The sequence below is a fragment of the Larimichthys crocea genome, chromosome XI (assembly GCF_000972845.2).
Source record: "Larimichthys crocea isolate SSNF chromosome XI, L_crocea_2.0, whole genome shotgun sequence".
In the NCBI taxonomy this organism is placed as follows: domain Eukaryota; kingdom Metazoa; phylum Chordata; class Actinopteri; family Sciaenidae; genus Larimichthys; species Larimichthys crocea.
Window position 1 is genome coordinate 17,331,494 of NC_040021.1, and position 72,089 is coordinate 17,403,582.

At 40.9% G+C, this 72,089-nt stretch overlaps 1 protein-coding gene across 2 annotated transcripts; it reads right to left on the reverse strand.

The window, feature by feature from the left end:
- Positions 1-1,724: 1,724 nt before the first annotated feature.
- flrt2 (fibronectin leucine rich transmembrane protein 2) lies at positions 1,725-45,528 on the reverse strand. 2 transcript variants are annotated; one of them, XM_010732704.3, is made up of 2 exons: positions 44,520-45,528; positions 1,725-8,369 (listed from the first exon to the last, which is right to left on the reverse strand). In XM_010732704.3, the coding sequence occupies exon 2, from the start codon at positions 7,923-7,925 to the stop codon at positions 5,946-5,948; it is 1,980 nt and encodes a 659-aa protein (XP_010731006.3). In that variant the 5' UTR covers positions 7,926-8,369; positions 44,520-45,528; the 3' UTR covers positions 1,725-5,945. The 2 variants fall into 2 exon arrangements, with proteins under 2 accessions (XP_010731006.3, XP_010731007.3); XM_010732705.3 differs by lacking the exon at positions 44,520-45,528 and adding an exon at positions 10,749-11,584.
- Positions 45,529-72,089: the final 26,561 nt, after the last annotated feature.

Below are 72,089 nucleotides of genomic sequence, written 5' to 3' on the forward strand. Positions count from 1 at the left end.
CTATTCAGAGCTAACACCTGTTCAGTGAACAATTCAAAGGCAAAAAAAGAAAAAAAGAAAAAATAAATTATTATTAGTCTCTGCCATATGGAATATAACACAATCACTTTGGTTTCAATGAATCACAGTTTTCACAACTGTTACCATGTACATTGTGTTGGAAAACACTGCTATGGTAATGTTTTTCACTGTTATGGCAATTAAGCCAGTGGCCTGGAGCCAAAAGCAGCAGCTTTGAGTTCAAACTTAGCTTGGTTATAAAGTAAGATTTACATTAAATCACTAAATTAAAACAGGTTGGACCACACAAACTAGTTCTTACACAGGTCTGTTCTTGTGTGAAGGAAGGATTCTGATCTTCTTCTGAAGTACGCAGATATTGGAAGCTAACTGTACCTCAAGTATCACGAGTAAAAGTAGTCATGAGGCAACTCAGTGTTCTACTTATACTGATAATATTGTTACTGCTTTAATAATGCGTAAGTAGTATTTTACTTTTGTTGTTAGCTGAGGTGGAGTTAACACTGAAGAGCAAGAAAGGTGACAGAGAATATAGGCATCACATCTGACCTGACACTTATTAAAATGCTGCTTTAATTATGATTTTTTTTTAATTATATTTCACAAAAAGAATATAGTTATTATAGTATATTCTGATAGTTCCCAACAAGAGCATTAAAAATAAAATAAAATAACACAACCTACAAATAATCCCATTAAAGCAGTAATTTTTTGGAAGCTAAGCTACAGCTTGTGATGCTACTTCCTGTTTACATAGTTGATTGCTTGTTAATGGGCAGAGCTGCAGATTTTTTTACTAACTAATTTTCCCATTAATAAAATGTTTTGCTGATATGACACAAGTTGCAGTCTGATTTGGTAAATCCTGAAACTAGGTACTAGTTACTAAGAATTTATGAACAAACACAAGCAGAAATTTAGTGATGGACTTACACCCCAATGAATGCACAGGGGTGAAATCATACCCTCTGAATCTTTTATGGTACTTGTTACACACAAGCAGGGGAGAAGAGCAATGTAGATGATTTTAGTGCCAAAGCCTCAGCTCTCTCCATCCACTTGGTCTCCCAAAAAAAAAAACCCTACAATTCTGCACTAACAAATCACGTTTTCACATTTGGGGATTTTGAGAAAAATACCAATTTCCCACTCAAAATACCAAAGTGGCACACCCTCTTGTGTTTCAGCTGAATGCATGTGGTTAATTGTCATAGTGAATTAAGACTGGGATAATGTGGGTTTTTTAGTAGGCTGGAGGTTACGAAGGCAACACAGGGATGTGGTCTGGGGAGGAAAAAAAGTTGGACTTTGGTAGAACACGGGATTTAGAGAAGGAGCTCATTTCTGGGATTTTGTTGTGTCGTACAAGTAGAATGAGTGAGTGTCCTGGATTTTCCCCAGCTGAACGCTAAGCTGTGGTGACTACGCTAAGATGTCTCAAGCTCTCCGTATAGAAATAAGAGGATAACTTGGCATGGGGTGTACAGCACAAATCTTTGACCCAGAATTACAAGCGTCTGACCCAAAATAGGCTTTTAGCTAGGCCCGTGTTTCTGTACACACTCTCTCGTCACATAGCTTGACAGATTATAAACTAATGAGTAATAGACAAAGAATGTAGGATCACTCATTGAAGCACAACAGAATATGAACTAACATTTCCAAAGAGGTCATAGCTTTCTAAAATAAAAAGGAGTGATCGCTCAAATCCAATGGCTCTTTTATTTTCAAAAAGCTTCACTTAAGTATTTACAGTTTGTGCAAAAACATTTAAAGGTTTCAAGGACTTTACATTGTAAGTTCAACCTCAAGGCACATACATGGAACAACATCAATATTTCATCATGAGAACAGAAATTTAACTTTGGTTCCTAAGAAAACTTGGTGTGGGTGGCTAACGTAACACTGTGTCTTGATGGATGGCAAAATATTCCAACATAGCCGTTTTACATGCACTGTAAGTTTCCAGCCTTTTCTTTCTCCTAACCATGTGACAACCTTTCTGTTTGGTTGCTCAAACTGTACCTCAACCACCACTGGGTGACTGCTTGAAGAAATACTTGAAATTCCAAAACCCTGTATGACAAAAATGAAGGGCTATGAAGCTAAATACAGTACATGCAAAAATCCTTGAATGAATGTTACTGGCTAATAGATATTTGCAGTGAAAGGTTTTGCCTACAGGAATTAAAGATGACTTTAAACATGTTTCAACCACTCGTGCTTTGTCTAAACTGACCTCTCAGAGATTAAACATAATTATTAAGTCAATGAGCTTTAAGGGCAATTACTTCTCCGCACCCTGAAACAGTAATAATTCCACGCAAGCTGTCTGTGATACGATTTGTGTAATTCCATTGGTCACAGCACTGCAGCCGCGTTCTTTTTATCAAGCAAGTAGAAAATTAAGAGTAATGTTCGCTGCAAAACAACCACCAAAGCTCCTTCCCTGTCTAGTTGACTCATTAGCCATGCCCTGCTTAAGGTCTGGCACTATGGATGAACAGTCTCTCATTAACTACTGTGTGTCAACGCTTAATGTTGTTCTTCCTGTTAATACTGTTACTGTTGCTGCCGTGGCTGCAATCTGTTGGGAGATATGTGCTTTCCGTTCAGCTTTCTTGTTGCCGTCTTTTAATGTCCCATCTTTTATTCTACCCCTTTCTTCCTCCCACTTAGCTCTGTCTCTCGCTAATCATTCAGTCCTGCATAAAAGGTAAGGCAAATATCTGTCTCCGTTACACATTCACAGAGGAGACACTCACTATGTGTTGCAATAGTTGTGACCCCCTTGTTTGATCAGCATATGACTTAAAATAGGGCTTTCATCTCTATCAAAGGATAATCAAAGCAATATCTGATGTAAATGCTCAAGTGTTTATGGTCCGCTGTGGATATTAGTAGAAAAAGGTTAAAATAAAAAGTGGAGATGCTTTGATAACCACAGAAGAGTTTCACATTAATCAACCCGAACTTAAAACCCAAACAAGTCATACATTGATGACTTAAAATTGGATTTTATGTAAAATAAATGTACTTCATCTGCCATGATTGCAAACATTGATTGGAAAGGAAATAAACTTGTTTTTTCAACAAACAAAAAAAAGTTTTTTCATGTAAAGGAATAGTTGACATTTTGTGAAATACGCTTTTGCCAAGAGTTTGGTGAGAAGATTGATACCCTACTTATATGTGTGGTAAACTAAGCTACAGCAGGCATCCACTTAGCTTAGCTTAGCACAAAGACAGGAGGCCAGGGTAAACAGTAAGCCTGGCTCCATTCAATGGTAACAAAATCTACCTGTCAGCAACTCTAAAGCTCACGACTTACTGTTATGTATGTTTAATCCGTGTAAAAGTGCCACACCATAAAGGAATTCATATTTACTTGACAAGAGGGTGGAATCCGATCTCATCTGGCTCATATATATATCCGATTAATCCTTTAAATGTTTTCTCGGTTAACAGAGATTTTGTCTTTTCAAGATGGTCTAACATGTCGAATTAAATTCCAACAAAAAAGATCTTGATGTACTGGAAAAAAGCTGTTTTAAAAACATGATTTTAGGACATAATACGACACTAAATGACATGTTAAGACAGATTTCATTCGGTCATTGTGTTTGTCAGTACCCACATTATCTTGGACAGAATATTAAACACTGGGGCTGTGTCACCCATGGGATTGTGATCTGAGCTATTGCTGGAATTTCAGTAAGTGCAGCTACTTCAGGATATTCCAAGTGCGGAGGTGAATCCTATCAGAGATAATCTCAACCCTGTGGAAAAAATCAAGCACAAGCCCTTAAAAAAAACAAACATTTTACTTCCGTCCTACGTACGTCCTGGTTTGTGTTGATTCTCGTGTATCGTGTATGTTCGAGCAACTGCATCTGCGTGCCTCACAAAGAGTTAACATGCTCTCTGTCTCCCAGTGTGAGCTCCGAGCAGCCAAGTGAAAATAAAGTCGACATATTTTTCCTCCCTTTTTTGGTCGAGGATTATGAGAAGAAGGAGGAGAAGGGGAAGGAGGGCTAAGGGGTCAGCGGTGGGAATTCTTTTAGCTTGGCCCCTCAAAATAAAATCTTGTCAAATCAAATAAAGTCTTCTTAAGAAGTGCATAATGAAGACCTCTCAGTGGCACCTCACATGCAAAGAGCTGCCACCACCAGTCCAGGAGCTGAAGGGTAGGAAAAACTGTTTTAATTGAGCCCATGCAGTGATCAGAGGCGCAGAGACAGACAGCGAGACAGAAAATGAGGGTAGATGGGGTGAGAGTCATCACCGCAGACGCTGATGTGGTGGAGTGAACAGGTGCATTGTTCAGGTGAGCACCCCATAAATGAAGCAGACAGTCTCATAAACGTACACAAAAGAATAAATGATGAGACGCTAGATGAGCTGCTCAGTCACAACCGCGCATTGTAAGGATCATGGGCGGAGCGCGGTCTTACTGTTGTAATTTCCTAATTTATTAAAAAGCCTAATGAACGCTGGGACGGGGGTTGAAATAAGTGGGTGTGTAATTAGCGGTATGCGTGTGCATTCTGAAAATTCATCACACACTCAACACACACACACACATAGAAACCAAGGCCTTCAACCCACCGTTGATAAACCACAGTGGTGAAAATCCATATCATTTAACCACCAAACCCAGAAAACACTGTTTGTTTTAAATGATTCCACATCATTAAGTAGCTCGATGAGCATTAATACTCTAAACAATGCTGTTTGAGCATGAGTAATGTCGTCTGGGTAATGGACTCCAGGGGAATGGTGGAGGTAAAGTGATCTATGTAGCTTTTTTTCCCCCCTTTCCCTGTGTCTGTCTTGCCCTCTGTTCCTCTGTCCCACACACGATGCTGAGGGAAACTGCCCCCTTGTGGCCTCACTTTACCAAAACAGGGGGATAATAAAAAAAGAAGTAGAACAAGTTAGGGAATTTCTTCAAAAGGATCTGCACGTCTCAGCACATACATGCACCTCATTAGGAACAATAATCCTTTGTTGCTTTTGAAACTCGTGTTAATAATTGCACCTCCACACTAAAAAGACCCAAATGTGCTGAAAATGACACATCCTGTTTTTTTTTTAGAGTTTCCTAAAAAGTGTCTTTTGACTAAGCCCACCGTTGTTCAACACCAACAGAACAAAGATGTTTTTAGTGTTAAAGGCACTTTTGGGAAATCTCAGCTCGTGCTTCTCCACAGCACCGATGACATTCTCCCTACACAACCATTCGCAATCCCTTACATGTGATCACCAACCTCTGCTCGTTTCGTGCCTCGCTTCCATTAATAAAAAAGTGCACTTCAATTCTTTTTTACAACATGCCACCAGCGAACCAGTGCTATTTTTCCACAGTGCTCTAATCAGCAGTGTTTGGATTTCCCCTGTGCTGTGTTGTCTTTACTACTGTTCTGTTGTACTGGGGGGGTAGGTTTGCAATGTTTCAATGCGCAAAGAAAAAGACCTTTTTTTTTTTTTTTGCTTCTGTGGTTAGCAAAGGATCCCAGCCCTCTAAAGCGCCCCTTACATTTCCAAGGCTGACAGCGTTCGTCAGGAGCTACACCCAGGGTGCCGTGATTGTACAAATCCATGTTCATGTACAGTACTGACCAATAAAACAACTTTCAAAACCCTGCTGGTTATAAAAAAAGAAACACTTGTATCTCTTTTTCTAAGAATAAAAAAGATAGCAGAGAATCCCACATTATTATCCACAGTATAAATTACATTGTAGACAGAACTTGGAAATATATATAGTACAGTTATATTTTACTAGAATTTTTATGTTTTTTGTTGTCTACACAAATGATGTATGTGTGTGTATTTATGCATGTATTGTTGAGTGTTTGTGTGTGTTTGTGTGTGTGTGTGTGTTTGTGTGTGTGAATGCCTCTGTACTATTTGCTGCTGCATCACGTGTGGCAGAACTCTGTACTGGGCACGTTGCTGCTCTTGCAGTAAGCTATGCTGTTGTTACTAAGGTGACAGTCTCTAAATCCAATGCCCCCATTGGGCGTGTAGATGGGCTGAATGCGGAAATCTCCCTTGAGCAGCTGCTCATTGTTCAACGCCACTATCTGAAAACTGGTCTCAGTCATCTCCAGAATGGAGTTATCCTTCTTGGTTCCAGCCTCGCAGTAGTCGTCTTTTCTCCTGCCACGGTTGTATTTCCACTTGGTCGAAGATGACCGGCTCTTCCTGTGCATGTGCCAGCAGAATAGGCTGAGCAGCGTTACCAGGATGATAAGCACGGCCCCGCCTATGATCCCAGCCATTAGCAGTGTAGAGCTGATGCTCTCCTGAGGAGCTTGCTCTCTATCAGTCTTAATAGGCACGGCAGCCTTGGTCCTGGCCTCGGAGCATATAGTATCCTCTCCAGGCCTGTAGGAGTTAAGGGTGTCCAGCACGTGCACGCAGATCCGATACACAGACCGGGGCTCCAGGTTAGTCAGGCTAATATGCCTCCGGTCCCCACTGACCGTCCTTTCCCGCATTCCTTCATTTATTTGGCTTTGGCCCCTTTTGACCCAAGTGACCTTGTAGGCTGTGACGGTGAAATAAGAAGCCCAGCTCACTTCGATATTGGTGGAGTTGACCACATGGAAGGAAATCTGAAGGGGGTCCTCGTAAGGAGGCAGGGGACCGGGAGGGATGTTATGGATTGGGGGTAAAGGAGGGGATGGTGACTCAAAGTAGTAAGGGATGGATGTGGTCATGAGGGTGGAGATCATGGTGGTGACAGGGATGGTTGTGGGTGGTGGAGGGGGTGTGGAACGGAGAGTGGGCCAGGGCGGCAGGTCAGCATCAACTGGGCACTCTATAATATCCAACGTGAGCTCTCTGATTGCCATGCCACGCACCTTTTCTGGACTTAGGCACACAAACCCTCGGGCGTTGATGGCGGAAGGCAGAGATTTGAGCCAGACCACCACCCATTTCACAGCACAGTCACAGCGCCAGGGATTATTTCGCACCATCAGATGCTTTAGGCTCGACAGGCCATCGAACACACCCTGTGTCAGAGTCTGTAGCTGGTTGCTGGAGATATCTAGTTTTTCCAGCCTGTTTAGGGCAGCGAAGGCCGCCACAGGGATCTGGTCGATCTGGTTCTCCTGCAGGCTGAGTTTGACCAGTGACTGGCTGGGTAGAAGGGGAGGGGGAAAGGTGAGTGAATTGCGTGCTAGGGCCAACTCACGGAGGTTTACCAGGTCCTGGAAGGTCCCCGGTGCAATACCCTCATCCGTCAGCAGGTTCCCGTCCAGCAGGAGGCGCTGCAGGCGTGTCACATTCTGAAAGGCCTCCTCTGCAATTACAGCAATGCGGTTCTCATCCAACCGCAGCTCTTTTAAGTCCTCGGGAAGGCCAATGGGAACGCTGCTTAAGTGGTTCTTGGTAAGGAAGAGGAGTTTGAGGCTTACTGCCTCTCTAAAGGCCCCTTCTTCCACCCCAACCGTGGAGATGGAGTTATCATCAAGGTGCAGCTCCTCTAGTTTGGTCAGCTGGGCCAGGGCTGCCTTGGAGATCGTTTGGATATTGTTCTCCTGGAGATGCAGGACCCTGGTATTTTTGGGCAGATTGATGGGGAACTCGTCCAGCTGGTTGCCGTAGAGATACACAGTCTCTACGGTAGCCAGGTTGTGAAGTTCCATGGGGAAGCCAGCATTGTTTATCTGGTTGTTATGAAGGAAGAGGACCTTAAAGCCTTCCTGTATCCCCAGAGGCACTGATGTCAGGCTGCGTTCATTGCAGTACACAAACGGGTTGTCACAACGACACTCCACCGGGCAAGAGGCACCGGGGCTGAATTGCATTTGGAGGCTTAGGATGACAGTCAACCAAAATTGCAAGAATGAAGCCCAATCTTTATTCCAGGGTCCAGTAAGAAACTCCATAGTGGAAAAACAAAACAGGAAAAGGGAAACCAACAATAAAAAAGAACTGGGAGGAAATGAAACAAATATGAAAATCAGAAAGGCAATGACGAATATATCCACCAAAAACCAGACCCACGAAAGGTCCACCTAGGAGAGTTTGGTAATGATGCAGTTAGCTGGAAAACGAGCAGGAAACCGTGGGAGTAATCCTGTAAATGCTAGTCCTCAGCTGAAGAACGATGGTCTCATTAGTGGTGGCCGGTCCTCTGACTGACTCCATCCATGCTGAGACATCAGACCATAGCAGGACTCTTCACTCGCTGCTCCATGCAGAGCTCAGCCAGGGCCAATTTGAAGCCACGCAGTAGAGAGCCACCACAGGCTCCACTCGCCTGTCCGTCACACACTGCTGGTCCCCGACCGGGGCAGAATCCAGGGGGGGTGACATTTGGATCCAGAGACCTGTGGGAAAACAAAGGAACGTTGGATTAGTATATTTAGGGGTGGCCTGTTCTCGGAAAAAAGGAGGCCTCTCATTTTCCTCTTCTGTGTCTTTAGTTGACATACAAACATGCACACACACACTCACACCAACTGTCTTTCCTTCTCCCACACTCGTTCCCCTCGCTCCAAAACAGAAAAACAGAGTCACAAAACATATCCTTCACTGCTGATGTCAAATTATGCGCCGGCTATTTAAAAAAAAAAAAAAAAAAAAAAAGTCCAACCATCTGATAAATATTCAGAACAGCTCTTGCACATCCGGTTTCACAGACATAAAGAAGGCTTTTATCCCTTCTGCTCTATCAAAGGAGGGAATAGAGCACTCACACTCATGGATTCACAGAGATTCTGAGCAACATCAGTGCTGCTTAATGGAAAACAAAAAGAAAGAGAGATAAGGCTAATAAAGACATCACCTCTTTGTGTGCCGACATGGATACACAGGATATTTCCTGGACTAAAAAAAAATACGGAACAGAAAACAAGTTACGACAGTCTTTTTTTTTTTTTTCTTTTTTCTTCTCTCTCTGTCTGCCTGAGCGGACACAGTCGGCAGAGGTACACGAGTAAACACACAAGTGCTTACAGTAAACAGAGGCAATTGTTTTGCCGGTGGCCTAAGGAGGTGCTCGTTACTGAGTGTAGGCCTGAGCACACCACTCCACACCGGATTTAAGATTTAAGGTCGCGAAGAGTGGAATTACACAACAAAAGGAGAGGCAACCGAGGAATAGAGACCCAGCATATCAGCTCTTCCTCTCGCTGGAGTGACATACACGGGCTGTCAAATGAAATGGGATTGGAAAATAATTTAGTCCCTCCACCTGCAATAAATGATCGATACAGGCTATTTTTCAGCATGGAGGCTTGTAGTAAAGCACAAGGCCGTGGGATTACAGCAGACCCCCAGATCCATTATTCCAAGTTTTATGACCCATCAAACATTTTTTACCCCCCCATGATTGAAAGATACTGGTTGTCATCGGTAGCTTTCAGCTTAACCGAAGCTCCACCCTGAGTCAATGTTGGATGACACACACAATAATGAGAATGATGGGTTGAATGTTAAGTACAGGAACAGCCATGAGCGTGGATTAAGGTGTCTTGCAGGCTTTGGCAAGAAAATAATCAAAATTCTTGTCTCATTTTTTAGACTGAATTCCAGATTTCTTTTTCATTTTTAATGCCTGACGGTCATAACACAGTGAGATGAACTTCATACTTTTCTTAAGAAAGGAAAAAAACATGTGAAATGAAATGATTAACTGAAGGAAAATCATCTCTTTGCCCCTGGAAGCTAGTGCTTGTTTGTTGAGGAGATGGGAGCCTGCATGGGCTCTTTGTGGCAGGAGATGGAGAAACAATCCTTTGACACACATCTGTGATCTACTTTTCTAAATTGAAAGAGCTAAATTTAATCAAATAAGCTTCGGGGGGTATAAGCAACCACATGAGGCGATAAAATGCGCTGCCACAGCAGCAGAATCAACAGCAGAAGGCAGCAGCATCAAGATTATTATAGCAGCATAAATAAAATGTCAACAGGAATCCAAATAATAACCTAAAAAAAAAAAAGGGAAGCAAGATGTCAAGTTTGTCTTTACTTCACGACAGCAAACCTGATAAATGTTGGACATGGACAGATCAAGGAGGGGGAAACGACAGAAAGACTTTTTTCTCTTTCTTTCTTTTTTTTAAATTTCATTTCCAGCCGACGGAGCACAGTTTCTCGCCGCCAGATGAACGCTGTGATATGTGGCCAGCGCAATCCGATTAGAACTGGATTTAGTGACAGAAACGCAATTAAAAGTTTAAAATGGATCGGGTATTTAAGAGGCGATAAGAGGCGGATCAGGTATACTTCAAAGCGTGCTCGGTGAGCGGTGTTCATCTTGAATGAATCATTTCAAAGGGGGGAACTGAAAACCGTGCAGTGCATTGAGAGTGAAAGCCCCCCCACCATCACAAAAAAAAAAAAAAAAAAAAAAAGTCAGGTTTTCTCCAGGGTGAAAAATGTGGAGCTGTGCGCTTTGTAGTGCAGTAATCTCCAACTCGATGAAACGTCTAATTAACCTACACATAAACTGCCAAACGGTTTTAATTCATCTTAAAGGAATCACTGGGAATCGGTGAATTAACGTGAGGTTATGAGTGTGTTTGTTTGCAGGGTGCGTTGGTTAATAAGTTACAGAGGTGGAAACATATGTTTGGATTTCTCCGGGTTTTTCATTCATAATTATATGTGAAAAGTATCCGATTTTTATTCATATAGACCTGCATTTCCTTCTATGTTTCTCAACAACTATGTCCCGGGTTATTGAGGAACAGCCACTGTACCTTTGGTGAGTCTTTATCCATTAGAAACCCCGCTACCGCGTTCAACTTTTCCCCTTTTCTCCGAGCCTCTGCCCTTCATGCGGTCCTGCTGGATGCCCGTGCGTAAAGGTCCGTCCGTTTAAGCTGGTGGGAGTCGGTTCCGATCAGCAGCTTTAACCCGGTGAATCTACGGAACAGCATATTTCGCCCCCGGGTTGTGGCTGCGCGTCTCTCCGCACTGCTGTCCAACACTTTTTTCCTTTTCACCCTGTTTTTTTTTTCTGTTTTCCAGCTCCCGGACGCTTCAAACCGGAGCTTTTCCCTTTTTTTATTTTAATTTTTTTTATTTAACTCAACACCATCTGCAGCGCATGAGGAGCGAAGAAACCGGTGGCAGCAGGGTGTTGGTGGTGATGATAGCAGAGCCCACTTCTCCTCTTTCACACTCTGTCCGAACGGTGAGGACGCACTCGCCGAAGTGTCCGCTGCCTGATCCGCCACGGGCCATGACGGCCAGCTGCGTCCGTCCTGTGCGCGCTGTTTAGCGGGGAGCTCAAAGTTGCATTTTAGTGCGTACGCAGCTCGGACCCGGACTCCCTGCGAGTTGTTTTCTTAGATGGATTCGGTTGATAGTGCGACGTGTGTGCTCTGCTCACCTCTCTCTCTCTCTCTCTCTCTCTCTCTCTCTCTCTCTCTCTTCCTCGGTCCCTCCTCCCCTCCTCAGAATAAAGAATGCGTCTCCTCCAGCAGCTCCGTGATGGCTTTAAGCCACAGATCCTCCCCGCTGCCCTCACATTGCAGAAAATAGTTTGTCTCTCAACACACTTCATTCCTACATGTTATTTGCCCGGCCTACCTAACCCCGCCACGATATCCGAGACTTCATTTGCATTTTAATCACAAAATCCAGGAATTTGGCTTCAAGTCACACTCTCAGTGAAACATGACTGCGGGCCTTTAATGTTCACACAGTTAGTGTATCTTATCGGGGCCATGAAGTGTCCCTGATGGACCTTATTAGCTGTAGTTTTGTTGGAATATTTGTAGTCCTTTTTTTTTAAGGACTACTAGCCCCAGTTATTTTGGAAAGGGTGTGTTTTCTTTAATTACAGCTGGATAATTAGCCCCCCGAGTGAAAAGCACAGGCTCATCTCCACTTCCCCTACTCTTCTGATGCTGATTTGAAGCATTTATACACATCCAGAGTCATTTCATCTGCTCCTTCCCGCTAATACTGATTCAGCAGTGCGCGCTGCTCTGCCCACACTCTTCAAGGCGCTCGCGCAAATGCGCGCGCGCGCACACACACGCACACACACACACACACGCACACACACACAGCCGGCACAACTGCCCACGCATGAATCCATACAGGGCCTATAGGACATTTACTATGAAGCCACTTAAACACACACACACACACACACACACACACACACACACACACACACAATTAGATTAACTAGACCTGAAATTAAAGTGAGACTGTAACTTTTGAAATTGGAATCAACAACAACAACAACCAGTTCACACCCTCTGAGGTTTGATAATAGTCTTAATTGGCTGGACTTACCACTGACCAGCTGAGGGCAGCTAATGTCAGTAAATTTAGATATTTATCAAATTTATCAAAAATCTCTTCTGCACTTCTTCTGTTTGTGCTACTTGTTTTGGATTTTTCCTGCAGCTGTCATCTGTGGCCTCATGAATCTTTCCTCACGATTCGGCATCTTTCGCGTTTGTTTTTTTCGGACTTGTGTGCTTACTTTGTGTACAAAATGACCAAAAACAATATTTTTTAAAAATGTATTTATTTGTTGTGATAGTGTATCTACTTTGGGACGTAAATTTGTGGTGCCATTTAACTAAAGTAGCTTCAACAAGCTCACTAGCTTCAACTTTCTGATTCCTATTCCTCATAATGTTGAATGTTGCAAAGGGAAACCATGTCAGTGCGATGTGGACATTTTGAAAATTTCGCCTGTTGGTTGGTTTCCATGGGTGTTTGACATCCTTGAACGTTTGTGAATTTAAGAGGAGACAATCAAGATCTTGAACATTTTTTAAAAATACATATGGGTCATTCAAAGTGCTTCTTGGGGTATTTTTTCTTACTTGACATTAGTAAACAGCTACAGTACATCCCACTGTCTACATGTGTGTTTCCAGCATTGTTCCCTGTGCTACTGGTTGTGAAAATGTGAAAGCATGATGGGCCCTTGAAATTGAGGGGATTGTGTGAACCTTGTTACTACGTAAGTGTTCAAAATTTTGGTCTGTGTTGTACAGGTCAATAGTGCAATAGCTATCAAATGCTGGCTGTTGTTAAAGCCACAGTACATCCCCACCCAGAGGCTTGAAGCTTGCCATTTCCACAAATATGTCCAAAACTGACATTTTTTTTGTTTATACTCCATGACACAGGAAAGGCAGGGCCTCAGCAGATCCTTAAGGAGACCTAAAAAGTATATAATAATAAACTTTACTTATATCATTGTACACAGGGTCAAGTTAATGTTATAGGATTTTTTTATTACTAATTTTTCATCTTATGCGTTACCATTTACATACATTCACGAACAAAAGAGAGAGAAAAAAGAAGAGTTTCACTAAATTTGTCTCCGAGATAAAAAAGCACCAGTAATGGTTTGTCCTGCCGTTGAAATGTTATTCATTCGTCTTCTGTTTCACTCTCAAAAAGATCTTAAATTTTATTTTGAAAGGTGTGCATCATCCCTGGACAGGCAATATAAATTATTGACAAAAGAGAGGAGAATTCAAACTTGGGTTTTGACTGAAACAATACTAAAACTGTCATGTTGCTGAGTTTGTCATGGTGCTTTATAGCCTAAGTCGAGGTCAGAAAGGCAGACAGGAGTTACAAGATCCCCACAGGTCAGCAGGTGCACATTCGCCTTTCATCTCTGCCTTCAGTTGCCACATACTATTAATGTCGCTCTTTGGCCTTTGGTGACCCACTTCTACGAATATAAGCCATGAAAATGTTCCGAACAAATTATGTGGCTCCCACTCAGATCACAAATGTGGCAGTCCAGCGCTTGTGCCATTGAAGTCTTCTAATACGTCAACTCACAGTGAGATGATTTGGTTGTTCTCAGTGTTTGCCTTTCATGTTAAATTTTCAGCTGCCACATCCCCGAGATGGACGGCTGTTGCGAGGCCCAGTCCACAACATTTAATTCCTTCATAAATCAAGCTTCTGTACGCAGCATGAATTATTGATTGAGTGAATTTAGAGGAAACAGCCTATTTTTATTTTCTCCTTGATGGACATGTTTTGCTGTGGCGCGCTCTGTTCCTGGTCGCTGCAGCGTTATGAAATGTCTCTTTTCAGGCACATAAATGGGTATAAAATGACAGACACTTAAATGGCTGAAAAAAAAAGAGGCTATAGGCAAATATGCTCGAGCCATTATCCAGTATGCTAATTTGATTTTGTTCATGCAAAAGAAAGATGTAAAATCACCCAAACATATTGATTGCATTAGGTCCAAAACTGACTTCTGTATGTTGTGCCTTCTTCTAGTAGCCTTGTTTTTTTAGTTTGGTGAGGATCCGCTGTTTATATTTAAGATCTATTGTGCAAAAACGCACACCCTCCCTTCAGTCTCAACATGGAAATCCCCCTTCTCTGCCTTCCTAAAGAGATTTGGTGTGGCGTATTTACTCTGCACGCTTGTGTACCTTGATAAAACTGCAGATACACATGACCCCAGAGCACATCAAAGCTCTGTCCATATGCTCCTGTTCAGGCCCCAAACAGTGTTAAAGGAGGGTTTGAAGATATGGATATATGTTTATCCCATGGTTATATTCATGTAAGTCCCAGAAGACATCATTAGCTTATCACATTTCTCCCTACATGAATTTACATCTGGACACTGAAAGGCACATCAAAGCTGCCAACAACATCAGTCTCTTAAAACCTCCCCGCAAGTATTGGCAAGATATTTGAAAGAACTGTGGGAAGCCACAGTAATATAGCAAATCGCTGAAGCTATGATATAATCAGGCCCTTCCCTTGAGAGTTCAGTGGCTTAAAGAAAAATATGCTGATAATGTTTAGAGTGGGCAATCAATGCGTTCATTAATTTCTAAGGCAATGTAATTATGCCTTCCCATGTCGATTATCAATCTACATGCTTCTAATGTCACAGCAGGGCTCCTAGACAAGTACAGCTGAAGAAACTAGTCAAACAACAGACTGTATATTTTACCCATGGAGCTGAGAGGAGACGAGGGAGATGGAGGATTGCAACAACTCCAGAGCCCCTCTAGACCAAAATTTATTTTTCCTTCCAAGTTGGATTTTTTTTCTCTTATTGCTCTGTTTCTGTGCAAACACACTGTGACTGACAGACACTGAAAGATACGATATACAATACATACAGTGCACACACAGCTAATGCAAAGTGAAACATTCAGTCAGAGGTACTGCCCCAAATGATGAAATGTGGCCCTCTAATTACATGGAAGAGTTAGATTAAACAACCGCCCTGTCTTCCTGCCTCGGTAAAAAAACTAATCGACCCCCCCGACTGTCAGTACAGTACAGCACAATCTGAGCCTTCCTAATGTCAGATGGGGTGTTATATTTGGCATTTAAAATGTATAAAATGTTTATTTGTTGCTTTTATAAGAATATAAAATGGTCTGTCGGCCTGTCAAAAGGCCGGCGATGCTCGATCAGGGTCATTTCATGAGTAGTAGTGCAGGCGAACGCTCTCTCACGTGAGCATGTGAATTATAGGGCAGAGAGGCAAAGTGAACGCAGTGTCCTGACTGAATGCTGCCCTGTGCTAATGCCAGGCTGTAAAAACACTGACTTGACAACAAGCAAGCCCCTGTAGTTCTGCTGAGGGAGGGATGGGGGAGAGAGAAGCAGAGTGCGAGGAGTAGAGAGGGAGAGAGGGGGACACAGAAGGGGGGGAAAGAGGCAGGAGAAAGGGGATGGAGGAGGTTTAGATTCGCTCAAAAGAGGACAGGAAGAGGGGATTGTGGATTACTGCTGTTTCTGACATGTGGCTGCCACGTTATCCTTGTCCTCCTAAGATGTAATACCTTAGAGAACTGATAAGCGACGTGTAATTGTTGTGATAAGTGGTGGCCATTTTGTGCTGACGTGCTGCTCTGCTATATTACTTCAGTGTACACCTAGAAAATTAATACCAATTAAAAACCAATCGCTGAAAAACCCATAAGATTGTGGAACAGCACTTATTACTTAGTACTACTGTATTTCCAAAGTCAGAGACTCCTCTAACCGTCTTAACGGTAGAAATTTCAATCTTTGTTGCATGTTTCTTAAGTTGTGCCTAAATTCAGACAAAATTTTCAACATTCATCATCCTCAGAGGATGGACTTTTCTGCTAGTGCAACCACGAGGTTGACATTTTCGTTTATTAACTCATAGCTCTGTGATGTTGTAGCCTGAATGCCGTTTGGTCCGTTCTCCACGTGGCTTCTTACCCTACAAGGAGCGTTTCAGAGTGTTTTGCTCACCAGACTTTGTTAACCTACTCAGATGTGCTTCTACTATGAGCAAGTAGGCTACATAGTCAAACAGTTTTTCTTCCCTTTAGACTGTTTTCACGATCAGGAGTTTATTTTTAAAATTAACCGTATTCCCTATGCCATTTCTGTCTCTGACTTCCAGTCAGTTCAATCGGCACAGAGCAGATTGAAGTGTGGCTGATCATGGCATGCAGCGAAACCCCCAGTCTGGGCAGACGCTTCTGAAACGTGCCACAGCTGGGATATTTGACATATTGAGCCTTTAGGCATGTGTCTTAACAACTATCAGGTCAATTTCCATGAAATTGTACAGATATGCATGGTGTCCAGAGGATGAACCATTGTAACTTGGGTGATCCCAATTTTTGCTTAAGCACCACCAAAAGACAAAATTGTGCCCTTATTCTGTGAAACCTGAACATCTATGTTTAAATACCATTAAATATTGTACAAACATCTATCTGACGTGCCAGTAGCCATCAGGCTAAATACCTGCAACACTAATGAAATTCCTGTCAGCATCAGTTGCATATCCAAAGATCGGTATGGTAAACATACATCTGCTTCATTCTGATGTTAGCATTTAGCTCAAAGCCCCACTGCGCAGCCTGACAAAGCGCCTAGCATTGCTTTACTTAACTCCTTTTCAAAGATTGACAGGCATTTATTATTTGTGACATATAATACTGTGTGACTCAGATGTAACAGTGATGCATTAGAGGCACAAACTGAGACTTGCTGCTGTCATTTTCACTTCCACTACATTTAAGTCATTTTCGCCATTGCCAGAGGGACTGTAGACACTTTTTTCAGAAACAGATCCGTGCTGTATACCTGCTATGGGTTAATGGTGTTTGAAAAGGAAAAAAAAGAAAGAGTTAGTGTGGCGAAAGAACCATCTCCAAGTGTTATCTCCAACTCCTGCTGTTTAATTACCACTGATGTTTTACAGCTAAACATTTTTTCAGCTTAATCCTCACTGAAGCGTTTCTTGGAAATAGCGGTGTGTCATCATGTTGTCTACATTTGCTCAGATATTTATGAGAAAAGATACAACACAGCTGAAAAATGTGAAGTACTTAAATGTGTTTTCAGCAATCAAAGGCCTCAGTGTGTGCGCGCCTCGAGAACTTTATAAATCCTTGAATTTCACCTTATTTGGTGAAAATGTGCCTCTACATGGGATATCCTTATCATTTATATACAATGTTGGGTAAATATACAGCCGCAGTAAGAATGACACAGCACTTATTTGTTAAAAACAGCCGTGCTGTTTCAGAGTAAAAGTAAAAGGACCCGCGGGACGGCAACTTACAAAAGATCATCAGAGAAAGAACAGAAGAGGAGAAAAATAGACAGATGCCAGGAAGGAGCAGGTCTTGGGGTCATGCGAAAGATGGGCCTGATCCCACCTCCAATCCCTGCAGCTTTTCTTTTGTTTGAAGTCACATCTGGGCTAAATTTCCCCTTCTGAGCTGAGCAAAAAGGAAGTCTTCTGGGTGGGTGGAAAGGGGGCTGAGGGCTGCTCCTACCTCCCAGGCTAAACAGTACAAATACTGTAGATACATGAGTCACTGGACCAGGGACTGAACAAACCTACTGTATATGTCCAGACCTTGACTCAGTCCTCATCGTGCTGGATCTGTGATGACTACTGGAATGAGACGTCTAATCAGTATCAGTCATCCAGAGACACATGTGGGACAGATAAGAAGATAAGACTCTTTAACAGCTGTGTAAGGTGTTGGCCACTAAACGCTACAAACCTCAGACAAAATATTGTGATAGGATTCAGCACTGTGGATGATGTCTCAAACTGCTCATTATTGTGCTGACCGGGGGAAAATGTTTGCATTTACCTCTGAATGAGCTTCAGTCACGGGGTCACAAGATAAACCTAAAGGGTTGCGAAATGATTAAAGGGGAAGGAAACAAGAAAGACAATCTGATCTTGCTGCACAAAATGACGTTCATTTTTTTCGTATTTTCGTGTTGAGTTTTCTCTAACGTGTCCTCTTTTCTCTCGTGAAATATTTACCAGTTTCATCTCTTCAGACCTGAAATTGTTCCAATGAAACAATCTAAAACAAAAATCTATCTCACAGGCATGAGTTGCTGCTTTGTATTAAGTAGTCACGAGCAAAAAACAAAACAAAGACAGAACCACTGCTCTGGGCTGTTTTGTTAAAAGCGTTACATTCTTATCAGAAGTGCCACAACACAATTATATACATATTTTACAATAAAGATAAAACATGTTTTGACATAAGTCTTGATTGATCCCACGGAGGAGGAAATGTCCCTGTGCTTCAGCACAAAGGCAGAAACAAATAAAAGTATGTAAAATTAAAATAATAATAGAAACTACAGAAGAACAATTCAACACAAATTACAGGCAATAGAAGTACATACAGTGCCCACCTCCACTACAAATGCTTTATTATTATTATATTATTATTATATTATTATTATTATTACTTTACACTACATTAGGCATATCTCCATTAAAGTTTATAGTTACAGTTATCATTATTATTGTCTCTCTCTATCCTCCCCTCTCTAACTCAGCCGGTTGCGGCACGACTGCCCACCATGAGCTGAATTCTGTTTTTCCTTGCTACTGTCACCAAGTGCTTGCTCATGGTTGGAATTGTTGGTCTCTGTAAGAGTATGTCTAGACCTGCTCTATATGGAAAGTGTCATGAGATAACTTCAGTTCTGATTGGGCACTTTTGAAATAAAATTAAATTCAATAGTGTTGTACTTGAACAATACTGCCTCAAGCCAAGTGACACAATGCACAAGATGAATAACATACAATACCATCTAATGTGTATGACATACTAGAAATTATATGAAATGTTTCTTAAGATTGTATATCATGTAAAATGTGTCATTCCCATCAGTTTTGTCAATTTAATGAAAAAAAAGAGTTTACATGTACATAGTGGGCATCATGGATCACAACGTGTACTGTTCATCTTGTGCAAAAAGTTCTACAAAGTCCCTCTCCAAAGTTGTAGAAAATAAGTGATGATATCATCAGAGTTATCTCTGTAAATGTAAGATGCACTGACCCATGCAAGAGACTAAAAGTCAGGATATATCAGCGCCTGCTGCATCGATTCCGTTTTTTTTTCTTACGAGTCCCCCAACTTTAAGGAAGTGATACTAGATCAACCAAAGACGGATGGAAACGGCTCTGGGCCACTTTTAAAAAACTATTATTGGAACTTCCAGAACACACTTCTACGTGTTTTACAGTAAAGACAAAACTTGCTTGACATATGCAAGTATTTAATGTGAAAAGTTTATGAAGATTTAAGATTAAGATCATTGTGGACAACTTAATGACGCTGTAAAATGTTTATATTGCCACATTTCAATGGATTTAGAGAATATAAAGCTGAGCTCATTTTGTCTATTTGTTTGTTTTATGAGAACTCGAATCAACTGGAATTAAATTAAAGTTTCAGTGCAGGTTTTGAGCCGTCCATTCATTTCTTACTGAGCCTTTCGTGTGAGTCAGTTAAAACAGAAGCAGCTGAGGACAAAGACTTTAAAAAACAGATGATAGTAATACGTCAAGAGCATAATTACTACATAGAAGCAACAACAAAAATCAATCACTTGTTTAAAATAAAAAAACATAGTAATATATCTGAATAGATGTCAGAGTGAATGTCCTAACCCTGTGCAGCTGTGCCTGACCAGCACCTTGATTTGATCAGGACCTTCCAGCTGTGGACAGCTGTTTAAAGGCTCAGCCTGTGCTTCAATCACAGTCTGTGTTTATCTTCAGCTTTCCCCTCCGACTAATTAACTAAGCCCTGAAACACCAAAACACCACGCTCCCCTGAACCTCTTTCTTTCTGACAGCTTCTCCCTGCAGCTGATTTATTATTGCATGATTTCAAATTAGTGCTGAGTGGAGAACGTCTCACAACAATTTACACTCACGTGACCTGAGAGACACTTAATAATTACTTGATTTTAATTACAGATAATTACAATAGTTTCATATAGACAGATGGAATTCTGAAGCTTGCTTGTTTATTCATCGCTGGATAAAATAAAAGAGGAGGTCATCATCATCTTTATTATTATCAGCATTTTTTTTTTTAATAGAGTTAACAGACACACTCTGGGGAAGAGGCATGGAGGTTGTTCATTTTTCCTTTACTTCTATACTCCCGTGTCTTCACTTCCAGATTAAATACTATGCCAATCTTTATTCCTCGCGGAAACTTTTAATTGCCTGGGAAGCAAAGAGACATTTTAGCTCGCAATATGGCCAACAGCAAACACAGTAATGGATGAGTGCGTTGCATTATCTGTGTCAGCCCTCCTCCTTTTCTTTCAGAGTGATAAATCCCTCTGATGCTTGAGGAATTTGGATAAATCCAGATTACATCAGAAGCCAGGTGAAACAGCTCATAAAACAGACGGCTAAAAATATAATTATACTATCAGACACTGCTAAGCGACAGCATTTAATCCTTCGCCATACTGATGCTATTGCTTGTCTTTTTTTTTTTTAAATCAAGTGTTGTAATTTAATATTCTTATCCAGTGCACTAATATAACATTTCTTTCCTCTGGTTAATTTATCATCATCAACACTTTTTTCAGGCTGTTTATTCTAGGAACAATCACAGTATTAGCCTTGGCAAGATTGCTGTAACTTAATGCTTTATGGTATTAAACCTTGGCAAGTCTTCATATGCTCTTATTTTGGAATATTGCTCACAAGTTGAAATAAAACTCCTCACAACAACATGCCCCGCAGAGACGCAGATGCAGATGAGGTTGCTTTTTTTTCCTTTTTCTTCCTCTGTTTCCATCACGTGTTGACAGTTTTAGTACTTTATCTTTTGTGTACAAGATCCTCCAGTGCTGCTCACCATGTTGTGAAAAACATAAATGAGATTTCGCTAAATAGCATTTTTGCCCCATATGGTTTTGCTGAGGCAGTAGCCCCCTTTAAAACAATCTGCGGTTCCATCTGGTCACTGTGGTTTTTGCCCCTCGCCAGTTTGTCCCTCCCTTTGCTTTCACTTACTGCCGCAGCATGCCGCCCCAGTTAGAGAACAGCCCCACAAAACATCCTGAGGGTGTCTCTAAGGTGGATGCCTACATTAGAATCACTGCTCCTCTTGGGGTGCTTGTGGGGCTCCTGATGAATAAGAGTACCTTGTTCAGCTGTTATTCGCTTCGTCTTTGAGTCCCGTGAAAGGGAAAGAACAAAGAGGCTCAGAGGAAGAGAGTCAGCGAGAAAAGAAAGAGAGCAGGAAAGTGAAGGGGATGAGTTTGGTGTGAGCAATAATGTGAGGCGTATCGATTCGGAGGGATCTGCTTTCATTGCTCATCCCTCACAGAGCAGCAGATCACTCTTCCTCTCTCACTCAGGTGGCATGGGGCCCAACCCTGGCGCCTGCCACCCTGCCCAGATTAATTGAAGCATGCTGTTGTAAATGAATCACATATGGCTAATAACTCCCCACTTTCCCCTCTCCAGCACACGCTAGCATCACCTATCCTTGCTTGTGTTCTATTTCGGGAACAGACGACTTCACTCATGTCTCTTTCCTCTTATTTTTTAAGGAAGTAGTGCTCAACACACACATAAAAAAAAGGTAGAAGAAAATGGAAAGGTAGCCAAGGTCAGGTTCTCATCGTTTTGAGTTCACTGTAAAATTCATGACTTTCCCTTTTGGTTTTTTCATTTGTCTCTTTCCACAGTCCACCTCTTGCTCTTAACCTGGCACAAAGCAGATTAATTGTGCTGTCGTACAAAAGGTAGGAATAAGCCAGCGCACCTGTCCCTGATGCCACCTAGCATTAAGATGAATGCGTCATAGCTTTGGTCTTTATTAGTTATTTATAAGACCCACTGCCCAGAATAACAGCACTAAAAGAAGGGGACAGAGTGAACAGTCGCCGACGGCGTATTTGGCACCGATGCTCGCGAGGAAGTAATATGAAAAAGTGATAAATGTTGACCAAAGTGACATTAACAACAATGTCCCGCCAGGCAGCTCCATCGGTTTTATGTCAACACAGCATGGCTGTCATGTTAACATCATGCACAGACGCGCCAGTGTGAGCAACACACAGTAGGAGGATTTGTTTGTCTTGATACATCTTGACATGTGAGTGTTTGTAACCATTTAATGGTCCCACACACACACACAAAAACAGAAACATGGATAAATATGTTTCTACATTTAATTTCCCAACTCTTTTTTTTTTGGTCAAAAAAAGCAAGGCAGTAAATCTTTTTACTTTAGTTTTAAAAACTCAAGTCATGAAGAAATAACAAGAAGTCATAAACGTGGTGCACCCTTAGTTATGAGCCTGATTTGACTGATTAGTCATTGTTTTTCTATTGAAAACATCTGAATAAGCATACTGCTATAATAAACGCTTCCCCTGCCAATATTCCGTTTCAGTTAAACAAAACAAACTTTTTAAAAAATTCATCATTCTGTTCAGAGAGCTCTTTGAAACAAAAATTAGTCAAAACTAAGACAAAGAGTCTGAAACCATGCTATGTGCTAAATTGTATAGTTAGCATGCTAATGTTCTAACCAACGCGCTGATGTTAAACAGGCATAATGTTTACCATGTTTAGCATAGCTAGCATGTTGTCATTAGCAACATTAGCACTAAACAAACAAACAAACAAAGTGGAGCTGAGGCTGATGGGAGTAGTTTCGCAGGTATTTGGTCATAAACCAAAGTACTGGACGAGGGTTATAAATGTGTGAAACAATTTTCATGATAACTCATCACACAGTTGTTGAGATATTTTGGTGTGGCCCAATGGCATAATAAAAACAGGATTATCTATAAAGACCACAGGCATGCTATGGTAAGAGCGAAGAACTTCCAGGATGTGAGCCACCTGTAAAGGTAATTCTTCAACACAAAATGTGCTGAAAGGGCCATTAAAAGAAGAGCAGAGTGGACTTTGTACCACTCGTGAGATTATTTTGTTCCTGTCAAGTGAGATTTCGGAGCTCTGGAGCACAGCAGGCCTTCACGGCCTATGAGCTAGTATCCGGACTGACTCAAGATGTCTGATAGTTAACAAGAACACGGCCTTACCCAAAGCCACAGTGCCCCGTTGGTCCCATCTTATCGTCAGACTGATCAGGGTGCATTCACTAACTTGGCAGAGCCCCTGATTGCATGGTTAGAAATTCAAGTGGTAGATGTATCAGGTTTGATATGAATATTATGTGGTTTGCCCATGGGGACAATTCCATTTGTAAGACCTACCCCCTTTTTTGTCTGAACCCTTTTAGATTGTCACATTGCATTTACGTTAAGAGGTAAAGCTTTTAAACAATGGCAATAATGGAGAGCATGCTTTGGTGGTGACACCGCTATGATCTATATCAAAGCCATCTGGAAAAGTCCATGCTTGTCTTTAAAAGCACGTTCGGACCCCTCAAATCCCGTTTCTTGAATTTCCACATTACATCCTGCGCTGAGGGGGCAAAGTCAGTGAATCAGTTCGTGCAAACGTTCTATACGAATGCACTTCAAACGGTTCAAGTATGATGACGCTAAATTTAGATGCAGTAAAGTAAAGTAAACCCTTGCCTATTATTGTGGTCGTGTTCATCCCCGAACGCCCTCGCGTTTCCTGATCTATCTACCAAAACAGATGTTAACAACGCCGTCCCGTATGATCCCCACTTTCAAATGCACTGACCTGCTTTTTATTAAACACGATCGTGATGTATGTAATTCTCACACTAAATGCTGTGCTTGGGCTCCCAGCGTGCACTGCCCACATGCATTTGTCACGACGAGCCACTTGTTCGACCCGCTGTTGTGATTAATTGTGCGGCTCTGCGCAGATTTACTATGATAGTCCCTGCTGTCAAAGAATGAGTGTGCGGCCTGGCTCTACATCATCCGCCGTGGTCTGCAATGGTTAAACAAATAGACGAGAGGCAGAGCATGCACACACTCTGGAACAGTGGGGTTTGTAGGTGCTTATTCGGCACACTGAACCTCTTTGTTCTCCCACCGACCTTCATCCAGACACTTTTATTTGACAACGAGGTGTGCCCCGCAACAGCCCATTGGAGCTGATGTCCCTACGCAGCCGCCAGGGGTGGTGATTATGACTGTCATAAAACAGCCTTGGCTATCTCCCTGGTGTATAAGAGGGGGAAAACAATAGCTGGCACATGTGCAAGCAAAAGGAAAAAAAAAAAAAGAAGACCAAGGGAATGTCAGAAATTCCCCCTCCTGTTATTTAAAACTGTTAAGAGCTAGCAGGTATTTCTCATGACTATCTGCTTTCCCCTGGGTATCGGATATCTGCGGGGAGAGTCTCCAAATGCCTCAGAAAGGTAGTCGGAATGCAGAGACTGCACATGGAAGCATTTTAGACGACTGCAGAGCAGGCGGCCGCTAGAGAGATGTAAGACGAAACATTGCTCAATGTCCTCTTCAATGTATCTCTTGGAAAGAGAGTGTTAACACATGTTCAGTTCCCGGGCTATCTAGCCCTGTGTGTGTGTGTGTGTGTGTCTGGGGTTGCAGAATAGTAACTGCCGTGTCATAGCGGGGGTTGTGTAGAAATACGCCCCTGGGACTTCAGTACTGGCTCGAGTCCAGCTCTACTGATACGTTAACAAGAAGAACTTGTTCTTATCAATGGGGTGCTTTATTCCTGCTGTACACACACACACACACACACACACACAGAGAGAGAGAGAGAGAAACATAAACAGATACACAGACAGAAATGCAAACATCAAAGATGCCAATAAACTCTCAGACAGACAAATCGACACACACTTCACTAACATGCAAACATGAACACACACTGTGACCAATAGGCACACAGACAAACACACATAAACCAGTCTCAGACACCAGTAAACACACACACACACACACACACACACACAGATGGACAGAAAGACACACGACTCGTAAGGCAGGAAAGTAGTGTTGACATCAGGTATGCCCTCCAGATTCTCATCGCAGCGCCTCACACACACACACACACACACTCTCACACACAGCCCGCTTGTTATTACTTCTAGTAAGAGGAAACTGAATCTTTCGACCAGGAGGAACGATGCAAAAAAGACAGGAGAGAGAGAGAGAGAGAGAGCGGGGGAGGATAGAGAGAAAAGATGCGGGAGACCCGTGTGTTTGTGTAGGTATGGGAGTTCCCTGGAGGTATAGTGGTGTCTTGTTAGGCGGGACTATCCTAACCCCCCCCCATACACACACACACACACACTTGTGGTTTGGTGTGTTTCCTTCATATTTGTGGTTGTGCACAATTAGCGTGCTACATGTGCTTTAACTATACAGATACATTTGATACTGCTCCACCGACTTAGAGGTTAGTGAGAGACAGTGAGATTATCCTCCACCCTGCTCTGATTGATTGTTTTTGACCACTTTTGGACAGTCCAGCAAAGCTGTGGACGAAAGACAGAAGGCATATTATTATGTCATGAAGCTGATTTAGGCTGATTCAGGTTTAACATGTTCGTAATCAGTTGTCTATTTAGGCTACACAGCCATCAGAGGTGTGTTTGAGTCGTGTTTTTTGGCCGCCTGAATGTAAATCTGGATCTGCGGCTGCTAAATGCTACAGTATGTTCACCAGCCAGTTGTCAACATTGTCTTTTTGTTGTTTGGTGCTGTGCAGGTAGTGCGTTTAGAACTTTTTGCCGTCTAGGTCTATAAGAGCTGAAAGACTGATTAAAAGCAGGCCCGTAAAACCAAGACAACGAGCTGAAAGACACTAAAACGCTCTGTAAAACTGCAGAGCTGGGGGGTCGTTCTCTGTGGTTTAGTAACTGTGAGTGATTACATGCAGTCGTTTGGCCCATTGTTAATATAAAAATAGGCTATTGATTAGTTCAGCTTTAAGACGGCGCCTCGAGCAGGCTCTGTGCCATTTTAGGAGGTATTAAAGGCTAAAGTCAGGCCACAGAGTCTCCCACAGATTACATTAAGGATTTCAACATGATTGGCTGCAGTCGTGTTGAACACTGATAGTCGAGTACACGGCGTATATACGGACGAGAGAGGCGAATGCAGGAGAAAGGGAAAGAGGCTGAAAAAACAGCGAGTGTGAGATCACTGATGGCGGTGGTTGATAGAAGTAAGACGAGTAAAAGCAAGAGGAGAGGAGAACTCTGTCACCTCCTTGGCTGCAGCTCCTGTCGACTACAGTGCAGTGCCCAGCCATCCTAGCCCTGCTAATCTCTCAACATGGCCTTCTGAAATGAAAAGGCTTTTTGACAGAATTTAATTACAAACAGCATTAGGTACTTGTCTCTCCTCTCTTTCTTTCTTGTCTTTCCCTCTTTTCTTTCTCCGCTGCAGACCCTCTCATTCTTCGTCTTTCACTCACGCCAACAAAAATCCTTTTTTTTCCTTCTCTCTCTCTCTCTCGCTCGGACTGCTGCACGAATACAGTACAAACACGCATATCCAGCATGTGTAAAATAGAGCTCCCACTCTCAAGTAATACCAAGGCCGAGCGCTGCATTACTCACGCTATGCGTCACATGGCTAAACAAAGAGTAAAGGTCTGTGTAGAGGAAAGGTGGTAATACTTTCCCCCTCCTCTCCTCAACATTATAGCTGAAAAGAGTCCAAATAAAACACATTCTGAAGCTTTTGCTGTCTGTTGTCGTGCTCACACCCCGGAAATCACAAGAAGTCCTGAAATCCACCCAAAGAAGAAAAACACTCTCACACTCACATCGTCCTAAACACATGCATTGTATTTCCCCTCCTCGTGCGTGATGTTAATCACGCAGCACATTACCGTATTTAATGAGAACTATTTTCACTTCTGCCATTCCTGAGCACCTTTACGATACACACAGTTCCAGTACTTCTAATGAAGGAGGTTAAACGAAACATTAAGTGGGAGGCAATTACACGCAATTTCTGCATATTCCACTTTCAGTTGTATTGTTGCAGCATGGATGTGGGTTTGATATGAGTCAAAGCACAGTTATTGTGGTATTGTAAAGTCACGTAAGGACAAAATACATGTGTTACTTTAAATGATGGATTAAATTAGACGTTTGTTGCAATAATATTAGTTTTTGAGCAGGAGCCTAGTTTTTTGGGAGGTAGTAGGACCAACATCAGTTACAGCTTTTACTGTGGTAAATATAGTAATGTGCTTCTGTCTCGCAACCCAAGCTCAATTCAGGCTCGGTCGCTTTGAAATTCGACATATTTTTCTCTCAGAATTAGTTATAATATGAATTAGCCTGTATTCTTTTTGTTATTGTTCATTATTAGCATTATTGGTGACACTCATGTGATTGCTTTGGGAGTTTTCTGAGGTTACATCACTAAGTAAAGGTTAAGCTTCTTCCCTTGACTTACTAGGAGTTTAATGGAGGGTTCATATTAATTTGATCTCTGGGAATTCACTGGAGACTCTTGTCCGGGGCATGTTAGCTTGTTGCAGGGGCCGGAGGTGGTGGAGGTCAGCGAGCTTCAGCACCCCCCAGAAAAAAAATTTAAACTGAGAACAACTCAAAATTCAAAATGCATGATTTGTCTTCAAGATCCTGGTTTGCTCACGCTAAGGCACTGGCTAGGGCACTATAGCAAAAATCTCAATACAGAGTTGGACAGTTTCTATTTCTTGTCTGCTGCTGAAAGTGCAGAAAGACAGAGCTCACGTGGGTGAGTGAGAAAGAGGTAGCTCATTACGTCCATATCCTCTGTTAAGTGTAGTATTATTTAAAGGCACATTTGCTATATGACAGTAATGTGTTGTTTATTTTGTGAGGTTAATATGTTTTCAATGAGAAATATGTGTAATTCACCAATAAATAGCATTTTTTCAAGTCCTTCCCAGCACTGGTCAAATCATTTAAAGAACCATTGTGTAGAATTTAGTAACATTGCAAACTCCTCGCCTAATACTCTTTATTGTGTGAATGGCAAACTTTGGCCCCATAGAGCTAGTGTGTGTTTTGTCCATTCTGGGCTACTGTAGAAACATAGTTCTAATTCACATTTGCATCTGTGGATATAAAACACTCATTCTAATGTCACAAAAATATAACAATTATTATCTTTAGGTGATTATACACTAATTAAAAGTTAAATACAAGTTATGCATATTTTGTTCCTTTTATTTTGTAAACAGTTAGTTAAGCTACTGAGTTTAAATAAGATATGCTATTGTGCAGAGCTACAAAACATTTCTCAGACCTACTTTTAGGAAAAACATTTAATTAAATCAGCTTTTAGATTGGCTTCCTCCTTTCTCTCTTTCCTTCTTTGTTTTTGCCATTTTATTTTGAAGGAAAGGTTTCTTTAGTTATCGAGAATTGACTTGAAAAATATGAAGTATTATCTTCATTACTTATGGGACATTTATAGACTAAAGAGAACCAGAACCAAACACTTGTGAACCAGAACAGCAAATGATGATTTTCTGCTCAACTGTTATTTATTGTGGTTTAATATTGAATAAGCTGAATTTATTCTGCAGATGTTGCAGTCGGTGTAGCCTGCCTTGGTTCTTTCGGGTCAACTTTAGTGTAAATAAAACTTCAGACATTATTCCAACAGTGCAGATAGTTTGCTATTTCAGTTGTGTTCAGGGACTCACTGTGTGGTTCTAACTCCATTTCCAATCAAGTCCTCTTCTTTAAGGCTTTTATGAAGGCAGCCTGTCACTCCCGTAATGTCTGCAGTGCTTATGGGAAAAACTCCCCAAACTTCATTCTCCCTTGAAACAGTTTAGCAACCTCTGCACCAGAGTCAATAAATAGGAACACATAGCATTTTTCCCCCCGCTCAGCTCCCACAGCTCCTCTCCTCTGTGCGCGATCCAATTTCAGCCAGACGGAGGTGATCCTTCCTCGGGGCTCGTTCAGCTGGAGGCCGCCGGGCCGTTTACACAGCGGAGTGAGAATGAGGGATTTCTAATGACTCTGCACTCTGATAGTCTTCCAGTTCTGCCCAAGGCCTCTTGCCAAGGACCTTCCAACTCAACACAACTACTCATCAACCAGTCACATAATTCTAGAGTATAGAGCAGAGCGTGGGGGGCCTCTGAGTCCAGGAAGTCCGGCCACGACGAGTGTTAGCAGATGCTGATTTGATACTCAGTTTTTTTTTTCTTCTCCTTTTGCACTCGGGAAAAAGTCTAACGTGACTTCCAACATATTCATCATCAAAACTGTAATGTCGAGATGAGAGTACCGGGCATGATTTGTCATTGTCGTTATTATTGGAACATTTTCAACCGAGACCTGTGACGTCCCGTGGGAGAGATTTGAAGGAAAAATCTTTTGTCAGTCCTTCAACTTCGTACCTTGTACATGCAAATGTAACCTATGAATAATGAGAGCCTTGTCAAAAATATTAATGGTCCTTTATAACTGAGTAATTAGTGGTGATGCTGTCCTGTGGTGTTATAAAGCTCAAAGCTTTCTTAACTGTTTTTCAATGATGGAAATCAAGGTGGATGTCTTGGATGACTTTTTAGAGATTTACAGAGCAGATTTACACATATATGATTTTTTTCCCCCCTCCAAAAGTTCCCCTGATGCAGTTTGCATCTATAACAATGCATAAGAACTTTTGCTGTAAATTTGCACCCTTTTCTTAGTCATAAATGTTGTTTTTCTTCATTACAGCCTCATCTATTCCATTCAAATTGCCAGTAAAGTTTTCACCGATTCATTTAGCGAATCGTTTACTTCGACTCCAAACTCTCCAGAAGTTAACAGCTATCAAAGTTCTGCTCATTTTTTACACGGAGCAGTTTTGCATTGACAACACTGCCTGTCAGTGAGATGTTTGATGGATTGAATTTATTAAATAATTTATTATTTTTTTGGGGCGTATTTTTATTTTAGTAAATGTCTTTGAAGATATGCGACAGTTTTTACCCAGCAATACCTTCGAGATTGCTTGTCAATCAATCAAATGTGTCCAATACCGTGATGTCTTTGTTCCTTAGAGTTTCTGTTCCTGACTTTGGAGGGTTTTTTTGTGTATGAGTTGTTGTATTATTTTCTCTGTTCAATAGTTGTTATCATTATTCCTGGAAACTTCTCCTAACTGTGACAAACTGCTGGAAAGTTAGTTACTCTGTATTCACTACTGGTTTACTTTAATTTCTTAGGTTCATCTTACTCCTTTATATCGTGTAATTGAACTCTACAATTAGTACTTTTAGTAGGAATAAGCTCACTATATTAGTCCGGAGAAGAAATGGTCGGGTCAAGCGATGATACACAACTATAGCAACAGAAGCCGAAATGTCACTGTTCATACAGAATTCACTACATTTAGACTGACGTGAATTTCTCATGCAGAACTTCAGCCGATGCCTCCACTTCAATTCATCACTTACTTTTATCTGAACACATTTCAGTGCTTGAATTTCATGTTTTGAGTTTTTACTTTTCAACTTCGGTATTTCCTCTTCACTCAGGGCTTTTATTTAAACTGACGCTTCGACTTCATTCAGTGGTTATGCTTTAACTGTAACTATTTCCACCTTGGTAATGAATTGTGACTTTAGCTACTATTTTAGTATTTTATCTATTTAAAATATTTCACCAGCAGATTTTCATCACCATGCGCCTTTTCCTAGTCATTACTTTAATGTTTGTTTTTAATAATCATATTTATTCAGGCTGCAACATATTTTAATTTTTAAATAACCTAGTAATTTTTTTTGGACGAATCAATTCATCATTTTGCCTAGAAAATGTCAGCAAATAGTAAAGAAAAAAAAGAAACACCAAAAGTGACATATTCAAATTGCTGATATTTATCCAGAAGTAAGAAAACACAAATTTAAAAGAAATTCAAATAAAAGCAGAAGATCCTTTATGTATTTTTATTTGAGATGTTTGCTTCTTGGCATGAAATATGACTGAAATGATTAATCAGTCTATCGATAATAAGTGTAGATTAATTTTCTCTTCAACTCAACTTCATCATTTTATTTGTTACCTGCTGTTGTTTACCAGGTGACAAGTGTAACTGTAACTGGTGTAACAGACAGCAAGAGCAACACAATCGCTCTCCTGCTGTTCTAAACAGGAAGGCAAAATTAACAGCAAATGTCACAGATTATTACTTTAACATTAATTAAATGCTACAAGCCTCGGAGGGCTCAGCGGTGCCACTTTGGGCTACATGTCTGATGGTGTCAGTGGGCCTGAAGCAGCAGAAAAATGAGAAAGATTAACAGAAAGGTCAGTCCCACCATTCGTTCCCCTTAGCCTGCATCAGTTCTGAGACTGGTAACACTTCCAGACCTATTACTGTCGCCACAGGGGAAGCGGGTGTAAAGTGGCACCGCAAGGCCACGAACCTGGATGAGTGTTAGGTATTAAGATGCAGAAAGAGGAGGAAGAAAAAAAAAAAGAGCACTTAACCCCTATTGTCTCTGTGTTTGGTCATATTTCCTTGTCACTAGTCTCCAGCCCAAGCTGAACTCCTTTCTTCCGACTTCCTTTAGCGTATCAGTGTGTCACAGAGACAAAACATAACACCACAGGCACGCAGAAACACACACTTAAGACAGAATGTCACTGTGATGCGGGTTCATCGCCTCCATCAAGAATGTTGCAGGTCATGTCTTCAGGAAGAGGCTGCAAAGACACACTCCCACACAGCTACATTTCTGTTTTTCATCTGGGCGCACTAAGCTGTGTGCGTCTTTGCGGTGTGCATCCTTTGACAATGTCACTCCTTTGACATTTAAGGCAAACAAAACAAATTCCACCCATCAGTGCATTTTCAACACACACACACACACAGAAAAATCATAAAACGACATGTATACCCGTAGTGATTATAGTGTAAAATAATGAATGGACGATGGTGGCAGCAGAATAATACGTACTCGCCGGCTGGCTGCTGTAAATGAGGCCATTTTGTTGCAAATAATGATGCGGCTTTACCCAGTTTACTAGCTAATTTAAAAGGGGGGACCATTCTGAAGTATGACCCAGTACAAATTGAGTGGTTTTATTCCTCGTCTGAGCTTTGGTTTTAAAGAAATGGCCTCACTAAACCGCTGTTACTTTAACACGTCTGGGTCCATTTATGTGAGCAGTCCCCGATGTATAATTTCTCCCCTGTGTTGGCAATAGTCAAACAGCTCCCTGTTCAACCCCCTCTCTCCCTGAGCTCCCACCATACCGTCCTCCTTGTCCCTCGTGTCTTTCTTTTTTCCCCCAACGCCATATGGGAGACGCATAGCATGTTTCGGAATGGAAAAATTAATTATAAATAGACGACGCAAGGGATCCACGGTAATGACGGTGGAGAGTGCTCCGGCGCAATGTCACCAGAAGCTATCAGCTGCCCTGGTTGCCTGCGCTTTGATGCATATTCTTATATTTTGACACTGGTAAGCCTATATGCCTCCGGAGAGCCAGCCCAGGGGTCAACTAATGGGACCGCTGCCATCCTGCCTCTTTGCTTTGGAAAAGCCTCCTCGCTCTGTCTTTCTCTTTCCTGAGGACTTGGTTACAATAACTACAGCTCTGGCTATGTAAAGGGACTGAGAAATAGGAGTGTAAGTAACCAGCCTGCACGTTCGGAGCCAACACAAACTGACTCACACCTTGGAATCTTCCAATTTGCCTGTAATAAATTGCAGTAGGAAGCAATCGTGTCACTGATGTGCTGAGGGGGTTGAAATTGAAACCCATGCAGTGACAGTGGCTCGCTCTCCAACAGAACAGCGCCATATAGTCTTGCGTTCGACTTAGTTGAAGAAATGGAAAAAAATGTAGGATTCCTCCTCTCTGTTCCCTCGCTCTCTCACACATATACACACATCCTCAGGGCTACAGGAAACGTTTGTCAAAGCGACAGATACAGCCTCCACGTTAACGTGTCAAGTCGATACCTCAGCTCGCATATTTCCTCACAATAAAAACTAGGAAAACACAAATGACAGCAGCAGCAGCAACGGCCTCAATTATAGAGGCAACAAAACAGTGTTCACAGACAGATATGGCACTGCAGCATAAAACAGTCACAGGAAGTCTGTACAATGTTTGAGATACGCATATACCTCAGCTATGTGACTTGCAAGTCGACGCGGTAACACTAGTAACGCTCTAACCTCCCTTCTTTTTCTGCTGCATTAGCGTCCAGCTGAGTGGCGGTCAGCTCTGTTTGCTCTAGCTGCAGGTGGCATCGGTGACATGCATTAGCCCCCTTCCGTCCTCCCCCCCCAGTAACGGAGGAGCACATGTCGGGGCCCAGACGTAACTGGATAAAGGCTGTCGGAGGGCCTTCATCTGAGCCACAAGTGGAAACGCAGGTCCAATCTAATAAGAGTCCAACCCACAGCCACGTAGACTGTATCAAAACAAGGGGTTCTGAATACTGACTTCTCTTTGCAGGTAATTTGGCCTCGCCTGGGCCGAAACTAGTGTTATTCTGTTACATTCCCTCACGCTCCCTGTTCTGCGTTAGATCTTACTCTGGTTCGCTGCTTCTACAAGAGAAAAACCAGGCGTTTGCTGACCTTACAAATTACATTTTCTTACAGTGATGTATCGCTCGCGCGGACAGATGATTTGAAATTAATAACACCGTCGGTGACATCTTATTTTTCCGAGGCTTTGCTTTCTTAGATGACCAAATAAAGAGAAAACAAAAAAGGCAGAGAGGCAGAGAATCAGACCGGCAGAATCTTGTTTGCTCGGCGAGCGCGAGGGTATCGGATAACGCCGTGCGTGTTTTACTGGGTGATGGACAAATAAAGAATAGCAGAACAACGTGTGGGAAGACAGACACTGGTCTAAAAGCCTCCATTCATCCCTGAGTCATGTTTCACGGGGCTGCAGTGTCAGGTTGGACCCTAATCTCCTCCAGATGCCGTCGCAGGAAAACAACATCCCCGCCTGCACGACCACAGAACAAGAACAGAATGGCAAACCGTGATAATGTAATTGATTTGCGAGTTTCCGTTGTAGCTGTTTTGATTACGTATTTACTCATATATCCTCCATATTTAGTTTTCTTCCATCTTTACTTTCTAGTCCTGATCAAAAGTGTATCTCCTTCCACTCATCAGCTCTCCCTGTACGCCTACCTGTTTCTGTTGGATGGGAAGAGCGAGGGAAATATATGCATAACCCTCTGCTGACATGCCGTCTCGTTTGATGTGGGATTCTCAAACAGATGCCCCATCTCTACAACGTTATTGGGGATATTAAAGTGCTGCGTGGCTCTGTCTCTCTGACTCCTTAATACAAACAGACACACACACACACACACACACACACACACACACACACACTCCACCATCATTTGCAAAAGCCAATTCCATTTCCTGCTTTAGAAGCTAGCTTCACAGCCTTCCTCTGTTGTTCAGAAAGTAAATGAAATCTCAGTCCGGGAACTGTACAGACACATGGATATGGGTTGCTGTTGCCGTGGCAGTCAGGGTTGATCGTATGGTTGCGAATAATGATCATTTTCATTATCTGGCACGCTATTGATGATGTTAGTGGTCAGGGTCATAAATCATTTCATCTATAAGATGTCAAGTTTCCAGAGAAAAAGGTGGGAACTTTGGATAGCCTGTGTCGTGTCCAAAACAATACCATATTTCATTTATCACAATCATAAAAAACAGAAAAGCTGCAAATCTGTGTTTAGGGTTTTTGCTTGATTAATGTCTTAAAAGAATAGTTTGACATTTTGGGATGGACCCAAAATTAAGCTATTAAGTTATTGAGATCCTTACTACTCTCACAGCTAAAACATATTAAGAGATGACTAGCTTAGCTTAGCATAAAAGCTGGGGACCGGGGCAAGAAGCTACCCAGGTTGTGTCCAGAGTAAAAATCTCTTTTTTTATTTGTTAAATCTGTAATAAAACTGAAGCATTGAAAATGCCAGTTTGTCACACATGTATTCACCTGTAAAACCAAAAATATTCTTTATATGGGTTGTACAAACAAAATATAAAGTCAGTAGGAAGCTTTTGATAGATTCATGCTGGCCATTTTCCCCAAGTTTCCAATCTTTCTGCTAAACCAAGCTAAGCTAAGCTAAGCTAACCAGTCTCTGGTATAACTATCCTGGATTTAGTGACAGTGTAGTTGTAACCCCTTCATTGCACCCTCTCCTTCTTAGCGTGAAGGAGAAACCACAGAGGCTGTGAAACAGTATATAGAGCCGGTGTCTAGTTTGTCCATTCTGGACTACTATAGAAACATGGTGTCTCACTCATGGTAGGACCCACGGCATCTGTAGACATAAAAAGCTCATTTTAAGCCAATAAAAATATACAGTTTCTTTTTTTCAGCTTATTATACACAAATAAAAACATGATTATGAATATTTTGCCATGTTCTGTAAACGGAGCCACCTAAATCTTCCACACTGGACCTTTAAAGCTGCTCAGACATATCATCTATATGTGTTAAATAAAAATAAACTTGCCTTCAAACCTGCCATAGACAGAGTGAAAAATACCTGACACGACCCAACACTGTGATAAATTTCAAAGGCTTTTGGTGTTGGAGCAGAAGGGGGGTGTATTTGTCCTTGTAAAACAAAACTGTAAATGCACATAAATGAAATTTACAAGCCAATTGCATATCTGGAGTTGAGTCAAACTTGTAAACACTGAGGAAGAGGACGATGCAGAAAGAAGAAGAAAAGATAAGCAGGTCTTGAAATATCTAGGCCAGTCAAACTAAGGTGTGGTCAGGGAAGGACGGTGCAGCTTTAGCTCCAGACCAGGTCTGAGAGAAGGTCATGTGAAAGTGGAATGTGGCTGAGCTGGATAGTTGCCAGAGGCTGTTATAGTCAAGAAAGATTATTTTTCTTAAAACAAAGTGAAAACTGTATGCCACCTGGGAGAGATTATTCCTCCCTGTTTCAATATGGTCCAGGTTATTTGAATAATTGGGTTTTGGAAACATGTGACAGTATCTTGCCACAAGGCAGAGGTCTCTTTTTTTTTTTTTTGACGGCGTATTGTTTCAACAAAACTCAACAGACGTAATGAGAGACCAGGCTTTTGCGTGCTGCATTACTGGACAAACAATTACCCAGCAATTACTGTGAAGCTTTTGAGATAGAGGGGAATGCATCACTCAGCAGGCAGCTGACAGCGTGAGCTAACTCAGCAAGCGACATGCAAAATAGGAAAATAATGGTGTAGAGTGCCAGAATAGAAGATCGTCTGAACAACACAGAGACACAGAATAAACAAGATGGACAAGGCAACACATAGAAGGGGGAAAACTATTTCATGTATGACAGGGTGAAAGGAACATATACAAACAAAACCGACATATATCCAAAGAGGAGTGAACACACAAATTCAAACTCTCCAGTGAGTGCTGTCAAAGCCTGGCCGTCAACAGAGGCTGTCAGGCTGAAACCAGCAGGGAAACCTAAAACTGGACAGGCATGTTCTCAGCTGTTTTATTGAGAATGAATCATGTATCAGGTGGTATTAAAGCGGTACACATAAACAGAATGATTAAATTTGTTCCCATATGAAAGGATGATTTCATTTCATGATATTATGCAGCAGATCTTTTGTGGTTCAGGAAGTTTAATAAAGGAAAACTTTGAGATGAGCAATAACGGGAAGTCCAGGGAGTTGCACAGTGTCTGTATGGCGTAGAGTTTGAGAGCAAAGCTTGCACGTTGACTAGACCTATGAAGAGAAGTTTAAGCGTTGCACCAACAAGTCTGACCGAGTCTGGTGAGAGAAAGAGTGAGAAGAGAGTGAAGACGGATATGCAGGGGAGATAAAAAGGGAGAACGGGAGAAATAGAGAAGACAGGCACTAAGGTTACATTCAGACTGGCAGCCTGAATCAGATTTTGGGCATATCCAGATTGGAATCAGATTGCCTTTATCAAAAGTGTATGGCAAGAAACACGCAGAAGTCATACTGTAGGTGGTTTGAAATCGGACCCAAATCAAATTTTAAATGACTTATCCGAGGCCACTCAATTCAGATTTCAAACTGTCCTTTGCGTCACTCGTAGAGCGTAACGCAAAACACATGATGGTGACATCACATCTGGCTGTGACTGCCACACAACCAATAGTGGACCTTCAGTAAAAGTGCCAGTGCAACCATAAAAGTTGGCAAAATGTACTTAAAGGTCCAGTGTGTAGGATTTAGTTGCATCTAGTGGTGTAATCACAATTGCAATCTTCTCACGTCACCCTCGCCTACCTAGTGTAAAGGAGATAGAAGATACTATTCTAGATACATAAGATTGTTACTGGTGTGTCAGTGTGTAGGTCGCATGTTACTGTTGTAGCTAGTGGAGTCTTTTAACCACTTTATATACACTTACTATAGCTTGGTCCTTGGTCACACCCCTTCCAGAGGATCGCAAGATGTAACCGAGGAGGTCATGAGATCATTTGTGTGTGGTTTAACGATCCAACCACGGTCTTTGGAAAGTTTTTGCCCACTGAAATCCAAATACGATGATATCACTCTGCTACAGTAGCTAACCACATGCTAACAGTCCTGTTTATGTAATGGATGGGGGGGCTACCTCAAATTACATTTGATTGGATATGTTAATAACGGTCAGTAATAAATAGTGGCATTAGAAAGAGCTGGAGTATATTGTTAATGTTGGGAAGTATATTTTGGTTTGCGTAAATAACCCCAAAATTGGGTGGATTTCTACCCATGGGTAGAAACAACTATAAGTAAGACATTGGTGCTATTTTGACCCAAATTGGTGAGTTTTGACCCAGTGATTATTAATGTGTTGGGCAAAAAAAAAAAAATCTGCTACTCTATTTGTATTCATATATTTTGTCTAACCTAACAGTTGTTTAAATGAAACCATCTTAAACAGGTAAATAAGAACTCACTCTTTGTTTAAACCACCGTCTGGAACATGATAAGGAGCCCCATCTACAGAATGCTATTTTTGTTAGTGTCACAAGCCTAAAAGGTTGCAATCATAACTATTCTGCCAAAAAATGTAGTAGTAGAAGTATGATATGCCCTTGTGAAATGTAGTGGCCTAGAAGTAAAAATGAAGTAGAAAATGGAAACACTTGAGTCAAGTACAAGTACCTACAATACAGTACTTGAGTGGTAAATGTATTTTCCACCACTGCTGCCACATGAAACATGGCTGCCATATAAACCTCCTCATCTCTGATGCTGCCCGAATGCCACTATTGCTGTGGTGCTAAAGTGGGACAGCGTACATCTCCATTCTCTATCTAATCTGCCGCTTGCTGTTACAGTTTTACTCTACGTGCAGCAGTGTTGTTTGCCAAAACTAATCCCGATAAGTTTACAATGCCCGAACACAAAATGCAACATCGCTTGTAAATGACAAAAAAAGATTTTAGTTCTAAAGATCAGATTTATGAGACAAATTGAGTTTTTATGAGGTGTGAATATAAAATTTAAGATAAGATGAGGGTAGAGGTGAGGTCGACGGGGTTGGTTGGGTCCCAAATACATCAGCAGCATTAAGCCTTGCAAAAGTTCAGTGTGGTTGGAGCAGAAAATCAAGGAGCGGGGTTCTGTGTTGTTTGCTGTACGCCTGCTGGCAGCTGCTCTGGCTGGCATTCACCGTTGCTTTTTTGGCTGCTTTCAGAAGGCTCCAAAGCAAACAAGAATGGCCCTGCTTACGGGCCGTAAAACTTGTGTGTCAGCCCACTCAATCATACACTGCACTGTGCTTCTCAAAATGGCATGCAGTGTTTGCATTTACTTATCAAGCTGATACAAAATATGGCGGTGATTTCAAGTTAGAATGATTTTTTTTTGGGAGAGTTTTGCTGTAAAGTTGGCTGTAAATTTAAGGTATCCTCAAATTTATGTGTTAAGAGAATTTATATTAACGCTACAGTGCATATGTTTTTTTTTTTAATAGATAAATAAATGCTATAAAATATTTTTTTGACATATTTATGGAAGGGGTTAGACCTCCGGGTAAGCATACAGCTGTTAACTGACATTTGAAGCCAGTGTTGCCAAGAGACGTGCTGTCATGTGTGGTGTTCTGACTGAAGCATGTCACGGCCCTGTACAGCCTATGAAGACTGATTTCCTCCCGTTACAGCACACAGTGTCAGTTGCTGTTGGTGATTTAAGACATGTCCTTTTATAAAATGAGTTAAAATTTGGAAGGGTCCATCATACTGTTAAGTCACTTGGAAAATCATCCTCAAAAGGTTGCTAGACAACGCTGGATTACAGGCTAACGTGCTAATTTGCAAGTAATTTATGTAATTCCATAACCATTTACATATTAAATTCACATTTTGTAATTATGTCAAGCTAAATGTAAACTGACTGTTATCATTAGCTAAACCTTGTATATTTCGTATTGTTTCTTTAAATCATTCAGAAAAGAAACAAAGGTTGTGATTGGTGGTTATGTATACTTCATTCTCCTCTCTGTCTTCTTTGATTGGTCTCCTTCACTCGCTGACCACAGTCATTTTAGGAAAACACATCGACCACATTTAATGAGAAATACAGTGAGAGCGGTTTATGTCACTAGATCTGTCGCCAAGACCTTTTTTTTGTAAAAATGGTACTAAAGGGCTAAATCAATGGGTAATAACACAGACTCTCAGCTGGTTAACTGCCTGTGTGCCCATGGAATTGAAACAACTGTTCCCACATTGTCAACTTACATTATTTTTGGTATTGTAGGTACCATTTTGACAAGAAACCAACACAAGTTGAAAACAAACATCAAGGAAATATATAGGCTAGGGGAAAAAAAACATTTAAATTTCACTTGGACTGTATTTCAAAGTCATGTTCACTCACTTGTTACAGGCTTCGATAATTCATTTTGGAAAACAAATTTCAAACCAGCCAGTCAGACGCGCCAGTCTAATAATGTAATTTGTTATTTACAGTGTGGCAGTCACTGGGTCTATTCTGTACAGGAGGGTGTGCAAGCCAGGTTTAAATGGCTGTTTTGAATGTTTATGGCCTTTCTTCGTCTCTAAGTGGTTTGAATTGCAGAGTGTTTTCAGAACTTTGTTAATGCTGCAATCAAAACTGTGATTTTCATACTGTTCTGGAAAGAACAATCAACGGTGCCGGTGAATGTTGAGTGATCAATTTGAAGAAAGAAAAAAAGTCACCTCTGATCTTGAGATGAATTTACCAAGACACCGTGAATGTCAATGCACATGCCAAAAAAAAAAAAGGCACACTGGAAGTTAAAGTATGGCAAAAAAAGAAGTCATTCTTTCCTGCTCATGTTTAGCTCCGGTGGTCTTTCAGAGGTCAAGGTTGTGTTCTGAGGTGAAGCGTTCTTACCTTTGCGAGGTTAATCTGTCTTTCTGACTGACAGCTCCAACATAAACAGGGCCTGAATGGTCACGAGTGGGAGATTATGAGGGTTTGATGAAAACGGTTACTTCTGGGATTTATCATGGGTGCTGTTGAATCGCTCCATTTCGACCTCCACACATCTGTGAGACACTCGCTGTGCCAGCTTCATGTTTTTTACATGGGTCCTCATGTTATTCTAATCACATGTCTAAGCCATTTGACTATAATCTAATGAGTGGACTCCAAATGGTCAGGTATTATCTTCAGAAAATATACATTTGCAACATTCTTTCAGAACTATTGAGTTATGTGTTTATTTTAAAGGAGGCAGTAAGAATTCAAGCCCTGTTGGCAGAATGTAGGTTGACTTGCAGATGTATATATAGGCTCGTTTTTTATAGACACTTAACTCCAATTAACCTTCATTCTCCTATTTGCCTGTAATCACATTATCCTCTGGTATTTGAGTCTATTTTTCTTTCATCCAAGGGAGGCCGTGTCCTCCTGCTACATGCCCAGAGAACGCCGAGGCAGGGGCAAGAACAGGCTTCTCCTTGTGCTGGATCTCCCAGTTGGCCAGAGAACCCGTCTATGGTTTACTCTCTCTTTCTCTCTGTCTCCCCCCTCCTCACCCTCGGATCTTTCTCAATGCTCTCCTCACGCTCCCTTCTTAGCCCTTTGCTCCTGCTCCCTCGCTGCGTATCTGAGCTTTGCCCTCGGGCCATGTCCAGCACCAGACAACGTCTGATTCATGCCTTTAGTTAGCTGTTGCAGTCAGCTGACGCTATAGTACTATAGCATTTTTGGGCCCGTTGGAGGATTGATTGAATATTCTCCCAGGACGTTGATTAATTCTAGTGTATGGTAATTGTGTGTAAATAAGAAAGTCATTCAAACAAACTGTTTTGATAATTAAAAGCCAAGAATTCTAATTCTAAAAGTTTTTTTAATCTCATCTATCCTACTTTATAGTCTGATGTATGCAGACAGTGAATCATTCTTGTCAAAATAATGATGTAAATGCTGGCTATTAAAGTGAAAACGGACAGTTTGAAACAGAGGCTTGGATCTGTGCCTCTTTCTTTCCCCTGCGCCGCACAAAAACACATTCCAGCTGTCAAATACGCTCATTCATGTACTTCTATATAAAACTGTTTCTGACTACCTGCCTGTCCCCTAAAGCAATTATAGGTGAAGGAGCTCCTTCTCGGCACTTGAACCCCTACAAGCCAAAAAAGGTGCATGTTGAGCTGTCACCCATACCAACACTTTAGTGACATATTTTCCAAACTGATGCATGAATGATGATGCATGGAATTTGCCGTGATTTTGAAAGATTTGGTCAGGCTTGTACTTTACACTTCTACTCCACTGCATTTATTTGACAGCTATGCCTATATGCAAAATATGAAGTGATGATAGAAATTAGGGTTGCAACCATCAGTTTTTTTTTACTTTACTTAATTTTTTACTTTACTTAATTAATCTGACAAATTAATTACTCAATGAGAATACTAAAAGAATTGCCCAGCACAAACTCCCAGAGCTGACAGTGAAGTATTTGGGTGTCTAGTTCTGACCAACTGTCCAAAACCCTAATCCTAAACTAAATATCAGTTTACAGTGATATAAAACAGAGAAGAGCAGTAAATCCCCACTTTTAAGAAGCTGTAAACACAAAAGGGTCATATTTCATATCTGAAAAATGACGACTACATGGTAGTTAAAAGAGCTCCACCTTAAACCAGCTTTAAAGGGCTGCTTAAATTTGACCTATCAGCTATGATAGCCCCAAGATTTCTATTATAAAGGAGCCATTCTACCTTCATGACAAGTACTTTTACTTTGCATACTTAAAGTACATCTAGCTGATAACACTTTCTCTTTAGTACCTTCACATTGTTATGTCGATACTTTTTAGTACCATCACACCAAGTGGGGTACTGGTTACTCATAGCATGTAGCATGTAAAGTCATATGTTGCCATAGAAACTGCATGAAAACTATTTATCAAGCAAACAAGAAGACAAAATGAAGCAAAATGTAAACAGTCAAGATAATGAGGTAAGTGATGGAGAAATGATTCAAACAGCTTCTTCCACTTGCTCTCTGTCTCTCTCTCTCTCACACACACACACACACACACACACACACACACACACACATCTTTGTTTTTTTAGGTTATTCATGTGGATTAGACCATGTAGTATATCTATGCTTTTGTCATCTTGTTAATAAATGTCTGTGTGTATACATACTGGTCTCTTTAATGTTGGACACGATTGAATGCTGCCAACCTCTTCTATGCTGAACTTCAAATGCTGTTGATGTGCTCATTTTGGTTGTAATTATTAATTTAATCATTAATCAGTATTCCGTACAAACAGGTTTGGTGCGTTTTATGAGACTGAAATCCATCAATTATTTGCCTATCATTTCCCTTCTTTACTTATGTAATTAGAGTCATTATTTATTCTTATCTTTTGATATGCTTAAAAGCCAAAGCTACTTGATGGCATCTTCACAGTTTGGTGCCCTATTTTGAACCATTTGGCATCCCCAACACGCTCCAGAAGAAGAAGTAGAACGCGTACATGATAATATCTACCTAAGCGTTAACATTTCAACTGTATTAAAAACAAAAGTTCTTAAAATATATTGTCACAATATGCACTTTTTATGAAGCATTAACTGCCATCCACTCTAAAATAAATTTAACATTACTTCATCTGTCTGAGACATTTTTGGAAACCACTGATCACACTGCAGCTGTGACTCGTGACTTTGTTGCTGTTGGATGTATGTAGAGACTTTGTACAGATCATTTAAGAATAGAAATCATCAGCCATAAACACTGCTTAAAAAAAAAGAAATAATTGTAAATGTACTGTGATAATTAAATGTCAGTGCTGGTGAGATATGTGCTTTTATTCTCTATAAGTTATGTTTACTTATTATTGGCTTCTGTTAACAGTCACTGTATGGGCTTTGCCAAAGAGTAAAACCTGTGAATAAGCCTCCTTTGTAAATGAAGTGCATGGAGGGCAGCCTTCTCTAGGAAGAAGAGAAAAAAAAGAGCTTTTGATCATAGAGATGTCATTATTTCCCAAGAAGCGTTGTACTTGTTTACCTGTGAGGAGCAATGGAGCACTTCACAACCATTTGAATAATGAGACCATTGCAAAAAGATGTTAAAGATAATTGTTACTGTTTCACCTCAGACATTTTTAAAGTTATCGCTGGAAATGCTCACAATTATTTTAAATTGCTTTCCGCTCTGAAAGAAAGAGCAGGTGGCAGATTTCAGGTTGTAAACTGGCCCTTAAACTGTTCAGAATTTTTTTTTAAAAACATCCTCCCAGGGATGTGAATTCACTCTTTTATTATTATCCCCCCCCTTCTTTTTTTAAATAATGTGTATTCAACCTTATATTTAGAGTCTGCTGTAGGGCGCCCATTAAAATCATCACCCTGTTTAAAACTTTGTTTTAAAGGGATTCGTCACCCCCAAAGGTTGACAAGACAAGTGCACAAGGTCAGAGAGAGACACGGCGAACAACAGGCAGTGAACTAGAAAGAAACATGGCAGCCATGAATAATGCATGTATAAAAGGTTTATCTAATGGCACTCTTAAAACTTTAAAAGTTGATCTTTGCTTTCAGCTGGAGATGCTCCGTCTCTTTCTAACTTCATCCTCAGAACTCAGCTTGAGAGAAGCTCTGATTGGTTTAATTATGTTTGCAGTGATTAAGCATCTTAATGGTACTCATTACAATATGAGACATGAATCACAATCATTCTCAGATATGACATTTGGGGAATTTCTTTTCTTGTTCTTTTCACAAGCCGCAGAATCCACCAAAACTATGCACACAAAAACACACACTGACTGACAATTTAAAGAGGGACACTTACCGTCTTTGGACACTTGGTGGTCATGGCAGGGTCAAGGAAGAACAGAGACGCAGACAGAGTAGGAGAGCGGCGACCTCACGGCATTACACTCACATCCCAGCTCTCCCTGACACGAGGACAAGACCGACGGGGCTCGTTAACTTGAAAGCTCGGATGGAGGGCGGCGGGTTCGCCGGAGTGTGTCAAGAGGAAACTGCAGGCACCAGTCAGTCAGGCCGCTGAGAGACGGCGAGAGGGCAAGAACGAGGCAGACAAAAGCAGAGAGAATTCAAACACGCCAGCGCTTTCTTCTTTTCTCTTTCTCCTCCTCGCTTTCTCTGGTGTAACTTAACCCCCGAAGAGCAGACGCACGGAACCAGTTCCAGACCTGTCCTGCACCAACGGCTGCCTCTCCCCCTTCTCTCTCCGTTTTCTCTCTTCTCTCTCTCTGTTTTTTTTTTTGGTATCATTTAACTCTTGATTCCATGGCCCCGGCGATGAGCTCACCGCAGGCTCAAGTTTCAGCGCCTTTACTGGAATGCAAGGGCAGTCGCACAGAGAGGCAGAGGTGCTGGAGAGGTCAAAGGCTACTGGGGTAGTGTGTAGGAACATAGTGGAGAGGGGTGTCTGTCATCTAGGGGAGTTCCAGTGGAGGGATATCTGAGGGGCCTGGAGTGCCGAGAACAAAACAGGAGTTACAGGGGTCACGGGTTACGGAAGTTGCGGGGCCCGGGCAGTGTTTGACAGCTCTAGAGGTTGTGGACTTGAGGACTCTGAGTACATTTACACGCTCAAATACACACACACACACGGACAACCTCTCTTAAGTGCTAGATTTATTGCTCACTTAAAGAGTAGGGTGTTTTCCTCAGGGGGAAAAAGGCTTCTTTTTCTTCCTTTGTGGAGTTGCTGTTTTCACATTTTTGCAGTCTTGGGTCAGAGATATGAATTATACACTTAAAACATACATAACTAATAAAGGGTGACCACAATCACAGGAATAACAATGCTTTTACAATCACGATAGGAAGTAAAAATTGGAATAATTAGATGAAATGAAAATAAATAACGGATACAAATAGGCTCCCGCTGAAAGGCAAGAATGTGTCAAGGACATCAGCAACAGTAAAAGTACAAGAACACAGAATACAGGGAAGCAGCTCCACAGTTTGAAGGAAACAGCTAACAATGTGGGACCCCTTCATGGAGCTTTTATTGGACTTTATTTTTATTTCATTTCCTCCTTTTCAAGCCTGTTTTTCTTCCGAAATGTCACCTTTCACGACACTACAGTTGTCACTTTATCCCTGCCCCCTCACCTTTCAGTGCACAGCAACTGCCAGCTAGCTAACATTAGATCCTGTTGGCAACCAGACAGTGTGACACTGTTTGTTTTTGCTCTTCATGGTGTGTGTGTGTAGGTGTGTGTGTGTGTGTGTGTGTTTGTCTTTCTCTGTAGAGCATTTTTAAAAATCTTAATGCTGCCAAGGTAACTAACCAAACTTACTGCTACCATTAACACTGGCTCTCTTGTGCAAGCCACGGTAGCAAGTTAGTTGGCTAGGTACCAACTAGGTACCTAGGAATTGAATAAAAGCACAGGCTACTGTCTGTTTAAAGAGAGAAACTAAACATATTTCAATTCAGTTCAACAATATGACTGCAGAATGACTCAGTTTCAACAAAGAGCTGAACATCACAGCTTTCATGAAGGATTTATTGCAGATTTCTGTGCTAAACTATTACCCAATAAACTGGAAACCATGGACTGTATGTTGTGAACGTGTCAGAGAAGTGTTAAACACACTGTTTTCATATAGAGGCTATAAATTATATACTTTGACTGAATCGACTTCCCAGTGTTGACAGTGTGTTCTGTGGACTGTCCAGACTGACACGGCCACTGTTCATGGTTGTCAGCATCTTGCTGTTGTTTTTTCCAGTGTACTTTTCTGATGCTTTGAGCACATTTCATTTACTTCCCTCATAACAGTGTGGACACATAAATCTTAGGAACTACCAGAAAATAGCAAAACTATGTTCTTTTTGTCATTTGAGTGAAGTGACCCCTTTTTTTCTTGAGGCCACTGCATTATATTGAAGGGTATCCATGTTTTACAAAGACGCAACAATTCCGACCATGAGCAAGCTCTTGGTAACAGTGGCAAGGAAAAACTTATTTTTAACAGGTTGAAACCTCAAGCTTATATATGCTTGCGTGTGTATATACTGTGTGTGTGTGTGTACATATATAAACACAAAATATAGCTTGCTCATGGTGGGAATTGTTTGGTCTTTGTAAATAACATTATAAAGAATACAAAGAGTATATAAGTGTCATGACATGAGATAACTTTTGTTATGATTTGGTGCTTTATAAATAAAATTTAATTACTTCATATTTTTAGGTTCTGTGTTTTTTAATACATCTTTATGTAAAAACAGTGGCAAGTGTCTGCACGTTACCTTCTGACTCTATTTTTTTTTTTTCTTTCTCCGAGCTGTAGCTTGATATGTAAATGTTGACGATTACCTGTCGGCGACACCTGTTTTTTTTTTTTTTTTTGTGCATTTGCATGCGCTCCCATAAAGTGATGCAAAGATATTGCAGGTACACAGCACACTAATTATATGGTGTTTGGGCCACCTGTGGCGATGGTGCAGAGGTGTGAGGAAGGTGGGGGTGTTCTTTCCTGGCTAACTTAACAATACAAGCCAATTACTTCAAATAAAATAAAAAAAAGAAAAGGCAGAGAACAAAGTGACGCCTTTAAAGATGCCATCGAGCTGACTTTCCCTCTCTCATACCGCAGCATGACAAAAATAACTGTGGCTAATTGAAGCAGCCTGGCATTTATTTGTTTATTGTTTTTGCCGGTCGACGTTGTGCTGTTTACTTCCCTCTCTTCTGCAGCTTGGGCGAAGCTTTGAACTGCAACTCTGCCAGGCCCAGCGCTGCTCCAGCCGTTGGGAATGTGTGGTCTTTATTAAGTAGAGGAAGTGTGCGAACGAGCACTGCAGGCCCAACATCTCAGGAATCTTGATCCTTTTTCCCCCTTTGGCACTTTTCACAAGCGGGGCCAGCTAATCGCTTACACTGATAGCAGGGTTCTGTAAGAGGCCCTGGTTCTTGAAGAAAAGAGGCTTGGGGGGTGGTGGTGGACGATGTGCAGCACTCTCTCTCCCCAGCCTCCCCTCCTGGTTTGTGTACAGTGCTGGGGAGTAGGCTTGCATACTGTTTGTGCAGATGAGTGTCGGAGCGGGCACACCCTCTGCGGGCCTGTTCCCATGGGAACGGCAGTGATAGTGAACAGCTTGTTTTTGTGTTTTTTGGCAATGTTGCCACTGCTGGAATACTGACAGGCTCTGGGGAGGTCTGATATGCAAAAACGTTGCCAGGTAGGCATTATACGAGAAGAATGTTTTCCCTTTGACTCTCTCCTGTGCGCTTTTCCATCTACGCCGAGTTATCTGGGCACACGGCGGCTTCAGTGGAATTCATTGTTTTTCTCCTATCGCTGGCCGATGTTGATCAAATGGAGTTTATGTTTCAGAGCTCACTTCATGCCACGAGCTGACAGGCTGAACTTGTTCTTGAGGGTTCACAATCCTCAGGTGGATCACAAGATCCGTTTTAGTCAAATGACTTCAGGTTAGTGTTACAGTCTCCACATGCTTGGCCGACAGACTATTGGCTTTGGTTTTGACCTTTTCTTGTCTCCAAGGGAATTCCATACTGCGCAAACAGGAAAATAAGTTTCTTCTAAAAATCTCCCCTTTCCATAAAATTCCAAACGATAACATCACTCCATGGGTTAGCTGACTTCATTAGCATATTTGTAATTGTAAACCTCTTGTCATTAAAAAAAAAAAAAAAAAAACTACACAGGTGAGGAACAGTGAAGTCTTCAAACTTATTTGCACTGGCTCTGGATCTGCACGTTCAGCTGTGAACAAGAGTTGTGTCGCAGCACAAATAAAAGGAAAAATGTATAAAAGCGTCAAATTATTCTTTTAAAGATCTCAAACTGTGATGAAAATAAAAATATGCTCCTGCAGCTTTATGAAAACCACCTAAAGATTAATGTTGGACAAACAAAATCAATCGCCATCTGCTTCCAGGAACAAAGAACATCCCCTGCTGCCCTTCACACATCAAAGAGGACTAACCTATATATTCTTTTATATATTTTTATTTTTATAAATATTAGGCACACACAGAGCAAAGGGAGCTAGAAATGAAATTAAAGTGTATGTTTATTGTGCAAACGACTACCTCACTTTATAGTGTTTGGATTCCTAAATGAAAACATACTCCAGGAAAACCTTCACCAGGCTTCTTGCTGAGAGAGAGAGCTGCACCGAGAGCGCATGCCTCTGCTCTCCTGCCGCCCTCTCGCCTGGGACGGCGGGGTAATTACATCATTTGGACTTGGAATGAAAGCACTTTACAAGCGAAAGTAAGTGAAATGCTTTATTGCTCACGGAATTGCCAATTAAAAAGCAACACCTGGAACGCAGAGGCACGGCTAAAGCAGCCCTCTCCCCCGTGACAGCCCCTGAAACCGGCTGGTCCCCAGCTCCACGGAGGCCCCTAGAGAATGTTTTTCTTTCCATCTTTTTTTTTCCCCCCTCGTCTTTATTTGTGAAAAGTTGCCGACAATGCACCTTCACATTGGCTTACATAGCCCATAAGTCACCAACGCCTGACGTGCTCTTAAATGTATTAATAAAGCCCATTTCCTTGGTAGAGCATATGGCACAGCTACAATATAAACCAGCTCAGGGCACGCTCCTGAGAAAGAAAACAGTAATGATTCTCTCCAGCACCCAATCTACACTACAGTAGGTGCCCCCCATCCAACACACACACACACACACACACATTCAAACTGGTCCAGACTTGTCCAGTCCCAGATGTGTCCTATTTTGAGGTCTGTTTCCCCCCAAGAGAGAGAAACAGACCAAACTGAACAAACAGAAAGGTGGAGAAAAGAAAAATGTCTTTCATATTTCATTCACGGCTCCTCCAGAACACCAACTGATCACTACCCATGGTTTACAAGGGACTCTTGTTTTATAAGACCATGTTACCACTGGATGAATCAGATGACTTCAAGGCTCCTCTGTAAGGCTGTGCTTGTACTGAGCTGAATGCTGAGGTCAATGCACACTGCTGTTATGGTGAATTCTTTATTTAACTCACCTGTTCAGATGATATTAAGGTTTAAAGTTGTGCATAATTAACAACATGACCACTTATTTAAGCACCATTCAGCCTGCCACAGGTCCACTGATGATCCTCGATTGCCTCTATTCCATTAAACCATGGTGGACCAACAGACCAACCTACACTACTGCCATTTCTAGAGCCATGTAGCATGAAAAAGTGAGAAAAGGAAAATAAATAACTGAACCACATGTTTGTGAATCAGAGCAAAAAAAAAAATACAACCATCCTCTGCCCTCTGACTTGCTCTCTCCTGGTCTTTTGCCTAAACAGTAGCTGACTGACACGTTTACCACACCCCTGCTTCCCACTCTGCCCGAGCACAAACTGTGACACCCGCAGAAAAGATTAAGATCAGCCCACACTGCCATGACGACACCGGTGACAACGATGCTGACAGGCGATACCATGACGACAGCAGTCATAGATACACATTTGTGGTGTCAGAAAGTAGGCCTTATTTACTTTGCAAATGTCTTTACCGGCAGTGTTGGCTTATTACTTTTGAGCCTGACTGACATAGTCTTATGGAAAATAAATGGGCAGAACCACATTTAATGCATGGTGTATTACTTAGGATACTGGTTCTGTCCCTGAGGGGAGACATGAAAGGAGATGGATATGTCTGTACGATAAGAGGTATTGTCATGAATGAGAGTGAAAGGCATGAGTAAAACCCTGAATAGGGCTCATAGCCCCTTTGTAAAGCCAAAGTGTCTCTTGCAAATTCAGAGCCGGCAGCCAAGGATAATGTGCCTCTCATATCCAAATAATGGCTGCTGTGCTTTGCACATCCTTATAAGATCCTGGCTGCACAGTTTATCAAGTCCACTGTTATCACTTGTTAAGCCTGCACTGATTCCAGGGTTTTATATAAAAGCACAGTCACGTTTCCTTTGTGCTTTCTCTTTCATTAAATACTGCTGGGGGCAGAAGTAAGCTCCTTCATGCGTGGTTTACGTCAAAGTATTTGTACAGTGACTGGTTAGAGGCAATTTCGTGTGCTCAGATTTATAATTGTGGGAAGAGAGAGGTCTCAGCTGAAATACAAGAATTGTAAGCGGAGCTTATCTTTTGATGAGCCATGTGAGGACTCTATCGCCTCAAACCTTTCCGAATGACACATACTGTAAGCAGCTGGAGACAGGATCTGAGTAACCTACAGTCTGGATTTAAGTTGGTGTGAGCATGCTCTCTATAGCTTATTTTATATAATCATACATAAGCAGCTGGATGAATGGATGTAATTTTGAGTGCTTAGTGAAAAGAGGAGCATTTGAGGTCTGCACAATGCTCAGGAGCAAAACGTGCATGCTAGTAACTGCAAAGTAATGTTATGTTAATGTTATGGTAAGGTTAGCAGGAGAAACCGTCTCAAACTCGGTTTGATTGATGTGAGCTGCAGATGCTCGTAGTAGCTGAGCAAAAGCTGCAATAATCGTTTCTGAAATCGTCTTTAACTGCGGCTAAATCGTCCACATGCGACCTTCTCTTAATAGAACGGAGGGGAAAAAAAACTAAAGTGACCCGAGCCCATAAAGTCTCGATACATTACCCTTGTGCTCTGAGCGTGCCTGGCACTAATGCCCCACCTGTAGCACTGCAGCCTCTGCCAGCATGTCTGACTCAGGAGTAATATCCATTTTGACTTAGTGAAATATTCATTGGCACACCTTGGGTGCACCAGAGGAGGTGTATAGTGTATAAGGATATGGCAGCAGTGTCGGTATACCCCCTTGGAAATGGAGGTGCGCGGTGAATCATCGTAAAAAAACGCAGAGCCTGGATGCGTTATCAGTCCAGGTGAGGAAAGCGGAAAGGAAAAACTCACATTTATAATTCAATTTACGCTTTGTGGTTTGTACAAATATACGCAATCTTATGAAGTAAAACAGGTACTGTGTTTGTCCACTGTTACTGATGAGAGAGATGGGAAGCAGACCTTAGCAGGTCTCTATTGCACTATTTCATTTTTCCCTTATCTCCCGTATATAACTTATTTTTCATTTAAGCTGCATTTGAAATAGGTTATAATAATAATGACATTTGTCATTCAAATTCCCTGCTGTTCTTTAACCACTACATGGCTATGGACTATTCAGTAACATTCTATATCCCATCTCTCACAGTTTAGAGACCTACCTATTTGTTCAACTTCCACCTGCTGACTTAATGCGTGGTTGCGCTCACACACACTTTTCCTGTACAATGAGGACTTATTACAGCATTTTACAAGTGCTCACATCCAAATAAAGTGATTTGGACCATTTGACTGAACATTTTACAACCTTTGTGATCATCTGACTGCTCATGTCTCTTGCCCTGTTGGACATCACTATGTACTCAGAGCTAAGCAGTCACTCTAGTGAATATAGTTATTATAAATGATTAAAATGGTGGCCAAAAGTAAGATGCATGTTTTATTTAGCTATATTTCTGTACTGAACATGGACAATAAAGATACATTTAAAAATCAGCAATGCAACAGATGTACATGGGGCATCCAGCATAAACTAATTTGCAGCATCTGTTCAATCCAGGTTAAAACTAAACAACAAATTGGTGCCACAGATTTAAGATAAACACAGAACATATAAAAACAGATTGTGTGGATGTATATTGTATATGCACAATTTTCTATGCATTATACATGACTGTGTGTGCATTATAAATAAAGACTTACTGTAATGTATTGCATGTAGGACCTTTGTGCACTATTATCTTTGAGGTTTGTTCTTGTTGTCAAATTACAGGCTTGGTTATTGATTGGTTAGCCTCAGACAGACAATTTCCTAAATTGGAACTTTCCTTTAAAATTGCATACACTCCAACTCAAAGAGGAAAATAGTGAGAAATGACACGAGTGCGATTCGTCACAGTGCCATCTGGATACTACTCGCAATCCACCTGGTGTGTCCTGTCCAAATGTTTATCCCTAAAACATTAGTTCAGCTGTCTTGTCATCTCTGCAGACTCCCTTAAACACACACAGGCAGCAAAGAAGTGTACATTTCTCCCTGAGATACAGCATGATTTACATGTGAGAACTACTTTACAGGAAACTCCACCTTCATGTGGCGTACTCTTGACTCAGACCGATGCTGTGTGCACACCGCAACACTCCAAACAACGCAAGAAAAGAGGGGGGAAAGTAGCACTTTAAACATCTGGCTGTGGACGAGTATCATCATTACAGAGTGAGCAAGTTGCAATGAAGCGTAGCTAGAGGTTTGAGATTTTTGAAGACAAAGGTCATCCGCTAAACGATACCCTCTCTCGTATCCTCAAGTGTCTGTAAACATTCAAACCGGCAGAGATTTTTCCATCGCCTGACACCACTAAGGTTGATTTTATGTAAACACATCCTGGGAACGCAAGAAAAATGGGATACCATCCACTTTTTCTTTTTTCACACTGTTGTAAAGTGAATCCCGACTCTCAAAAATCCACAAGCGGTGCATTGTCTCGCCGTGTCGGCACGCACACATGCATATATGCAGCCCAGAATGGGAACAGTGCCGTGAACCGAAGCCAGCTCTGGGGTTTCGTTCCTAAAACATGCAGAATATGGGCAAGGTACATGCAGTGTTCTCATGGCATGCATTACACAGTAGTTTGAGTGATGGGACGCTTATAGCTGCAGTTTAAATGTGATTTTGGGTCAGCTCTGAGAAAAACGATGCGAGTGAAGTGCTGCTCCTGTTTTACCATTTGGCTGCTTGCCTGTCGTCCGATATGCTCTGTGTCCCATGTTTCCACGGCTCGATAGACGACCTCGCGCTCCCCCTCCTTCTCTCCTCCTCCTCCTACGCCCAACCTGGGCTTGGCACCACCAGCTGTTGAATGCATCAGGCCCCAAAATGGCTCCTCAGCTGCTGCTGTGGTACACGGAGAAAAAGCCTGACAGACTGAGCAGCTGCTGGGCTGAAACAGGGCAAGGTCACTTTGACATGAAATTTATCACTAGTACCTGTTAAAACATTACTTAGTACCACAGTTATTAGATCAGTCCATCTCAGGAGTGTTTTTACTATACTTATTTGGGCTTTTTTCTCAAGCTAAAAATTTGTTCAAAATTTGTTCACATTTTCTGAATAGACAATATTTGCCCCCATGTAACAAATGTGCCTGCAGCCCTTCAAATATGTCAAATGCCTCATTAAAACATCTCCATTTTACTTAATTACCACTCTTTTCTAATAGGATTAGCATAACTTGTAATCAGACTGATGTAATTATGAAATCTTGTCACTCTCCAATCCTGTTAACCGCTGTGGCAGTGCAGAGATAAGGAATGGGCAGCTGATTTATTGTTGCTGTTCGCACAATGAATGTTGCCCTGTGGCAGTATACTCCCGCACCACTCCCATCTTAGAGTCTTAAAGCGCGGCTGTGTCTAATAAACCAATCAATGGTGTCAAGTTCATTGGAGCATGTGGTGCAAAGCGATTTGATGTCATTTGCTGTTCGCCAATCTTCCCAGAGGGTGAAGCTACGAATCAGATTCAGTTTACTCAGTTGGTGGATAGATTAGTGATTCGCAACCAGGGGATACTTGCACCCCTGGGGGTGATTCAACAGCTGCCAGGGGGTACGTGGAGAGACTGTGGAGGAGCTCTGACGTTATGATATGATTAAAAACACTTAAAACACCTTAAAAACTGTTCAAATGAACACATTTGTAAGAAATGTGGTGTTGAAGGGGTTACTTGAGCTCACTTGGGGATATGTCAAACAAAAAAGTTGGGAACCACTGCATTAACCTAACCAGACATCAGTATAGGAGCTTTAGACTGACTGGCCCATTTATGAATGAATGCTAAGGAGACCGACAATTTCCCTCCTTGGACTAATCCTTTCCAACTCTATTTGATTGACTTCAACAACTCCTTCCCACCCACCCACTCCATCCCGCCGGTGCTAAAAGGGTGTTTCCTGACAACTGAGGTCGTTTTACATTTATGCGTTAAGGTTTTAAGGCCAGGCCTTAGGTTTAAAATTTATTGGCTATTGTATAATGTTTCATGCAGGAGTCTGGGCGACTTTGCCTTGTGTTTAGCCGTCGGGCCCACACTCAGGAAAAAGCCAATGTATTTTGATAGCAGTGAGAGTTGAAGCTGTCAGAGGCTCAGCCTGAGGGAACCTCACCTTTTGCATTTCTGACTGATTGCGTAAACCTCTGTCACACAACAAAAGTGGCTCTGTGAGGTCGTCTGCACTGTAATTAACTCTAACTGTACCTTGGCAGATTATTTTTTACACAACCACCAAGGTTGCAGTTTATCGAATATTAACCTCCTCTGTGGCGCACAGTGCTAATTTGTGAGGTTAATGTGTATGATTTATGCCTTTAGAACATGTATTTACACACAGCATCCTGTGAGGTTGGAAAACATCCAACAAGGATTTTCCTGGGTGAAAGTTCTTGAGATAATTTCAAAAGCTTGAGGGGAGATTAAAAATTCAGGTGTTTTTTCCACTAACTTGAAAAAAGGCTGCAGCCTTCTTCTTAGAGTAAATCAAGCTTAAGGCGGCAATTTGCATGATTTTACTTTGAAGATATTTCATGTAACCTTTCGAGGGAAGGACAATATTGCCGTGGGACGATATTATCGCGATATTCTTAATTGCCCGTACAAATGTCCAAAAAACACATATATTGAAATCATTTAATGAAATCTTGTGATTTTTTTTTTTTATCATACTAAAACATTAGAAGCCAAAATCTTCAAAATGAAACTTTCACATTAAAGGGGCAAGCAATTGGCACAGAAAGAGAGTTTATTTTAAATGAACAAAATATGTAAAGAAAATTTGTTTACATATTTTGTTCATTTTGATCGTAATTTTTATCGCGTAAAATTTCACCACAATTTACCGCAATACCGGTAACCATTACATCCCTAACACCGAAGTGGTGTGTTTTGTTCTCTTGCCGTGACTTTATTCAGCAGATTCATATCTGCTCTGATTAGTGTGTTTCTTTTGAATGTACTTTAAATGCAGTGCTTGTTTTCTATCTGAGCTCCTAACTCCTCCACAGTAATATTTCCTTTCGGCTTGACTCCTGACAACTTCTCCTTTGTTGCCATCACTCTCCTCCATCTTACTCGCAGCAAAGCTCATCAGGGGAACTATGAGAAAATGCCCTGCAGGTTTTCCTGTCTACACAGTCTCACAATAAACCTTGGATGTCGGTGTTAAAAATGCAGACAAACACACATCTGCTTACAGTATATATCAGACACTGACAGACGCAGAGATTGCGCAGTCAGTACGCACACAGCATAACCCATGATCCAGTTATGACACGCGCACACACTAATTAGTCATATGACAAGCAATGTGTGTGTCACCACACATATGTCAAGTCAGGAAAAACCTCTTGTTAAAGTCTGATGATATATGGATTCAAATTACCCCTTAACTCTCCCCTATCTACCCATCTAGATAAACAGGAAATCAGGTTTTTGCGGTGGTAGAAATGTGAAACGAAGCCAAGCTGATCTGTAATTTTGTTTATTGCAGGGCTGCATTAGGCTCTGCACAAGCTGCTTATTTTGGTTTCTTGCGGCCTTTTTTAAGCCCCCCCCTTTTTTTTATCTTTCCACTCACTTTTTCTCGCTGACTCTTGTACTTTATTATCAAGCTTCATTGGCTCATTGTGTCGTCCCAAGGTGAGCAGAGCATTTTACAGTTTTGTACCCAGGTAAACCATTTTAAAAACCTCTGATCTGCCACACACACACACACAGACACACACACACACAGGAGTAAATTACATGGTCCGGATGTGTGTGTTCCTGTGAAAGCAGCTATTATTGTCCTTTTTTTTACATCGCAAACACAATTATGCAAAGGTTTATTTTGGATCTATTTTCTAACATTACTTTGAAATCACTGCTGGGAATTTGTGTGTGTTTTTTTTCTGAAAGAGTTAACCTTGCAATTTAATTTTGATCAGTTTTTTTCTGAAAGAGTTAACCTTGCAATTTAATTTTGATCAGTTTTACAAAGTGAAAACAATAGTGAAATGTTTGTTTTTGTTAGCATTAGTTAAAATGATCCAATTCAATTGCACAGATTGACCACTAAAAAGATTAACCATCAGCAGAATTCTGTCAAACTAATACAATGTTCCTCTTCTAAAAAAATATGAGTTTCTTTGAATGTGTTTATTAGTTTATTATTCACTTTGTGAACATCAGAGAATAATACACCCAGGCTTCTTTTTTTGTATAGGAAGAAAGGTCCTTGAAGCCAAAACAACTCAAACTGTGAACAGGCTATGCAGCTTTAAGAGCTGAAAAAGAGGAAATATCCAAAGATTTTGAAAGCTGTCAGCCTGATTGTAGAACAACAGTGTGTCTCCCATAGTTTCTCTCTGCAGTACATACATAATTGACAAATGCAGCCAGGAAACTCAGGTTCTGGCTCAGACTAGGCATATATTGAAATTTGCATTACAGATCATGCTTTACTGGAGAAATGAAAGGGGCCAATTATTCCATTTGAAGATTGCATGACAGTTTCATAGTTTGAGACAATCTCGACTATAGCAATTAAAAAACTTTTCTAACTTAAGTTAACAGCTTCAACATCACTGATTTGTAACGGTACACTATGTAACTCCAGGTATAGTCTCCCCTGAGAAGGACATAATGCTTTATGGGGGACTAAATGGGCCCAAATTCAAAATACCTAATGTTGCTTTAAAGTAAACCACTTTTTCAGCCAAGTCTCTGTGATGTAAAGTGAGACTAACTTTAAAGGCACAGCCTTACTTGGTCTGGCCTGGTGTGACCTGTAGCTTTTAGCTAAAGTTAGCAAATGCTAACATTCTTTAGTTACTGCTTCAGGTCAGACACCAATTCTTTTCTCCACTTGTGCATCCACCATTAACTTGTAGGTGTCCTTTGTGGCACAGTGATCACTGTTACACAGACTTCCTTTAAAGTTAATAACTTTATGATCAAAATATATATTTAAAAAAATGTATTTATTAACAATATCAAATTATTATGTGTAATAATAATTAGTAGTCACAAGCCCACAGAGAGTGAAACTTGTTGTGTTTTGATTTTACAGCCAGCGAGTTCACTGTTTTGGTTATCAGCAGCAGACAGAAAACAGTTTAAAAACTGCTATGCCACCAGATCATTTAGTTGCGAGTCAGGACTTGGTGGAGACCAAAAAAAGAGCTATTCATACATTCATCATGTGAATATGTCTGCTGGATGTGCCAAAGTGTTATAAAATCACAACATCATCTCATTTATCATGTTCCGGCTCCAAACCAGATAAGAGGCAAGCCTTCAACTTCACGTGTAGCAACATGTCTAATCTTGGAGTATACTAAAAACACCATATTTTGCTACATACAAATGATGCGTGACATCAATGACAACCCACTATTAAGGACAATAACAAAATAGAAAAGAAGACCGCTTCTGGCATGTGTAAAAAGTTATACCTTACCTCTTCCCAGCCAGCTCATTCTTACCTGGCAGTTCACGCCACCTCCCACAGATGGAGAAGAAATGCTGAGACAGGCTGTAACAGCTGGGGGGCTTGAGCTGCACACAGAGCCATGCCGAAAGCAGCATCATTACGGTCGGTCACCCACCGTTTAGCGGACACACTCTGTGTCTCCTGTACCTGCTGATGAACAAAGTTGTGAAGCCGAATCACCCTGTTCGCTTGCCACAGAGCCAGGCGGGGAGCGATTCCACCATCGCTGCAGTGGTGGACATGTACACGAGTTATGTTGAAAATGTGAAAGACACAAAGTTGAAGGGCAACAGCTCTACTGTGCAGGGTGCCCCTGTTGATGCACGTCAGTTCGGCAAAGTTGTATCCTTTAATAGCCTTCAGGAGTTTCACGCTTCTATGAAAAAGAAAACAGATTACAAAATTCTGGTGTGGATGACAATGCCAGTCTGTCTCTTGGTCCACACTGAAATATCTTAACAACTATTGTAACAACTAATATGTATTGATGGTGCACAGAAGATGAATCTTAATTACTGTGGTGATTCCTGGATGGGTCATCTAGGACCATCAGCTGGTAAAACAATTCGCAAATAAATATCTCAACACCTACTTGATTGTTTTGGTGCAACCTTTTGTACAATCATGGTTCCCAGATGATGAATCCTGACAACTTTGGTGATGCCTGGATGTTTCATTTAATGCCATCAGTTTGTAAAATATGTTGCTAAACAGGGCTCTAATCCAATCAGAATTTCCACTAGCTACATTTTTTCCATGCAAAAAAGACAGATTATGACAGCAACTGAATTAATTAATTCATTCATTCATTTTATTAACTAAAGCTTTAAATGAATCTTACAATGAAGTTGGGAACTTAAGTACATACAAAAAATATTCTAACATTTTATTACTCATTAACCCTTACATACTATTCAGGGTCTAATATTACACATTTTTTGTACATAACAATAAAATAAAAACATTAATACTTGCGAGCAGCACGCGTAAATTTCCACAGAGCACCTCGAGCGCGAAGCCAGACACAGAAAAAGCAAAAAGAATCCAGTGGATTTTCAAAATAAAATACCCCGTGCAAACTGCCGGTCGTAAAAACAGACAAAAGCAAAACTAATTAACTACGTAGGATATTTACACATGTAGAAGCATGTTTAGAAGAACATACACTGGGAAAATGTCCAAATCTGAGCAAGTAAACAAAGTCTGGCAGGCTAAGATCTCTTGATTTTTACTTTAGCGCCACCATTGGGTTGTAATTGTAATTTATTTAAACTCTATTTAAACTAAACTGTTTAAAATGATTAAGATTCCCATAACCCTCGGTTGTACTTTGTGTTTTGTTTAGATTGTAAACATTCTACCTGCTAAACATATTAGCATTATCACTGTGAGTGTGTTAGCTCGCTGATGTTAGCATTTAGCTCAAAGCAGCACTGTACCTGAGTACATCCTCATAGAGCTGCTAGCATGGCTACAGACTCTTAGTCTTGTTTGCTCATTGTTAAGCTGTGTTGATCTAAGTCTCTGTTGGTACAACATTAGAAATTAAAATAATAGTTTGTTGACCTACACTTCTACACACCTCTTTCAAAAAAAAATTTGCAGTGACCCTGTTTGAACTTTTTAATAGCGCAAAGGAAATACAGCAGAGCTTTGAGCAGCATCAAAGCAACACATGGAAATTAAACTTAAAACAGTCTAAAAAAAACATTTTGACTAATTTGCGTTTGATGTAACTCCAGAAAGGTTTTATATTAGCAAAACGATCCATGCTACAAATATTCCCATGGTGATATTTTATTCACTGCATACAGATCTCACAAGTCAAAAGTGATAGCAGCGATCTTGATTCTTGACACTTTTCGCCCCACTTTGAATAGACCTTCATATGAGCACTATTATTAATTCATCAACCTGTCAGACTGGGTTTAACTTTAATACATTATGGGATTGAGCTATCTTGGCCGGCAAGACTCTGAGTGATTAATGATTGAGGTGAGAGCTTGGTCCAGTACAACATCCTGTCCATAAAAAAAAAAGTATATGAACTTAAGGAAAGACAGAATTCAAAAGGATCTGAACATTTTGTTACTGTGTCCAGCTGAACCTTTGAATTAAAGTTTTCAGATAGAGTCACAGAGGTAAGATCAGCTGCATGGCTCGAGCCGCTGTATAAAATAAAGCATCTCTGACAATGCTGCAGGATCAAATCTGGTTACACAGCTCTAAGCTTATCCTGTCTGTATGATGGTTGCTTTTGTCTGGCCTCAAAAGCTTCTGAGCTGTTGAGTCACCTTAAATAGAGGGAGAGAGGTGGGAGAGGAGGCGGGGGACGCTTCAGAGGTGAGGCAAAAAGGTATCAACATATGCACAGACGAGTGAGAGCCTGCGCGGATTATTCAGAGGGAACACACACACGGCAAGTTCAGTCGCCTTTCTTAGCTTCATAGCGTTTTCTCTTCGTTTCTCCTCGATTTATCTGCTACGTTAAAAGGCACAAACTGCAACAGACAGACTTATCTGCTACGTTAAAAGGCACAAACTGCAACAGACAGACATACACACACACACACACACTCAGTTGCAGGCAGCACACATCCTTCCTCACTCAAGCTGTCAGACACTCTGTAGACAAAAGATAAAACAAGACCTTCTGAAGGTCGTCGTGTAACAGGTGAGAGATATTGGGGCCTCGGTGGTGCGGTGGTCTTGTTTTGGTGTGTGTGTGTGTGACGCCTGGCCTTTTATCTCAGGTGATGTGATCCCTTCATCCTGCTCAGCCCCTATGTTACTAACTCTCCACCTGCGCTTTGATGTCTTCGCCGATGTCTCTGTCTCAGCTGCAGGAGTGGAATGTAATGAAGTATATTTACTTAAGTACTGCACTGCACTCTAAGTACACATACTTTACTTAACTTTTTCCATGTTATGTAACTTACAAATATTGTACTTCTTACTTCTCTCCATTGCTTCATTGACTAGTTACATTTCAGGTTATATCTTTTCTGTCCATTGAAAACCATGTATCTCCATATATGTTGATTTCATAGAGAGTATAAAACATAGATGTAGTCTCCATGAAGTCACACAGTCCACAGGTTTCTGAAGAGTCTTTGTGCCGCCATCTTGGCAGTCCTGTCTCTGCTGCCTCCTGGCTAATCTAAAAATGGGTAAAGATGTGGATCGTGGGTGGCCTGAATGCCTGGGTTCTCAAACAAGCCACCTGTAACAGCACTTGGTTGATTTTAGACTTTTTTAAAAATCTCTTACTTCTCCTACTACTCTAAAAATAAACAACCCTTGGATCAGATAGGAATTGCCACAAAGTTGAAAAAGCTATTGCTGATAGAAAAGTTGACATTTTAGAGATATGTGGTTCTCACAGGACAGTGACACTGCAAACCCAAGATCATCTTATAGACCACGATGCATAGATGTAGATTAAACCGACAGTACGGGAAAATGTTAAAATGAGCTCAGCCTTAAACATCTGCAGGAGTGAAATGCAACCCTAACCCTAAAAATTCAGATTTTTCTACATAATGAGTCCTTTTAGTGATACTTTAAATACATTTTAGATAAATACTATTAATGGGGTTTTAAATGCAGGACTTTTACTTGTAATAACATGTTTTCACATTCTCTAAAGTATCTGAATACTGTCATTGTGCTGTCAGGAAAGAACACAGAATGCCATGTTTCTTGTTCTATTTGTGATTTACAAGGAGTAATTATGACTACTTCTTTTTTTTTTTTATTTCGTGACATTTTCACCAGCACACCTGAGGAGGAGATTGCCAGTGGATTCATAGGAAATGTCAAGGTCGATGGCAGACTGAGCTTAGTCATCAAGCAACAAGCAGAGACTTGTGCTCTGGTTTTATTTTCACACAAAACTCAATGTTTTGAAGTTTTAAAGTGCCAACAGGATAGAGTTGCAGCAATGTACATGTCCAAACTGAAGACAATCTGTTCTCATCAGTGACAAGAGATGATAAAGTTTCACTGCTGAGTACCTGAGATCTGTTGAAACTTGACATTGCCCTGCCAGTCACAATTCACTCCAACTCTTAACCTAGGCTTGAACTTAACATCACTGTAGTGCAAGAGTTCTTAACTGTTTCTGCCCCTTGACCTTGTTTCTTTAAGTCTGACAATTCTCAGGCCCTTTGCAATTAAAGACTTGTCTCGCTACAGTAAGCACTGCATACATTTGTCTTCTTTTTTCATCTTTTTTAAGAGCTAGAACAAAGCTTCTCTTGAATCTTTGGTGAAAGAAAAATATCTCATATTTATGGCAATCCTGAGTTTTCATAGAAAACTGTACATTCACCATTTAATTAGCAAGAAATAGCGCATTCTTCCAAATTAAAATGAAATGTTTAATTCAAAAGCAATCAAATGCTCAATTTCTCAATTAGATACACTAATGAGTTTTTCTGCTACAACCTTACTTGGTCTGGTATGACCACTAGAGCACAGTGGCTAATTTTAGAAGGATGTGGTTGTGTAACTGATGTTACTAAATTTGTTTACTTACTGTTCTTAATGGCCTTTTCTTTACTTGTGCTACTGCTGCATTTTAGCAAGTCACAGATAAACAAGTCAATGGTAAAATGTGAAGTAAACACAGAGTACCTCACCAGGGTGATGTCCAAACCCACTCGCTATTCACTATGGAGTGAAAAAGTGAGCATAGGTACCATATAGTGACCTTAAATAGAATTTTAAAAACTTGTCCAAAAGTGTCCACTTTATGCTAACACACAACCAATAGATTTAAAGAATCTAAAATTAAAGATGTTCAAGCGGAAAACGGTTTGTACTTTTACTTTTTCAATCATTCACACACTAACGGCAATGGCTGCCAGGCAAGGTGCCAACTAACCCTAACCCAACAGTTTAATATCTTGCCCAGAACAACATCCAGACCGGAGGATTGAACCACTGATCTTCTGATTTGTGGACAAGCATTCTAATTCCTGAGCCACAGCCGCCCAATTCTGCACCTGATAACATAAAAAGTAAGTCCAAAATCTTGATTTAAAAGACAGTAGTGAACATGGGAGTGATTGCGGACACAGCTCAGGAGATATTTGTTGTTTCATGCTTGTGGCTCTCTTCCTATGCTCTCACTCGGGTTATCTAATGTCTTGAAAGCAACTGGCTGAGAAGAATCGTGGGAAATAGAGGGAAACTCAACATGCCATCATCCTAAAATTGCAACTTACCCCAACTACAGCAACTTCGCCTCATACAACACATCCTGCGCTACACACCACCGTGATTAGTCTAAATGAAGTTTCAACCAGATGGCTGTCGTTAATTACTTGCATGGAGAATGTTAAATGTTGTAGAAAAATATCTCTGCGTTTTAGAATGATGACAAACTTGTCTTCTTTGGATCAGTCAAATGAGTTACAATAGGAAGCATAAATAGACCGTGAGACATTGCAGATGAGCAAAGGACGTTAATGCACCAAGTTGTCATGCTTTTAGTTTAATACTAGAACATGGTGAGCATCCTCTTTTACCATTAATGCTTTTGGTGACTTTTGGTTGCAATAGCAGCAACAGAGAGTAGCAATGCAGTTCATTATTATCATTATTCTAATTCTACTATTTCTAGAGATACCACATCATGTGCACAATCATCCCTCACTTTAGCAGACAAAACCCTTTGAGAATGAGGGACCTCTTCTGTGGCACCCAGGCTAAAACCTTGGTCTCTCCAGTGCATAATTTCAGTCTGCAGCAACAAAGCAATCCTCATTACACTACTGCATGTATGCTACCATATGTTCTCCAGTGTAGTGCTTTTCCAATGGCTCCAACTGCCACACATTTTATTATCTTCTTAGTGGTAATTAGCTGTTTATGTACTTGTATATTCTCCAGATGCAACCAGGATATATGTGGGAGGAACACACTCACTTCTTCACACCGGGAGGTCCAACGCCAAGAACACATCATCTAGATATTTAATCTGCAATGCTAAGAGGCAAAAAATATAAAATGCATAAAATAACAATGGTATATTTTTTATTGTTTTATGTTATTCTGGCCTTTCTAAGACAAGTACTTTCACACCAATTCCAAGATTGAAAATGATAAAGATAATGAGCTACGGATAATAAGAAATGCCATTTTAAGGAGGTAGGTGAGAACTGAGACCAACACATAAAGGTGATGCATCTAAGCGCCCAAATGTGCTAACTTTTTCGTCACTCATTCTCAACGCTTGTTTAGTTTAGTTTATTTCTAGGAGTTCTGTCTTTGTCGCAGTTGTAGCAATCAGGAGGCACCAAAAAGTGGTGTTGCTAGCACGTGGCAACACTTTCCTGTCTCTCTAAACAACACCAGTGATTAAAGAGCAAGCTCCCCTGCTTAATAAACGACTAATCGTCCTGCCCTTTCGGTCTGTCAGTCCAAACAGATGAGCTAGGAGTGCAGGGAGATTCATCAAGGCAGTATCTTTGGTCACTGCTATTGCCCTGGTGCAACTGAACTCCTCATGACGCTGAGATATCTATAGGTATGTGTGTGTGTGTGTATTTTTGATAGCAAAAGATGAAATAACTGCCTGTAATTTAAAGGGGTTGCTCATAGTGATGACCACCCAACTCTGCAGTGCCACTCAACTCAGTAGAGCAGTTTAGTTTCTATATGGTAGTTATTCAATTTCTAGGTTCTGATTCAAGTCAGAATTAGTTTAAACTCTCTTAAAGAGTCTTTATAATAAAACTATATTACTATTCAATCAAAGGGTCACTTCTCCTGTATTACACAACAGCATGTATTCTCACCTGCCATTTGTGGTATTTTGGTTTTATAAGAAAAAGAAAAAAAAAACCAACAGCAGAAGAAATAGTTGTACAGTCTGGATAATCCACAGACTTCACTGTCGACAGTTTTCTCCGGAACTTTCTACCGAAGAAATAGTTAATACAATGTCAAAACTTTTCATAGGGTATATTTCTTCTGCAGCAATAGGTCCAGTGAAGACTGTTCATAATGAGGTAACCCGGACAACGTCCCTAAAAAAAGTTGCCATTGAAGTATTTCAAATGTCATGTCAGTGCTGTGAGCATTTGCCTTCATTGCATCGGGATTGGAGGCTAAAATGTCAGACTCAGAATCAAGACAAATTAAAATCATCTACATGAGAGATAAATCATAATATGTAATAAGCAATTTTATTGAGCTGATCCTTCATTATATTGTCAGTCTTTTTTTGTTGACAAGTCCGTCCATGTTCTGTGGTTGTGAGCTCCACATAAATCACCAGTGAAAATAAAAGCACCCATTGCTTGCCTGGGAAGTTGACAGACAATGGCAATTGGTTGAAAAGGCATCTTAAGTAGGGTTTGATTGTCACAGGGATAATGTTTCATTTCTTTTGTTGCAGTGCAGCAAGTGACCTCTCACCTCTCCAAGCCCCTCTCCTAAATCAGTTGCTGTGATGTGGATCACATTCCTGGCTGTTTACATTATCCCCCCCTATGCCAGACACAGCCTCGAGCCATTCACACCTGTCCCGTCACGTCCTCGGAAGGGAAACTGTGATACATTTTTTTTGGAACAGAAAGGCTCTTTGTGTGTGTGTGGTGAGAGGGGAGCTTAATGCACAGACATCCACACAAATTCAGAATAGCCTGCATGCAAAGGCTTACACACAGCTGAGAGATGGCCCACAGATATTCACACTGAAACACAGTGAGACACACATATTTGCGCACACACTCACAGGGCTGTCAAACCGTCAGAAGAGTGACTTATGGAGCTTCTGGATGTGTCTGAACACAGAGAGGAAGATTCCACTGCTGTAAGGAGTGATAAATGAGGAAGAAGTGAGAAGTAGAAGCTCTTCAGTCCGACAGAGATGCCACAGTCGCTCACCAGAGGGACCAGAAAGGCAGATATGTGCCACCTTGGTGCCATACTTTCCAGTTTCATATACAGTTACAGGAACATCAAAGAGATACAGACAGAGAACAGATTTCCTATTATAACAAGAAAGTTTTCTTTGTTCTATAACAAGACTTGTTCATATTTTTAAAGCCCTGAAAACTTGGCTTTAAACTTAAGTATTTCTTTATAACATTAAAGGTGCCCTGTGAAAATTTTCATAAACAACAAAATTTATGTTTACATCCATTGTTACTTGCCAAGACGCTTTGTATATCCTTGAGGTCTAATGGCTTGTCCACACAGGATGCGTCTCACGCAAATCTGATGGAACAGATGAGCTTCGAATCAACACAGCTGTCTACATGGGCCGCGTTATGTCTGGTGTGTCACTCCTACATAACGCGTGTAACCCAAACCCGAAGTGTATTTTTACGCTTCAAGTCTATGTTGAGTCCATTTTAAATGTGCAACTGCAGTGATTGTGTTTTGGTTTTGAGGGCTTCCAAAATGTGCATGGCCAATACTCAATACTGTACCTGAAAGCATCATGTGTAGACATATATGGAGGATTAAAACTACTCTGCTAATGTGTTGAGTTGAATGTGTGTCCTTCCTCATAAAACATTTGTTTCTTTACAAATGTTCTTGCGTCTGTTTTTCGGTGAACTCGGTGAACAGCTTCCTCCCACAGGCCACACACTGCAGGTTTATAGGTTAAATGGTGACTGTAAACTGCCCAATGTGACCGTGAAAGGTTGTTTGTCAGCCGTGTAATAAACTGGTGACCTCTCTAAGGTGTACCTCACATCTTGCCCCCTATGACCTTGGTGTAAAGGCATCTGATTCTGACCCTTTTCTAACTCAGTCCCAACAAAACAAGCAGAAATCTATCAATTAAAATAATACAAACTATAAGATCTCATCACTGACATTAACAAGCTGATTGAGAAAATATGATTTCAAGGTTTTTAATTATGTTTTGTCCTCAAGCTACAGAGTATCAGATTTTTTCTAATATAACAAAACATCATCTTATCTTGTCTTAAACATTATTTAACAATATTTTTCACAAGCCTTTCATTATTTTGTACAATGACATACAAACCTGCATTTACTCAGGGAGCATTTCCCTCACTGATTCGTTGATTATTGGCAAATGGGTTATTTTCTATCTTGAATAACTTGGTTATGGTTGATGATTGCACAGGCAAAAACCAAATAGGCATTAGTACTGTTAATGTTGGAAAAAGCCATTTTCAGGTATCAGTAAAACTGCACTCAGTTTCAAACAAAGGCAAGGACAGACTGCTCATATTGCTAGAGAGGAGAATTTCAACCACTTCTGAATACCAATATGTGATTGATGTTGATGGATCCAAGTCATATCCAATCTTGTAATGGTGTTTGAAGTGATTTTCACTTCCCCTTTCACTGAAGACAGTTTCCTTTTAAGGACACTTGCCTTCCCATTAGTGAAACATCTGCTGATTGTGGTGTTGATACGATTTCTCTATGTGCTTTTGCTCTGTTTGTTTATTTGGTCAGGAGCTACTGCTGCATATGGTGCATTTATGTGTACTAAACAAAACTATTTTAAAACATTAGAATTCATAAAATGTTTACTAGAGATGGCAGTGTTGGCCAGTCAGTTGATCTGTCGATCTGTTGGATAATTCTACCATGAAATCTTGTACAGATATTCATGGTCCACAGAGGATGAATCGTAATGACTTTGATGATCCACTTACTTTTCATCTAGGGCTACCAGCAGCTAAAAGTTTTCCCTCATCTAGTAAAATTTCTCAACTTCTACAAAATGGGTTGACACGTCTTTTGGTACAGATATTCATGGTCCCCAGAGGATGTATCCTAGTAACTTTGGTGATCACTGAACTTTCCATAGCACCTTCATCAGATCAGATCAGATTTCATTTGTCCAATATTTATAATAATCAATACTGAGGGCTGTTGTTTTTAGTGCTACTTCACATGTCAGTAACATGTACATATATACTACCACATTCAGCTGAAGTGAGCTCTTGCATTGAATGATAATACATCAACGATAAAAGTCCTAATTCTTCTCATGTAATTTCTATGTAGTCTGATACCAATCTATGGTCAATTATTACATTGACTTTAACTTTGAAGATCCATAGAAGATCTATATTTTCACCGCTGTGTTGTTGCCTTATATACTGTAAGTGTGTGCATGCAGCACACTTAATGTGAAACTTTGTGTGTCGAAATAATAATACTACAGCTCTGTAGCATAGTGCCTCTAAGGAAATGTTGGTCTGCATCATTGCAACAACCGACCACATGATCGGCCACAATAAGTCACACACGAAGCATGAAGCATCACAGTACCAAATTTTGTTTCCATGCCTGATACAAAACCATACTCATCGCATGATAAGATACGGCAGTGGTTGGTGTACATTTGAAGCTCCAGCGTAACAGTAAAAACAGCTTTGGCAGTGTCCTTCATGCTGAAGATGTCCCCACAGTCATTTAAATGAAAGTCCAGACAAAAAAACAAACAGAAAACAAACATTGATTTGAGCTCACTGTCTCTGCTTCAGAACTCTGTGGTCAGGATTATTCTGTAAATCCAATCCATTGTTTGAATAGTGAGAGATCACCATGGGTGATTTATTTTATATTTTTGAAATTAGGAAAGGAAAGACAAGATAGCTGGATTAAAAAAAACGACTGGAACTCATGCTGCTGCTACCACTTGAAGCTACCACTGCTACTAGGGGACCGCAGCCCTGACAGCCTGCTTCTTCCTGCACCATAGCTGTATTAAACTGCAGACGGTTTGCTTTGTAAAACAGACTCTTTAAAAGGGTTGAAGAACTGGACTCACACACAGTAGTATTATTTTCAATACAACAACCTCTCCACCATCTCTTACTCATCCACATAAAACACTGCACATATATGTTTCTTTATATTACTCACCCATTACTATATCAGCTTCCTGTTATCTTGTTCTTTCTTACTCCCTGTCCCTCTCTTACCACACACTCTTCACACTCATCCATTAAACCACACACTCATCACATTCATTGCTGCCCACACACACACACCTCACAGCAGTGCACGCAACCCGCATCACCACCAATCCATTTCTCATCGTCCCCACTCAACACCAGGATATTGGACTAATGGGTCTGATAGCACACCCACTGCTATTGCAAGAATCACCGGGTGTACTCGAATAAAGGATGATCTGTGTGTGAAGAGGAACAAACTGAGGGAGAGCAGAGCAGAGCAGGGGTGTCCAAACTTTTGAAGAGGCCCAGATTTGACAATGTGAAGATGTCCGGGGTCCAATACTAACATTTTAAAAATGTAAAAAATAAACAATAAAAGTTACATACAAATGCACTGTTCTGATACAATTTTATTTTCATTGTCAGTTTTTTAAAATGGCAATGTCACCAAATCTAAACCAATCAGGCGTGAACAAATCTAAAAACCAGTTCTTCCTTTCTTTCATCTGAAGTCAGATAACAAAGAATAAATTGTATGGAATACATTAAACTTGCATGAAGTTGATACAAATCTTAACCTCATGTTCATTTTAAACATGACTTATTATGAGTAATGCAAAGTCTGTTAACATTAAAGTTTAAAACTCATCACTCTTACCTCTTGTCTTTCACAAAATCATTCAGAAAGTAATATTTTGTGTCACATCTACAGATTTATAACACCAGTCTTTAGACGTTAACGTTTAGTGGATTCAAATGCTTCGTTATGTCAACCAAAAAAAAAAAAGGCCAAATCTTTCAGCCATACAGTATCTGACAATCCTAGCACGTCATAAATAATATATTTTATAAATATGAAGCTGTGGGCCGCATGAAATCTGTCCACAGGTTGTGATTGGTCCCCCGACTTTGGACATGCCTGGAGTAGAGGAAGGAAAAAGCAGATGGTGAGAGAAAGAGAAGAGTGATGAAAGTGACGGATACAGAGAGAGAGAGAGAGAGAGAGAGAAAGAGAGTTGGGATGACGGGGCCAGACTGACAGGAAGCACCAGCAGAAGGGAAATGTGAAAGTGCATCTCACTGTAGTCGCATGGTGCTGCTTAGCTGTCAGCACCACTGGTGTACAATCTAAACATCAGGATCCTTTGATTGTGGCATTTTTTTTCTTTCTCTCTTTGTGCCTTTTGTCGGAGCTTAAAGTAAAGTGCTGTCGGACGAAATGAAAGCGACTGAGACGAGCTCTGGGAAAAAAACATTGTCTCGCCAGTTGCACACACAAAAAAACACTTGTCTTGTCGGACTCCAGTGTTCAAAAATGTGTATCCCCGGAGCTTGAGTGATTTAAGCGCATTCTTCCCACATGCTGTTATTACTGGTCCGACACTGAAATATTGCCTTTGAGTCGGGAACAGTTTCTCCACCTGACTTTTATTTTCTGAGACTCGGATGAGTTGATGGATTTTTGTCTGCCAGAGGAAAAACTGTTTCACTTTTTGAAAATGAATTCTTCTGTATCTGTCCACACGTGCCTGCGTGCGCTGCAGGACGAGGTTATTGGTTTATTGGAAAATTACATTTCTTCAAACACGCACATTTCTGAGTGAATTAGCACAGCTACAGTTTCCTTTTGTCTTCAATAGTCCTGATTTAATAAATGGTAATTATTTCCAGGCATGTGTAATAAAAACAGAAAACGAAAAAACAATCGTGCTGATCCGTTTAAGGATGGAAACTGGACCTGGAAAGTTTTTTTTTTTTAATGAATTAAGTTTAAGAGGGAGAGAAATTGGAATCACAGAGCTTTGTGTCTCTTGATGAAAAATATTTCCTCCTCCGCTCGTGTATAACAGAAATAGATTTGTTTATTTGGTGAACCTTCGAGTGTGCCATTGTATCCCTCTCCCTAAAACAGCATCCTCCTGCTATTTTTAAATGTGTCAGCGTAAACTTACAATTTGAATGTAAATTGTCTCTTTCTGTCACCCGGACCCTGTTCATTAAAGCTTATTTTACTTAAATCCCTTCCGGAACAGGGGAAAAAAAAGAAAAAAAGAAAGGCAAACAGGATTCAAACTATCGCAAACAGAAAACATCTGCAGCTGCTCGTGGTCCTTTTTACCAAAGGCGAAGAAGAAGAGACAAAAACAACAACAACAGTTAAATGCCTTAAATCTTACAACTGACTCACAAACAAATGGATGAATTATTCATGTACAACTGACTTGATTGCTACAAGGAGCAAACACAGCGCTTTTTTTTTTTTTTTTTTTTTACTTTTCTCCACCACAAGATAAGCTTCTCCCCCCTAATCAGCTAATGTTAGATCTCTTTAATTAGCCAGGCCTCCCCTGTTTGATTTCTATCACTTTCAAACTTTATATGTCTATTTACCAATCCTCCATAGTAATGAAAATATCAGCATTTTGCAATCACGCAGAAGGCTTCACGGATGGGAGTAATTAATTAACTATATAATTAAAATGTTTTCTATGCTGCACTTAGATGAGAGAGGGGGTAGGGGGGGATCGAGATGTTTCCAGGGGTTTGATGGTTTGATTCTGAGTGGGGGCTCGCATGCACGCAAATATGAGAGCATGCACGCCTGTGTATAATTGGATTCTTGATTGTCTTTGAAAACACTTTGAGTAATTTTTTTTTTTAGCTTTCTTTTTTTCCCACAAATACTTCACTACGTTTTTTTCATTTTGTTGCAGATACGTTCGGGTAAATTTTCAGCAGTTGTCGTATCGGTTCATTCAGTTCCAAGTCTGGGGAGACACATGGCATAATAGACTGAAAGGTTAGCTAGTGGAGCAGTAAGAGGCATGTTCCACTTGAGTCTCTACTTTAAATTGCTGGTATTCATCAACTTAAGTGATGAGTCTGCATGATGAATGGTCTCTCATTAATATCATTATGCTATTAGGCTGCGTCTCT

Bases quoted from the DNA above. Each gene is read 5' to 3' on its own strand.
- flrt2 (XM_010732704.3), bottom strand. From the start codon at position 7,925: ATGGAGTTTCTTACTGGACCCTGGAATAAAGATTGGGCTTCATTCTTG.